Here is a 62,058-nt window from a genome sequence, read left to right as displayed (position 1 = left end):
TAGAAGCCATTACGTACGTGGTTCTTGAAGCAGGATCTTGACACAGCATAATAGTCAATTCCTGAGTCTGGACCGTAATGGATCAGTCCTGCTATGGTGCATTGTAGAAATGAACTATCCCTTGTTCTGATAAGGAGATCAATGTTCGTAAGTAGTTGTAAGAAATGACTCCTAGACCCCAACGATTACTAATACACTTTATGATACATGTACGTTTGTATTCACTAATTGAAATATACTGCTTAAGGTCACCCTTAGCACTTGAATCCTCACACAAATATCCGCCAAATCAGATATAATTTGATTAATATTTTCCCTGAAAGATTGGAGACTGTGTCAAGTTTTGTTTTATCAATAGTGAGAAAAATAAAACAAATCTTTGCTACCACAAATAATGCTAGTTTAGCCACAGTCGCAGAAAGCAAAGTGGAAGTAAATACAGTAAACACATCAAAGTAACATGATTTGGAAGCCATAGTCAGTAAGGATAAAAGAACAAGGAGTGAGCCTTTTTGAGTTAGATCAACCTAGGGTCTTGTGCTCTAGGCAGCGTCACCACTGAGGCTAAATCCCAACCCTCCAAGTTTTTAAGCAGAGTTCTATTGCCCTAACCTGCAGTGAATTTCTGCTTCAGAAGTTTAGTCGCAAAAGAAAGAAAAGATTATTGTATTACTCTTACCCAAAACAACCAACACATGTATTGTGCACCAAAGTAAACGATCTTATAACAGTTGCTTTTATGCAAATGTACAATGGTGTGTCTCCTATCTAAATTATTTCTGGTGTCCATGAAATGCACAGATGATAGGAACACCTGAAGAATATTACTATACCAGACAAAGCCTCCAGCAATAATCAAACCAAACATTGCTTTTGGGGGAGCTGCAAGTGGCTGCCTCAAACTGAGATTTCTCCTGTCTTCAAGCCTCCCAAATGCTGGAATGACGAGCACATGTACAATGATCATCCCAGCTACTTAAACATGCACCTTAATTTCTTAAAATGGTCCTTTGATCTCTACTAGGTAAAAGCCATCAAAATTCAGAGGGATACAAGTGAGCATCTAAAATAATAGCTTACACTCTACCACTAGAGTTTGGAGAGATGATCTGGAGTCACAGAACAGAGGCAGTGGGATGAATGGAATTGGGAGAGAAATACTATGGGCTATAGGGCGATTTAGCTCAGTGGTAGAGCATTTGCCTAGCGAGTGCAAGGCCCTGGGTTTGGTCCCCAGCTCCGAGAGAGAGAAAAGAAAAAGGATGCATACTGTAAACTGGGAGGTGGTGAGAATGCCTTTAAAGCCAGCACTCAGGAAGAAAGAGGCAGACAGGTGTTCAAAACCAGCCTGGTCTACGGAGTGAGTTCTAGGGCAGCCAAGATAACACATAGAAGCCCTGTCTCACAAAACAAAATAAACAAAGAATGAAGGAAGAGGAAGGCAGAAAGGGAAGGAGGGGAAAGGGAGGGAGGGAGAGACTGTTAGTGCCTACTTAGAAACCTGCTAGTGACTAGGTGAGGCTCTGTGTCTTTGAGACAAGTTGGTCAACACTGCTCCAACCCCTGGTGATTGTGTCAAATCTTTCCACTAGCCCTTACCAGGGACTGTTTTAAGCCTTCCCTTCCAATACATTTTCATTCTGTCATTATTGGCTCAGTTTGCCATAAGCACCCTAACTGGGACTCCAAATGAAGAAATAAGACTGGGACACAGGTAGGGGTCTTTCACTCTCCTTCCAATACAATCTATCCAGTTTCACCCACAGTTCTGAACAGGGACTCTGCATTCACTCTACCTAAAGTCAAACCTTGGTGTGAAACTAGCATTCCTCCTTCCTTTAAACCCTCTCTGACCTCCCATCTAGTCCATTCCAATTGTTTCAGTCCCTGACAGGAGAAACACTATCTAGGGACTCTAAGATTCCAACCCTGGCAAAAGATCTCTCCATTCTCTCCATTCTCAACCTCAGCCAGTAAAAACTTCCTTAGGTAGCACTCATCCCAATTTAACATGACTCAAGTCATGGTTCAACTCAGAGTTCCTTAGCCTTTCATCTTTGTCTCTAGAGAATTCTATCTTATAGCTATGTAATTGTGGTATTTGTCTACTAACCTTCAACTTCCAAATCTAGGTGGAAGAGAAATTCTATCATCTCTTTTCTGTCACCTACCAGGTATTCTTTCTCTACCACAACCAACAGCCACCACACTTTCTTAAATATGGGAGGGCAAGAAAAACTAAAGCAGAATACCCATTCAACAAGACTAGATATTAACACCAGAATCAACTCAAACATCCTAACTACAGATGCCTAGACAAAACAACTACACAAATAAAACAACAACAAAACCAACATACAACATTCCTTCAGTAATATATCTTCATCAGAAACTGGTAGTAGGCTGAGGAACATGTAGCGGGGACTAAGCAAAACAGCTACATATATATATATACTGAAATGCCTAAACAGATTATATAAATAAATCTGTGGGGAAAAAAAACCGATGAAACCAACAACAGTAAAATGAAATAATGAAAAATAATTTTTAAACCAGCATTCTACAGATTAAGGAAAAAACCATCAATCCAGACATCTGATGGGGGCGAATATCGAAATATGTAAGATCTCAAGAAGCTCATCACCAAAAAAACCAAACAACCCAATCAAAATGTAGAATATCGATTAAACCAAGAATTCAAAAGAGCAATCTCGAATGGCTGAGAAGCACTAAGAAAATGTTCAACATCCTTAGTCATAAGGGAAATGCAAATCAAAACAACCCTGAGATTTCACCTCACACCAGTGAGAATGGCTAAGATCAAAAACTCAGGTGACAGCAGATGCTGGCGAGGATGTGGAGAAAGAGGAACACTCCTCCATTGTTGGTGGGATTGCAGACTGGTAAACCATTCTGGAAATGTCTGGAGGTTCCTCAGAAAATTGGACATTGAACTGCCTGAGATCCAGCTATACCTCTCTTGGTATACCCAAAAGATGCCCCACCATGCCACAGGGGCGTAGTTCTGCTATATTCATAGGAACCTTATTTGTGATAGAAAGAAGCTGGAAACAACCCAAATGTCCCATGACAAAAAAAATGGATACAGAAAATGTGGTTCATTTACACAATGGAGTACTACTGAGCTGTTATTAACGAGGAAATCCTGAGTTTTGCAGGCAAATGGATCTAGAACTAGAAAATGTCATCCTGTGTGAGGGAACTTAAGACTCAAAAGGACATGCAAGGTATGTTCCCACTAATAAGTGGATATTAGCTAGGGGGTAGGGAGAGGCTGAGATGGGGGAATACAGAATACTCAAGATACAGTCCATAAAACTCAAACTGAAGGGCCCAAGTGAGGAGGCCTCAGTCCCCCCCTAAGGGGGGAAGTAACAAAAGGGGAAGGGAGGGGGGACAGAGAGGAAAGGGAATGAGGGGGGTGAAGCCAGAACACGATCTGAGAGGTATTGGGTGGGGGAAGGACTGAGGCCCTGAGGCCAGCAGAAGAATGGAAACAGAGCAACCTCAAGAGGGAAGGAGGTTGGGAAGATCCTCAGGAGATACTGGGAGACCTGGAGAACATCCCTAGCAGTGAGCCCAAAGTGGGCAACAGCTCCTTGAGGAGTTCCCAGGATCTGAACCATTACTGAAGCTATGTGGCATTCATAAAAGAGGACCTGTGACTGCTCTCAAGAGTACTCAACAAGCAGCTAGAAGAATTCAGATACATGAATGCTCTGCACCCAACCAATGAGCAGAGCTGTGACCCCTCTGGCTAGATTAGGGGAAAAGCTGGAGGGAAGCTGAGGAGGAGGAGGGCCACCATGTGGGAGGACCAGCGATCTCAATTAACCTGGGCCCTTGATGTCTTGAACACTGGATCACCAACCAGGCAGCATTCACCAGCTTTCATGAGGTCTCCAACACGAATACAGCAGAGGACTTGTGGGCCTGGGTTCAGACAGAGAAGAGGCACCTAACCCTCAAGAGACTGGAGGCCCCAGCAAGTTTAGAGATCTGGTGGGATAGGGTGGGGTAGGGTGGGTAGGAGGAGAGGGGAGGGGAGGTCTGTGGGGGAAGTATGGAGGTGGGGGAGTGTGGGGGACAGGGCAGGGAGGAGATATGGGATGTGAAAGTCTGGGGGGGTAGGGGTGGAACAGAAGGGGAACAAAATTGGGCATATAAAAATTAATTAATTAATAGAAAATAATTTGTCTTATCAGGGGAAACAGAATCACTAAAGAAAACATTAACTTTGATAAAATTGGAAATGACAAATTTAGGAAGTCAAACAAAAACCTCAGGGGCAAGCTTTGCCAACAGAATACAAGAAATGAAAAAAGAACCTCCAAACGTTGAAGATTTTTTCCTCCTACCCCATCTATAGCTAGATGAAAAGAATGCTCAAACAAAATGTTAAATTAAAAAAAATTCCAGGAAATGCTTGGACACCATGAAAAGACCAAATCTACAAAAGAGAAAAAGTAAAGAAAACCCAGGTCAATGGCTCTGAAAAATATTTTCAACAAAACAAAGAATGAACTTTCCAAATTAAAGAAGGAGGTTCCATCAAGGTATAAAAGAATTCTCTAAAACATAATAATAAAAATATGAAACATACAGAACAAAGAAAGAATATTAAAAGCTGTAAAGAAAAGTGGGCAATGGTGGTACATGCCTTTAATGTCAGCACTAAGAGGTGCTTCTGAGTGCAAGACCAGCATGGTCTATACAGAGTGAGTTCTAGGATTACACAGGGTTACACGAGAAACCTTATGTCAAACAAACAAACAAACAAACAAACAAACACCACGAAAAAAAAAACCCAAACAAAAATCAAAACGCTGTAAAAGAAAAGGACAAAGTAACACAAAAGGAAGACTCATTAGTAGTTTAAAACATAACTTCTCAGTGTAGACTCCCAAATCCAGATGGACCTAGACAGAAAGCGACCACAGATGCCAGCCTAGACTACTATGTAAAACTTTCAATGGAATAAGAAAAGCATTCTACAGTAAAACCTAATTTAAATCCAGTTGTAGATACCACGTTAGAAAGAAAACTAGAATTTAATAACCACACCCAACAAAACATGAAGAATAACTACAAATCAGCAAATCAAGGGTACAAAGCTGGGGATACCACAATAATAAAATAACATGAATCAATAATGATCATTCGTAAATAAAATGTAATGTAAGAGGTCTCATTTCCTCTTAAAATATGCAGACTAATAAATTGGATTAGTAAACAGGTTCTATCTATCTGCTGCATCTAAGAAACATATTTCACTATCACATATAGAGATCACCTCCTGATAAAGGATGAGAAAAGATATCCCAAGCAAATGGACCTACAAAACAAGCTGGTATAGTAATTTGTTAGATATAACAATCCAAATCCAAAAGTAATCAGAAGAACTAGGGAAGGACACCTGCAAACTCAAAGGAAGTATCACAGTAAAGTTTCTAATTGGTTAACTGCCTTAGGAAGAAAATTCTTACATGTAGGAAGCTCTGTCCCAAGTATAAAATACTCAACTACTTAGTATTCATGGTTCTCTGTTTTCTGACCTGCAGTAATTTAGCAAGCACTGAAGACATCCAACTGTAGTAACTTCCCACAGTGACAGATTGCTCCAAAGACAGATCTCTTTCCTTGATTAATTAAACCTTGTTATTCACAAAAGACATCCTTATAGTCAAAATCCCTATTAAACTGTTTTTGTCAAGTATTTTTATCATAACAATGAAAGTTAAATAACTGAAAAGCAAGAAAGTAATTAGAATATACTGCACTAGCAGGACTCTAGTCATATCTGAACTATATTCCTAGCACTGAAGTCTGATGCCCTGAGCACCTGCATTCACATGTACAAAACATACACATAATTAAAAATAAGATAACTGTAAAAGAAGAAAAAAGCAGACAAGAAACTTAAGATACTTTTCATCCTCCAACATAGGTTTTTGTACATTAGTCTGGTGATAATATCTAACTAAAAATAAGCACTTCCCTTTTCTCATTTCCACATCTTCTTAGTCATTAAAACATACACTTTAAGTATAATGTATACTCAACACACAAATCAAAATTAGCACTGAAATGTGCACTGACCTTCCAGTAGTCAGTCTGTAAACTGTAGTATCTCTGGTAAGATGACAATGCTGAAAAAGAAAAATAATTAGTCAGTTGTGCTTCAAGATTCCACAAAAAGATACTAAAAACAAACTTCTCATTTCCCAACAATAAACAAATACTGTGAAATAAAATTTTCAGAAAATAAATCCACTAATAATAAATTATTATTAGTCTCCAAGACTAATAATAAAGTTTTTAATTGTGGAAATGCAGTCCTGCAGACTCAATGCTAAATCCTTTATCTTTCACCTTTATGTAACTGTTTTAGATTTTTGGAATGCATGAACTGAGTAGATCATTAGGTTCTGTGAATCCAAAACTAAGAATGGTTAATAGATGATCTACAGTTCTTATTCCAACCACAAACCCTGACTCAGATGTGGTTACTTGGCTGCAGACATAGGGAGGAAGTAAAGCCTAGAGAGGAAATGTCCTCCAGGAAAAAAATGGTAACAAGAATAACTAAAATAAATAAATAAATATTAAAGACAAACTACTCTGGCAAATAAAAAAATTGTGTAAACACAGTTTAGAAGATAAATTTTAGTGTTTCATTTTCTCTTTCCAACAAATAGGTTCTGCAATGATGTAAGAAGTCAGTGCTTTATGAGCTCAGCCATCTTTGCCCACATTTAGTCAAATATTTTTAGGAGAGAAATGCTCATCAAATATTTTTAGTTAGAGATGATTCTCTACTTCTGTCATGTGAGACTTGGTTGTTAGTGCCCCTGATCTGTTCTTTTGGTTTTTTTTTTTTATTTTTTCTCTTATTTTAAAGATTATAATTACGATTTCTCTTTTATTCTTTTCTACCCAAACTCACCCTACCTACTGTCTTTCTATTCATGGCTTCTTTTAATATTAACTGTTCATAAATGCATACATGTATGTTTTCCTAAATAATAAGAATAATAAGACATGTATATTATTATGGCTGACTGCTTTGATACTGGATAACTAATTAGTTTTTCTCTGGGTAAGACTGTTTTTCCAACTCTAAACCTGTAATTCTCGTGAAATTTAGGGACTCAGAGTCAACCAATTTAGCATGTCTATTGTCTTGTTTAGGTTGTATAAGGCAGTCACACTGGTGAGACTTTATGTAGTTTCTGATGTAGTGGCAGTTGATGAATATTTAATGAAGATGAATCTTACTTGGAGATCAGAAAAACTATGTCTTGAAAAAACATAAGACCCTTCTGGGCTCCATCTGCTCCAAGACCCAGAGCTGTTCCATAGCCCTCAGACACAAAGTTGCCTACAAAGAGCTGGTCTGCCAGGAGCACTCTCCCTCCTAAGCCCAGAGCCCACAGATGGGACCCCACTTTATCTCCATGGACTGTCCATAGAGACATGCCAGGAGCACATGGGGCGTTGAAGCCCTGCCTAGGATAGGACCCTTTCAGTCTCCATTGCTCTCACAGAAGGGGCAGTTCCACAGCTCTTTCACACACAGCTCTTTCTGCCAAAAACAGTCTCACTGAAAAGATCACAGGCCCACAGGAAGGACAAGCTCCAGTCAGAGACAGCAAGACCAACTAACATCAGAGACAATCAGATGGAAAGAGACAAGAGCAAGAACCTAACTAAGCAACAGAAAAACCAAGACTACATGGCATCATCAGAACCCAGTTCTCCCACCAAAGAAAATACTGGATATCCAAACACACCAGAAAAAGCAAGATTTGAATTTAAAATCACATTTTCTGATGATGATGGAGGACTTTAAGAAGGACATAAATAAGTGTCTTAAAGAAACACAAGACAGCATAGGTAAACAAGTACAAGCCCTTAAAGAGGTAACACAAAAATTCTTTAAAGAATTACAGGAAAACACAACCAAACAGGTGAAAGGAATGAACAAAACCATTCAGGATCTAAAACTGGAAAGAGAAACCATAAAGAAATCACAAAGGGAAACAACCCTGCATTCAGGATCTAAAACTGGAAAGAGAAACCATAAAGAAATCACAAAGGGAAACAACCCTGCAGATAGAAAACCTATGAAAGAGATCAGGAGTCATAGACAAAAGCATCATCAACAGAATACAAGAGGTTGAACAGAGAATCTCAGGGGCAGAAGGTCCCATAGAAAACATGAACACAATAGTCAAGGAAAATGCAAAAAGCAAAAAGCTCCTAATCCAAAACATCTAGGAAACCCAGGACACAGTGAGAAGACCCAACCTAAGAAAAGGTATAGAACAGAACGAAGATTCCCAAATTAAAGAGCCAGTAACCGAAAGAAAGAGATGCCCATAAATATACAAGAAGAGTATAGAACTCCAAATAGATTGGACCAGAAAAGAAATTCGTCCCATTACATAATAGTCAAAACCCCAAATGCAACAGAACACAGAATATTAAAACACAGTAAGGGAAAAAGGTCAGGAAACAAATAAAGGCAGACCTATCAAAATTACACCAGACTTCTCAACAGAGACTATGAAAGCCAGAAGATCCTGGACAGATGTCATACAGACCCTAAGAGAACACGAATGCCAGCCTGGGCTACTGTATGCAGCAAAACTCTCAATTAGCATTGAGGAAGAAACCAAGATATTCCATGACAAAACCAAATTTGCACAATATCTTTCTACAAATCCTGCCCTACAAAGGATAAGAGATGAAAAACCCCAACACAAGGAGGGAAACTACACCCTGGAAAAAGCAAGAAAGTAATCTCCTTGCAACAAAACCAAAAGAAGACACCCACACAAACATAATTCCACCTCTAACAATAAAATAATAGGAAACTATCACTATTCCTTAATATCTCTTAACATCAATGGACTCAATTCCCCAATAAAAAGACATGGACTAACAGACTGGATACATAAAGAAGGCCCAGCATTGGGTTGGGGATTTAGCTCAGTGGTAGAGCGCTTGCCTAGCAACCGCAAGGCCCCAGGTTCAGTCCCCAGCTCGAAAAAGAAAAGAAAAAAAAAAAAAAAAAAGAAGGCCCAGCATTTTGCTGCATTCAGAAAATGCACCTCAGTGACAAAGACAGACACTATTTTATAGTAAAAGGATGGGAAATTTTTTCCAAGCAAATGGTCCCAAGAAAAAAGCTGGAGTAGCTATTCTAATATCAAATAAAATCACTTTCAATCAAAAGTTATCGGGGTTAGATTTGGCTCAGTGGTAGAGCTTACCTAGGAAGGCGCAAGGTCCCTGGTTGGTCCCCAGCCCCGAAAAAAAAAAAAAAAAAAAAAGTTATCAAAAAAGATAAGGAAGGACATTTCATACTCATCAAAAGAAAAATCCACCAAGATGAACTCTCAGTTCTGAATATTTATGCCCCTAATATAAAGGCACCAACATTCATAAAAGAAACTTTACTAAAATCAAACAAGACATTGCACCAAACACAATAACAGTACAAGACTTCAAAACCCACTCTCATCTATGCAACAGAAACTAAACAGAGACATAGAGAAACTAACAGAAGTTATAAACCAAATGGACTTAATAGATATTTATTGAACATTTCATCCTAAAACAAAAGAATATTCCTTCTTCTCAGAACCTCATGGTACCCTCTCAAAACATGTCACTTGACTCAATTGTCACAAAACATGTCTCAACAGATACAGGAAGATAGAAATTATTCCATGGATCTCATCAGATCACCATGCACTAAGGTTGGTCTTCAACAACAACAAAAAGGACAGAAAACCCACATATACACGGAAGTTGAATAATGCTCTACTCAATGACAACTTGGTCAAGGAATAAATGAAAAATTAAAGACCATTTAGAATTTAATGAAAATGAAGATACAACATACCCAAACATATGGGGCACAATGAAAGCAATGCCAAGAGGAAAACTCATAGCTCTGAGTGCCTGCAGAAAGAAACAGGAGAGAGCAGCTTGACAGCACACCTAAAAGACCTAGAATAAAAAGATGCAAATACACCCAAAAGGAGTAAAGGGCAGGAAATAATCAAACTCAGGGCTGAAATACACCAAGTAGAAACAAAAAGGACTACACAAAAATCAACAGAACCAAAAGTTGGTTCTTTGAGAAAATCAACAAAATAGAAAAAACCTTAGCCAAACTAACCAGAGGGCACAGGGAATGTATCCAAATTAACAAAATCAGAAATGAAAAGGGAGACATAACAATATAACCTGAGGAAATTCAAAAAATTATTAGATCCTACTACAAAAGCGTGTAGTCAACAAAACTGAAAATCTGGATGAAATGGACAATTTTCTAGACAGATACCAGGTACCAAAGTTAAATCAAAAATCAGATAAACCATTTAAACCACTCCATAACTCCTAAAATTACAGAAGTAGTCTGTCATTGAAACTCTCCCAACCAAAAAGCCCAGGACCAGATGGGTTCAGTGCAAAATTCTATCAGACCTTCATAGAAGACCTCATACCAATACTATCCAAACTATTCCACAAAATTGAAACAGATGGAGCACTACCAAATTCCTTCTTTGAAGCCACAATTACTCTTATACCTAAACCACACAAAGACCCAACGAAGAAAGAGAACCTCAGACCAATTTCCCTCATGAATATTGATTCAAAAATACTCAATAAAATTCTCACAAACCATATCTGAGAACATATCAAAAGGATCATTTAGCAGATCAAGTAGGCTTTATACCAGAAATGCAAGGATAGTTCACTATCAACGTAATCCATTATAGAAACAAACTCAAGGAAAAAAAAAACCACATGATCATTTCACTAAATACTGAAAAAGCATTTGACAAAATTCAACACCCTTCATGATAAAAGTCCTGGAAAGAATAGGAATTCAAGGCCCATATCTAAACATAACAAAAGCAATATACAGCAAACCAGTAGCCGACATCAAACTAAATGGACAGAAACTTGAACCAATCCCAATAAAAATTCCCTAGCTATTTAATACTAGTATTCTAAGTTCTAGCCAGAGCAATCAGACAACAAAAGGAGGTCAAAGGGATACAAATTGGAAATAAAGAAGTCAAATATCACTATTTGCAGATGATAAGATTGTATACCTAAGTGACCTCAAAAATTCCACCAGAACTCCTAAACCTAATAAACGACTTCAGCAAAGTGTGTGGATATAAAATAAACTCAAACAAATCAGTAGCCTCCCTCTACTTAAAGGATAATCAGGAGAAAAAATTAGGGAAATGACATACATCATAATAGTCACAAATAATATAAAATACCTTGGTATGACTCTAGCCAAGCAAGTGAAAGATCTGTATTACAAGAACCTTAAGTCTCTACAGAAAGAAATTGAAGATCTCAGGAATGGAAAGATCTCATGGATTGGCAGGATTAATATAGTCAAAATGGCCATTTTGCCAAAAGCAATCTACAAATTCAATGTCCTCATGAAAATTCCAACTCAATTCTTCATAGAATTAGAAAGAGCAATTTGCAAATTTGTTTGGAAAATAAAAAAAACCCAGGATAGCTAAAACTATTCTTAACAATAAATAAAGGAACTTCTGGGGGAAATCACTGTCCCTGAACTCAAGCAGTATTACAGAGCAGTAGTGATAAAAACTGCATGGTGCTGGTACAGAGACAGACAGATAGATCAGTGGAATAGAATTGAAGACCCAGAAATGAACCCACACACCTATGGTCACTTGATTTTTGACAAAAGAGCCAAAACCATCCAATGGAAAAAAGATAGCATTTTCAGCAAATGGTGCTGGTTCAACTGGAGGTCAACATGTAGAAGAATGCAGATCGATCCATGCTTATCACCCTGTACAAAGCTTAAGTCCAAGTGGATCAAGGACCTCCACATCAAACCAGACACACTCAAACTAATAGAAGAAAAACTAGGGAAGCATCTGGAACACATGGGCACTGGAAAAATTTTCCTGAACAAAACACCAATGGCTTATGCTCTAAGATCAAGAATCGACAAATGGCATCTCATAAAACTGCAAAGCTTCTGTAAGGCAAAGGACACTGTGGTTAGGACAAAATGGCAACCAACAGATTGGGAAAAGATCTTTACCAATCCTACAACAGATAGAGGCCTTATATCCAAAATATACAAAGAACTCAAGAAGTTAGACCGCGGGAGACAAATAACCCTATTAAAAATGGGGTTCAGAGCTAAACAAAAGAATTCACAGCTGAGGAATGCTGGCTGGCTGAGAAACACCTAAAGAGATGTTCAACATCTTTAGTCATCAGGGAAATGCAAATCAAAACAACCCTGAGATTCCACCTCACACCAGTGAGAACGGCCAAGATCAAAAAACTCAGGTGACAGCAGATGATAGCAAGAATGTGGAGAAAGAGGAACACTCCTCCATTGTTGGTGGGATTGCAGACTGCTACAACCATTCTGGAAATCAGTCTGGAGGTTCCTCAGAAAATTGGACATTGATCTACCTGAGGACCTAGCTATACCTCTCTTGGGCATATACCCAAAAGATGCCCCAACATATAACAAAGACACATGCTCCACTATGTTCATAGCAGTCTTATTTATAATAGCCAGAAGCTGGAAAGAACCCAGATGCCCTTCAACAGAGGAATGGATACAGAAAATGTGGTACATCTACACAATGGAATATTACTCAGCTATCAAAAACAATGCCTTTATGAAATTCGTAGGCAAATGGATGGAACTGGAAAATATCATCCTGAGTGTGGTCACCCAATCACAGAAAAACACACATGGTATGCACTCTTTGATAAGTTGATATTAAATGCCAAAAAGCTCGAACTACCCAAGATGCAATCCACAGGTGACAGGAAGGTCAAGAAGAATGATGACCAAAATGCTGGTGTTCCCATTTGAGGACTACTCAACTATTAAAAACATGACTTCATGAAATTCATAGGCAAATGGATGGAACTAGAAAATATCATCCTGAGTGAGGTAACCCAGACACAAAAGAACACACAAAGGCCATGTCAGAGGTTAGGTGGAAATCTACTACACTAGAAACCTCTCAAAATACACAAAATGAAATCTAAGTGGAATCTTGAAAATAAACGCTAGAGAAGATGTCCCACTTTTACATGTTTTGCACCTGGCACACTTTCAGTACCAGGAATCAGTTATTCTAATACATGTTGGTCAAAGCATCCCTACTGAAGTCCCTGAACAACTCAGACTTTTTGCCAAGACTACTGGTTGCTCTCCATAACTAGTAGTAAGGTCCTATTACTGAAGATAACATCTATAGAACTCATTGAACACAAAGCAAGCTGGTACCTCTGCCTATCTAGAGCCTTCACCCCTACTAACTAATCATCATAGTACTGGAAGGTACTTTGCTTTCTACCCTGAAGGAACCTGCAGTTCTGTGAATATTACACAGACACAAGCACATGCACAATTCAAAATGAAATAATTAAGCCATGCAGTGGTCACTCATGCTTTTAATCCCAACATTCAGAAAATAGAGGCAGGTGAGTATTTGAGTTCAGCCAGCCATGGCTACACAGAGAAAAACATTAAAAACCATTCTTAAAAAGAACTCTTCTTAATGAGATAATGTGCTTAAACTTCTAAGAAGTCCCTCTCCCAATACGGTTTCTTAAATCTCTGAAGATAACCTAACCATAACAACAACCTTTTCTAACTTCAGATAGCATTTTCTTTTTCTCTATGTCTTTCAAACTCATCAAAAACTGTAATGGCTATTCCCAGTTGTCAACTTGATTATATCTGGAATGAACTATAATTTTAAAAAGGAAGGCACATCAATGACTCAGGTCTTGAACTAGACAGGCTTTTGATCTGGATCTTGAAGCACAGGTTCAGGCAAGGTGGTACATGCCTTTAATAGGAGGACTACAGAGTCAAGCAGATCTCTCTGAGTTCAAGGCCAGCCTGGGAAAGAGCAAGCACTATGGGAAAAGGAAGTTATTTTCTCTTCAGAAGTTACTGCCAGCACATCTATTGGAACCTACTTATTCAAGATTCTAGCTTATACAGAAGATAACCTGAGATGCCTAGCATTATGACACTGACCAACTATTAGATTCTTATTCCCATTCACAGTTGCCCATTGTTGAGATACTTGAACTGCAGATCGTAAGTCATTCCAAAATTTCCTTTAAAATACAGAGACATTCTTTAAGTTCTGTGACTGTACAGAACCCTTATATAAAAAGCACCTTGCTCTGATACTCTTGGCTTTGTCAGTTGGCTCTCCAAATTCTGAGATACAACCCACAGGCCTAGCCTTAAACCCAGGAACTATAAGTTCTCTTTCTTCCAGATGCTCCTTTCTCATCCCATCCTTCCTGTTGAAAACTTCCATCTCAATATCCACAGGTTGGCTGCTTACCCATGGTTTGGGAACCATTTTTCTCTGGTACAATTAAACAAGTCATCCACCAATCTTACCTTACGCAGCTCAGATGACACAGCTACCTTGTATAAGCCAGATTCTCACATCAAGCACAAGACCAAAGAAAAAAGTCCTTACACCAGGTCAAAGAGAAAAAAAAGGAAACTATAGCCTATTTCCCATCAAACCCATTAATCAATAGTTTCTCTTAACTATGTAGATGAACAGCCAAGATAATCCTAGGACACAAAATTTAAAAGAACAATTATCAAAGAATTTGAAAAGTTTAGTTAGAGACAGTAGCACACATCTTTAAACCTGTATAGCCAGATCTACAAAGTGAAACCCTATGAAAGAAAGAAAGAAAAAAAAATTATAGGAAGGGTGGATGGGTAGGGAGGGAGAAAAAGAAAAAGAAAGAATTCAGTTAATTAAAAAAATTACCAGGTATTTCATTGCACTCAAAGGAAATTGCAACAAATGTCTGAATGATGCAAAGAAACCACAGACAAGACTGGTGGAATAAGGAAGACAATTCAAAATTTGAAAACAGATTCAGTAAAGAGAGACTGAATAGACTGACTGCATAGTAACCACCTGACAAACCCATACATACTGATATCACAATTCTCCAATAACCTTTTACTTTCATCTTTGATGATTTATATACTATGTGTTGTGGGAGTTCCCTTATGTTTTATTCCTTTGGAAAGTTTTGTTTGGACTTCAGTAGAGGATGTGAAGTTATATGACAGCAGATCTCTAAATAATTCTATAGAAAAGGTCTCCACAAGCATGGAACCACACAGCATGAAACTGCCTACTTCTACACAAGAATCCCCACTGTAACCCCTTGAATGCACCAAAAATTAAAAAAAAAATTATATATATATATAAAATTTATATATATATATATATATATATATATATATATATATATATATATATAACCTATTCCTGGTCCCAAGGATAGACAATCTAGAGGAACAAAGAACCCAAACCCCGAGTGTAATAACTTGGCTGTTGAGGGCAAGAACTCAGCAAGTATAGAATAGTGCCTGTCAAGTACTCATAATGGGATAAGCTAAGAACTAGAAGGTTATGTGCCTGAGATAGCCTGCTTTGGATTATTATATAATCTGCAACAGGTTCACGTTTATGAAGAAAGGCCTTGGGGGAACTCATTTTAGGAACGATGCCTGCTAGTAATATACTTTTCCTGTGTGTGTGTGTGTGTGTGTGTGTGTGTGTGTGTGTGTGTGTGTGTGTGTGTGTGTGTCTGTGTGTGTGTGTGTGTGTGTGTAGCACACCCCTTTGGAGCAGATCTCTGCAGGACTATGAAGATGTACTATTCTGTGATGCTATATAGACAAATAGATGACTTCTTAAGTATTAATGATGATCCTATAAGAAGTTCTAAATATCAGTGATTATTAAGTTCTTTTATAGTGGGACTGCTATTAGGTCCTTTTTCTCATAGTCAAAACTGCAGTGAGAACTCTGCCAGTCTCCCATGTGTCACCAGTTAATTGCTTTTAGATGGTAACCAGACTTTCTCCTACTCAGAGCACATTCCAAGAGGTTGTAAAACAATTAACCAAGGGGCTGGAGAGATGGCTCAGTGGTTAAGAGCACTGACTGCTCTTCCAGAGGTCCTGAGTTCAATTCCCAGCAACCACATGGTGGCTCACAACCACCTGTAATGGGATCCAGTGCCTTCTTGTGGTGTGTCTGAAGACAGCTACAGTGTATTCATATAGTAAATAAATAAACCTTAAGAAAAAAAAAAATTAACCAAAGGTCATAAAAAGAGAACTATTAATTATAGGTGCTAGGACAGAAGATATAGGACTGGGCTTATCTATACAAATCTTTACTAATAGCTTACTTTTGGTTTTAAACTTACACTGAACCTATGGATCTGTGACAGGTGATGTTTAGCTAGATTAATTACTCCTAATAAATATACATATAAACATTCTCTATTGTAAACTTCTATATCAATTTATGATTTGACTTTTTGTGTGAACTTGTGAACTTTGTAGCATGTGATCATATATTCTGAAAGATGTATAAGTAATACATGAATAAAGAGGTATGAGAGAGATAGAAGGAACTTTTTTCCCTTAGAAGAAATTTTCCTCCCCCAACCCCATCCCATAATCTTTCCACTTTCCCCCTTAGATAGCTTTCATAGAAAGCTTTTTACACTTAGTAATAAACTCTGTAATCACTTTTCACTTTTTTTGTCCCTGTTTCTTCCTGTGTCTTCCAACCAGCAGGCTGAAAGTTAGGTGTAATTCCTGCTGATAGAACAAAGGCTTTAATTAATTCTTTGCTGCTTTAGGAAAAGGTGCTAGGTGCCTCAGAGGATCACAGAAGGCAGGTCAGCTATAGTAGCAAGATAACTTAGACTTAGATAAGTAAGCTTTTTATTATTATAGAGCAACCCTAAATATCTTGTAAGACATACCCTCCACTGACATTCTTTGCCTTCTGATGCTTCAAGAAGAACCAACAAAAAAGAATATCCCCTCTGGAGCTGGCCCCTGGCAAATGCCCACAATTGATTCCCTGGTTACATGACTTACAAAATGAATGGCAAGACCTAGTATGACCCATGGGAGCAGATTCTGTTAAGAAGTTAGACTGATGTGATCCCTTCTGTCATATAGAAAAATGTGCACTGAAGGAATTAGGATGGTATGGTATATATGAAAGAGTAAGCTATCAGCACCTTCCTTTGAGAAGTGAATAAGGAGTACAGGCCCATATTGTAAGAGTAAAGCACATAGGAGCACAGAAAAAGCTCAATGCTTGTTATACTACATGGTGCAAACAATGCATCATGCCTCAGGAGGAATGAAAATTGCTCTTAAAAGTTTGTTTCTCAGGACTCAATGTCTGGTACCTCCTGAACACGAAGACTGAGATTGTGCAGGAGGAAATATAAAGGGTTGGGGAAACCTTAGAGAGTAATAGAGACTTAAATGCTTGTTGAACTTACTGCTTTTCTTTTAAAGAAAATACTGTAATAAAGTTGATGACTGTTGTTGCCTGCTCTTTTTAACATAACTGTAGCCCTTTTGTATTCACTTTCCAAGTTACTCACAAGGTGAAATTTAGCTCATCCACTTTTTGGAGTTACTACTTTTTGAACATGGCTTTGCCCTGAGGACAAAATAATACCACAAGTATGTTTTTCCTTCTTATGGTCCTGATCAATCAGTAAATTTTCATTATATCTGAAACTGTTGTCCATTTGGTCAGTGCATGGCTAACCCCAGGCTCCAACATCATTCTGGATATTGAAAAGTAGGAATAAAACAGGTTAAAAAACAGTCTGTGAAAAGATCATACATTTCTTGGAATTATTAAGTCTGCTTTCAAAATTGCCTGTGATTAAACTACTCTGCAACTATAAAAGGTCTATCCCACTCTCCCCCTTTTCTTTTTTGAGTAAACACAAAACCTATCCTGTTTAACCTTCAGATCTTGTCTGTCTCCTTCCCTCAGTGACACACAACCCTTTTGGGACCTGAACCCCTCTATAGCTGAACTCCAGCAGAGAGAGAAAGAATAAAGAATTCTCAAGCTGAAATAAATATGGAGTTGAAAATGTAATAATCCAACTATAGAACTCAAAAGAAAGCCTCAACATTTAAAATCAATCAAGCAAAAGATAGAGTAGCATGATTTGAATACAGAGAAACTAGACAAACATTAGAATATGTAAGAGAACCATGAAAAGATTAAATCTCCCAATTATAAGAAATATCCCAGGTCAGTGGCACAGACCAGACCTTCAACAAGAGCAAAAAGGTGCCAGGTATGGTGAAACACTAGCATTCAGTCTATCAGGTTCCAGAGCAGTCAGGACTTCATTGTAAACCTGTTTGCTGGACTGTTTTCTGGCAACTTGATACAAGCTAACATCATCAGTAAAGGAAGGAACCTAAAAAAAAAAAAAAATAAAAAAAAAAATGCCTCTGGCCAGGGACAGTTGCACACACCTATAATCCCAGCATTCAGGAATTCAAGGTCAACCTGGCCTACAGAGTGAGTTCCAGGACAGTCAGAAAGTTTCTGCTCTGTGACACATGGAAAGAATGAAAAGAATTTCTCAACCACTACATGAGAAAAAAAAATTTACAAAAGATTTATCTGGTAAGGGAGTGTTGTCCAAACCTGTCAAAGCTGATTAAAACTCAACGATAGTAAAATAAGCAATTTGATTTAAAAATAGGCAGGCCAACACCTAAACAGATACATGAATACAGATATAAAGGTGTCACAGAAGCATGTGAAAAGGTGCTCACGAAATGTGATATGATGGGTGGTCCCATCCCTAAGCTTGAGAAAGACTGAGAAAGCCACAGGAGCAAGCCTGTAAGCAGCAACTTGGCCTCTACATCAGCCCTGACCTCAGGTTTCTGACCTGTTCGAATCCTCTGCTGGCTTCCTTCAATGATGAACCTTTCCAATTTGCTTTTGGTCATTGTGTTTTATAAAAAATATAAAACAAAAACACCCTATCTCTTAAAAAAAAAAAAAAAAAAAGCAAATTAAGGGCTGGAAAGATGGCTCAGAGGTTAAGAGCAGTCAGTGCTCTTCCAGAGGTCTTGAGTTCAATTTCCAGCGGCCACGTGGTGGCTCACAACCATCTGTAATGAGATCTGATGCCCCCTTCTGGTGTGTCTGAACACAGCTATGGTGTATTCATATACATAAATAATTTTTAAAAAAAGCAAATAAAAAATTTTCTAAAATTAAGACATATTCACACAGACACAAGAAACACAGAGAACACCCAGTTGATAAAATACCCATGGCATATCATAGTGAAAACGCTACATATAAAAAAACAAAAACAAAGAAAAAAGGTTCAAGATAAAAAAATGAAAATAAAAAAAACCCACTAAAATAACAGTTAATTTCTTAATTAAAAACTGTGAAAGCAGCAGCCTCACTGGCATGTCGAGTCAGAAGGAGCCGCTGGGATGGATGTGTTTCTTATGATCTGGTGCCACAAAACCACCTTCTTCTTTTTTTTTCCGGAGCTGAGGACCAAACCCAGGACCTTGCACTTGCTTGGCAAGCGTTATACCACTGAGCTAAATGCCCAACTCCCAAAACCACCTTCTTTATGGACCATTTTTATGGACGCCAAGGAGTTGAGATCGCCTTGTTCGAACTGAAGCGCATCTTCAAGAGCATACTGAAGTGGCTGCCAGAGATGCAGTAGCTGTACTAGGACCTCTCCACAAATCCTACTTCTCTCTTCAGGAAGACCTGCTCCTCAATGATGGAAAAACTCTGGTTGAATGTGGACTCACTAGTCAACGGCAAGGCCACAGGTCCCAGCCACAGTGGGCCTGGCCTTTCAAGCAGATGACATCTTCAAAGCTTTGCTCATCAAGCCCTTCTCTAGTCCTCCAGAGCTTCCAGATGTGATAAAGCCACAGAATTCTGGAGGCAGTGCCAATGAACAAGCTGTGCAGTGAGGGCCTGGGGCCTACCCCCTACCCTAGAGACCCATTCTCCTAATAAAAAAAAAAGATTTGGCTGTCTTTAAAAACAAAACAAAGGGGTTGGGGATTTAGCTCAGTGGTAGAGCACTTGCCTAGCAAGCGCAAGGCTTTCAGTTCGGTCCCCAGCTCTGGAAAAAAAAACAAAACAAAAAAAAAAAAAAAAAAAAAAACAAACAAAAAAAAAAAAAAAAAAAAAAAAAAAAAAAACAAAAAAAACAAAGAAACTCTCTGAAAGCCAGAAAGCCTAAACAATGCATGCTAAACACAATATGTTAACGCAGACTACCATACTGTGCTGACTAGTCTTGAGTCAACGTGACACACAAACTACAGTTAATCTCAAAGGTGGGAATTTTAAGAAAATGTCTCCATAAGATCTGGCTATAAGGCATTTTCTTAATTAAATATTGAGAGGAAGAACTTCAGTTTATTGTGGGCAGTACTATCCTTAAGCTGGTGGTCTTGGGTCCTATAACAAAACAGGCTGAGCAAACCATTAGGAGCAAGCCAGTAAGCAGAATCCCTTCAAGGCCTCTGCATCAACTTTTGCCTCCAGTCCTGTTTGAATTCCTGTCCTGATTTCCTTTGGTGATGAACAAGTCAGTGATGTACAAAAGAATAAACCCTTTTCTCTCCAACTTGCTCTTTGGACATGATGTTTCATCACATCAATAGCTAATGTTAACAAAACAAGTAACAACAGATGTTGCAGAGGTTGTGGGTATAATGAAGTTTCTCTCATTCACTGCTAGTCAGCATACCAGAAACCCTAGAAATAAGAATGGAAAGTTCTCAATAAGCAAAACACAAAGCTGGGTACACACCTTTAATTCCAGCACTTGAGGTGGATCTCTGAGTTAGAGACTAGTCTCATCTGCAGCAAGACATTCCAGGGCTACTTGACAAAATAAGACAAACCAATGTGATGGTTTGCATATGCTTGGCCCAGGGAGTGGCACTATTAGAAGGTGTGACCTTGTTGGAGGAAGTGTGTCACTGTGGGGTGGGCTTGGAGACCTTCCTCCTAGCTGCCTGAGGATGCTCAGTCTGTTCCTGGCTTTCTTCAAATGAAGATGTAGAACTCAGCTCTTCCTACACCATGCCTGCCTAGACGTTGCCATGCTCCTGCCCTGATGATAATGGACTGAACCTCTGAACCTGTAAGCCAGCCCCAATTAAATGTTGACACTTATAAAATTAAATTGGTCATGGTGTCTGTTCACAGGAATAAGCACTAAGATAAGAATAAGCAATAAGCACAGAGAAAACAAAAATTAAAAATAAATCTACTCTATGACCCAGTTATACCATTCACTAAGCAACACACTAGGTATCATAATCTAAAAACCTTAATAACACCTAGTGTGATTGGTTTGGCTCAAAGAGTGGCACTATTAGGACGTTTAGTCTTGTCGGATTAGATGTGGCCTCATTGGAGGAAGGTTGTTACTGTGGGGGTGGGCAATGAGACCATCCTCATAGCTATCCATGAATCAATCTTTTTATGGTTCCCTTTGGAATAAGATGTAGAACTTTCAGCTCCTAAAGCAACATGTATGCCTGACGCTGCCATGCTTCCTACCATGATGATACTGCACTGAACCTCTGAACCTATAAGCTAGCCCCAGTTAAATCCTGTCCTTTATTCATGGTGTCTGTTCACAGCAATGGAAAACGTACCTAAGACAGAAGCTGGAATCATGGACTGGAGTATTGTTGTGACAGGCCTGACCATGCTTTTGTTTGGAAGAATGTAGATTTGGGGACTTTGTAATGCAGTAAGTATGCTTTATGGGAGGCTTAATGGGTCATCCTAGTAGAAATATGGAAGACACTGGTGCAGAGGGCAATTTGAACTGTGCAGACCTGGACCAAAGGTTTCAGTGGAGAAGAATTCAGTATGTGGCCTAAAAAACTATTTTTGTGGTCTTCTAATGAACAGTGTGGCTTTTTTTTTGCCTGGTATGAAGAATCTACCTGAGGCTAAGGTAAAGAGATTCACATTAATTGCATTGACAAATTAAGTCAAAGCAGAGACTTTGTTCTATGGTATAGTAACATGAAGAACATTTTGATCAAGCATTGCAAGCTTCAAAAGGAAAAGTACAAAATTTATGCTTCAAAGAATAAAGGGGCACCAAGTAGTAGAATGGAGCTATGTTCAAGGAGATGCACAGATTAAGAGAGTGGTGAACTGGGTCAAGATTCCATCTAGCAAAGCTTATTGTTTTTGTGCTCCAGTTGAAGAAGGAATAGTTATATAATCTTAGGCACTATTGCCTGGTAATTGTTTTTATTTGAACTTTAAAGGTGGAGGGACCTACAATCCAGAAATGGAGGTCATCCTTATGATCCAGATCTTGAGGCTAGAAGACAGAGAGTTTTTATCTGGATCTTGAGGAATACTGGCCATGAATACTTTGGCCCAAGCATGGTGGTACACAACTTTAATCCCAGGAGACAAAAGCAAACAGATCTCAGTTCAAGGGACAGAGCGAGTTCTAGGTGAAAAAAAGCTTAAGTCTAGGTGTGGTGGTTCATGCCTGTGATCCCAGGAGACAGCCATTCAGAGTTCAAACCAATCTGTAGTACAAGATTCAAGACAGCCAAGCTTAGGTAGTGAAGGAGTTGCACAACAGAAAGCTGGTGATACTGTAATAGAACAAGGGCAGCATGTTACAACTCCAGCAAGCAGCAGAATTCAATAGCTTCAACAACATGTATCTGGGTTTAGAGTCAAGAATGGAAGAGAGCAGCACTACTGAGATGAAGTCTTCTGGGAAGTGTTTTGTAAGAGCACAAAGAAGCTGTGTTCCATAGATAGCCAAGGTTGTACCTTGTGCTTTGGCTGTACTTGGCAATGAGAGTCACCCAGGTGTTTCAGGTTTTGAAGGTATGAAGGGGTCATGGAGAGTAGTTGAGGCTTGGCACTGTAAGAGGTCACAGAAGCCATTGGGGAACATGCAGCTTCAACTGCAGTTAGTTGACAGCCCAAGACCGAAGAGGTCATGCAAAGAAAATGAAAGCCTATGAGAGGCTATTGGTGAAGCCTAGCTGCAGTGGAAAATTCCAGCAATTTAGAAATGTCTGTACATGGGCTGGAGAGATGGCTCAGAGATTAAGACCACTGTCTGCTCTTCCAGAGGTCCTGAGTTCAATTCCCAGCAACCACATGGTGGCTCATAACCATCTGTAATCAGATCCAGTGCACTCTTCTGGCCTGCAAGCATACATGCAGGCAGAAAGCTGTATGAATACATAATAAATAAATGTTAAAAAAAAATGTCAGTATAGGATGATCACCAAAAATATTACAGCAATATATTGGAGTCAACCAGACAGCAGAACTGGAGAAGAGACCCAATCCCTGGAGGAACCCAGAAGGTCATGTGTGGATCCCAGACACTGGAATAAGAAGCTGTGAAGCTAAAGTTGCTTGGATATCCCAAGATGTTAGAGATATCTGAGCCATGGTATACCTATTAAGGAAAACTGTTAGTAGACTAAGAGGATGAAGGTTATTAGTTATAGTCAACAAAGATAAAAGGATTTAGAGATACAAAAATTTTACATCAGACATGGAGATGGAGAGTTTGTAGTTTGTCTGCCTGGATGCTGCCATGCTTCTCATCTTGATGATAATGGACTGAATCTCTGAACTAGTCACATAGGAGTTGCCTTGCACAGAATGGAAACTCTAAGACACCTAGGAAATGAGAACAATCTAAACGTTCTTCAAAGAAGAAATGGATAATGAAAATGAAGTACATATACACTAATATATACTATTTAGCTTTAAAGAAAAATAAAATCATGAAATTTTCTGATAAATAATGGACCTGGAGGGTACACTGAATGAGGCAATTCAGAATCTGTCACTCCTAGGAACAAATCTCCATATATAATACACCATAGAATAATCAGAAACCAGCAAAAAAAAATACAGGAATAGGGTAATGGAGGAGGGGGGTTGGGGAGACTTGAAAGGGGAATAGAAATCATTGATGAGGAAGGAAATAGAAAACTGAGAAGCAATCTCCAACTGAAGTTGTAGGGAGGGATATGAATAAAAAAGGATGAGTAAGGAGGAACAAAACACATCAAAGTTATTTGATAAAGCCTCAAATAATATTTTTTATATTTAACTAAAATATATACAATATATATTTATCTTTATACAGATACAGATACACACAGACACAACACACACACACAGACACACACACACACACACACACACACACACACACCTTAAAGTTATGTGACTTGGGCTGACAATACTTCCCATAAAACAATGATCTTAAAAAAAAATCCCTAGTACTAAGCATAACAAAACAAACTAAAAAATCCTTTCAAGTTGTCTATTGAGGGAGTCCAGGTATCTTCCAGAAGTATATAAAATATTGCTGCTGTCCTTTGTTGCTTCTCAGAAGTTGTAGGCAAAACATAGCTATGAACACAGAATTTTGATTCTTCAAGCTGCCTTTCAGCCTATTCTTTGTTAAAGAATAAGAAAGTTCTATGAGGGCTGGAGAGATAGCTCAGTGGTTAAAAGCACTGACTGCGGGGTTGGGGATTTGGCTCAGTGGTAGAGTGCTTGCCTAGGAAGCGCAAAGTCCTGGAAAAAAAAAAGAAAAAGGAAAAAAAAAAGAGCACTGACTGCTCTTCCAGGGGTCCTCAGTTCAATTCCCAGCAACCACATGGTGGCTAACAATTATCTGTAATGGGATCCCATGCCACTTTGGCATGTCTGAAGACAGCTACAGTGTACTCATATATAATAAATAAATAAATAAATCTTTAAAAAAAAAAAAAGAGTGGTTGCCCTGATGAGGAATGGATAACATACTTGGGTGATTTTAATGTGAACCTTCTCCCTGGTCAAATAAAGGCTAGAGTCTGTTGACCAGTGGAAAGAAAAGTGGGCCTGGAGATTTTAGAGAGTGGAGGAAGGACAGAGGAAGATGAGGTGGAAGGAAGATGGAGAAGAATCACATGGCCTGGAGAAGCAGAAAGTAGCAAGGGATCTCACACCTAGAGAATACATGTAGTGGTAAATCTGTCCAATATAGGCATGCAGCTTGAAAGTATTGTAACTGAATTGTGTGGCTTTGCATGAGCTTATTGGGGTTGGAGATTTACTACAACAAATTTGTCCATTGATCTGCGTAAAATTCATTTATTTAGTCTCAGGTGAAAAGACGAAAAGATAGTATGAGTAAAGATATCAGCCAAGCAGTGGTGGTTCACACCTTTAATCCCAGCACTCTGGAAGCATGCGCAGGCAGAGTATTTGTGTACTTTAAGGCCAGCATGTTCTACAGAGTGAGTTACAGGACAAGTTAATCTATCCTATTGCTGAAATTTGAATGTAGGTTTTTGGGAAGCCATTGCAGTCTGAAGATCAACAGTGCTCTAGTAATTCTATAGGATCCCAGCACTAGACTGGGATTGCTGATACATCTAGATTTGTGGGTTAAACTACAGTTAAGGACCATAGCTCTTGGTCCTTCTGTTGGAAGGCAGCCATTTTGGACCTGGACCACAGCTATAAATAACTCTAGTAAATCATCTTTTAGTGTACATATATACTAATTCTGTAAGTTCTGTTCATTTAAGCAAACAAACAAACAAAAACCTGATAAATATACCCCAATACAAAGTGAACATATGATTTCTGTCTATCAGTCAAGCAAGGCAGCATACCCCTTTAATCCCAGCACTCAGGAGTCAGAGGCAGGAAGATCTATGAATTTGAGACCAGACTGGTCTATAGAGTAAGTTCTAGAACAGCCAGGATCACACAGAAAAATCCTATCTGCAAAAATAAAACAAACAAACAAAAACCCAAGACTATCTAAAATGGTTATATATATACACTAAGTAGTCTCACAAATATGGCAGCATAAACAACACCTGAGCACAGACAACATCAATAAACATCTAAAATGGTAAAAGGGAAAGCTCTGTGTCCAAAAAATAAAAAATATAGGGAAAGAGTTAATGTATACTTCAGTGAAGGAGCTCCTAAACAATACATGCAAGTCCTATGTTTGATCTTAGCACTGTAAGAAAACAGTAATAGTTGAATGATTTTGTACAAAATACACAAGAAAAATCTTCAAAGGACATCCTAATGTGATGTGGTAGAAAGTTATTAAGGGGTAGATGGCTCAGTCAAAAAAGTGTTTCCCATGCAATCATGGGTCTTGAGTACCATATAATATCAGTCTTTATTACTTATGTCACCATTGTTGTAAGTGTCAATTAAAACTAATCAAATGGACCTGGCAACAGTAACAAAGCATGCTTCTTGCTACCCACCCCAAGGTTATGGGTTCCTGAATGGAGGACACATACACCCACACCCACACACCCACACCCAGACAGATATACAGACAGCTTTATATTTTAATATGCTTTAAACAGCTCAGTCACTCCCAAACCTCCATGTGGCTAACTCTCCTCTGATAGTTACATGGCTTTAGTTTATATTTATAACTACATCCCTCTACTACCCTGTCTGTATTTCTACCCTCCTTGAAAAGTACTTCATTTCTGATGGGTCTATGCCATTTGCTATCTTACCTGGATTAGGCTGGATTATTAAAATCCATATTTTATAGTGTTGCCCTAGACCCAGTAAGGGGGGCCTGTACTAGCTGTTTTTATGTGTCAACTTGACACTAATTGGAGTTATTACAGAGAAAGAAACCTCCATTGAGGAAATGTCTCCATGAGATCCAGCTGTAAGGCATTTTCTTGACTGGTGATCAAGGGAGAAGAGCCTAGCCCATTGTAAGTGGTACCATCTCTGGGCTGGTGGTCTTGGATTCTATAAGAAAGTAAGCTGAGCAAGGCAGGGGAAGCAATCAGGTAAGCAACATCTCTCCATGTCCTCTGCATCAGCTCCTGCTTCCTGACCTGCTTGAGCTCCAGTTCTGACTTCCTTTGGTGATGAAGAGCAATGTGGAAGTGTAAGCTGAATAAACCCTTTCCTCCCCAAACTTGCTTCTTAAGTATGTTTGTCTTCCCCAACTTGCTTCTTGGTCATGTTTGTGCTGGAATAGAAACCCTGACTAAGACAAGCCTCCCTGGGGCTGCCCTTCCCCAGCTTTTTTACATGATTGTTATGCTCTTTTTCTGCAGCTCAGGACTGGCAGCTACTCCTTTCCGACATGACAGCTCTATCTCTCACCTCTCACCTGATCCCTTGCCCAGGAATCCTAAAAATCCCCCTGTGGGGGGCTGGAGAGATGGCTCAGAGGTTAAGAGCACTGACTGCTCTTCCAGAGGTCCTGAGTTCAAATCCAGCAAACCACATGGTGGCTCACAACCATCTATAATGGTATCTGATGCCCTCTTCTGGTGTCTGAAAACAGCAGCAGTGCACTCACACACATAAAATAAATAAATCTTAAAAAAAAAAAAAAAAAAAAAAAAAAAATCTTGTGTCTCCCTGCCCAGTCACTGTCCACTAGCAACTTTATTAACCAATCAAAATCAATGGGGGCAGGGAACATCAATGTCTTATGTGTATATTCTTGTACAATTTTGAGGACCCAATTAACATAATACAAAAGTTAGACAAATCTACAATACAACATTATTAATAAAACCACAAAATTGGCTGGTACATGGAAAAATCAATATACTGATTATATACGCTGTGTATGACATTAATGGTTGTGAATGCCTTTAATCATTGGGCAGGTTGTGGGTTTCGGGCCTGCCTGGTCCTTGTAGCAAGTTTCAGGTCAACAAAATCTATAATGTAAAACCCTGTCTCAAACAAACAAACAAACAAACAAACAAATAAACTTCCTATAAACAATAGAAAACTACAGAGCTATTAAAACCATCCTGTTACATATACAGATACTCAATTTGAAATATTTTGTTATGAGATGGTTATACTAAAGTTGGTATACTCTGTAGTAGATTCTTAAAATTTTAAATTTTGTAAAAAATTCTATCATTCTAAAAAACCCATAGAAAATATTAATCAGTCCTCAAGAACATTATAGAACAAATCTACAATCAAACATTTTTCATCTACAACATTAAACTCTAACATAGCAATATTTAAATTACTCACCATTAAAAATTCAAAATTTTAACTCTTCTGAAATCTAATAATATGTTCACTAATTTCTACATAAACTAATGTTTTATGGGTGTTTCTATTTAATTAGCATTATTCTTATTTCATACATACAGTTAATACATTTTTATTAAACCCTTATGGAAAACATAATCAGTAATTCATGAAGCTGGGCATAGTGGTACACATCTTAAATGCCAGTACTTGGGAGAGAGACAGATAAATCTCAAGATTCAAGGACAGCATGGTCCTTGATGGCCAGGATGGCTAGGGTTCTGTTACACAGAGAAACCATGTCTCATAAAAACAAAAGATAAAATAAAATAAAAATGTCATGGAAATTTATATTTTGTGACATTCTTTCTGAAGAAGCATCTTCTTTGCTGATATACTGTGCCCTACTTCCTGTTTTTAATGACATTTAAGTTGTAATTATTTTACATTGTATATGGACTTTACTCAGGTATTAAGCATGGAGCTCAGGATTTCAAACATGCTCAGCAAGCTTTCCTACAACTCAGTTCTATCCCCACTCCCCACTTTTTTTTTTTTCTTTTCTTTTTTTCGGAGCTGGGGCCCGAACCCAGGGCCTTGTGCTTGCTAGGCAAGCGCTATACCACTGAGCTAAATCCCCAACCCCTCCCACTCCCCACTTTTAACCCCATAACAAGTAGTTCACTGTCATCAACTATACTTGCTGGTAATTACAAGATATCTAGATATTACTTGCATCAAAAATTATAATAGTCTTGCCTTTAACATAGGTTTTTTTCTCTTTACTAAGGAAATATTTCTACAGACAAAAATTAAGTCATTTTAAGTTACTAAATAATGATCTTTTTAACAGATACTCCCTAAACAACTATCCCAAGATACCAGCCTCTAAAAAGACTTTCAAAGACTTAGAAATTTGCTTACTTACATAATGCAACACAAATGAAACAATCTATGTGTATTTCTTTAGAGGAATATGGCAACAGACATATGTGTCTTTGACTGAGACAGTGTCTCATTATACAACCCTGTCCTACCTACGTAGACCATGATAGCTTCAAACTAGGTCCTCCTGCCTCAGCATTCAGAGTACTAGGATTAAAAGCTTCACAATTGGCTAGTTAAACAGGCTTTTAAACACATTCTGACTAAAATGGAAACTATTAAAGGAAAATAAGAAACATGTATTATCCACACTTTCCTGAAATTATCCACATTTGTATAGGTAGACAGGGTATCAAAGTTGCTTTGAAACATGATTAAGACTTAAAAGCACTTAGATTTCCACAAAGGCAAACAAAACAGCAATGTACTTATAGGATATTGAAGAGTTTTACTGAATTATCAAATGTACAGAGTATTTGCATATGAAGTAGCATGTACCTCCAATAACCAAAAACTACTAGAACTATGTAAACAAACATAAATTAGACATTTCAAAAGAAAAGAATTACCTTTTGAATAATCTTCCAGTAAGAGATTGAAGTGACCTAACTGACAAAAGAAATCTGATTCCACTTTTCCTTCAGCTTTTACTATTAAAGATTCATAGCAATGAATTGCCTAAAAATGAAACATACAAATATTTAAATTAAAATTAAATTCTACATTAGAATAGGTAAAACTCTACCTCAAAAACTATATACAGTTTATGAATATGAAAATCATAATTCATAAATATATTCTCTATATTTTTAAGATTTACTTATTTATTATATATAAGTACATTGTCATTGTCTTCAGACACACTAGAAGAGGGCATCAGATCCCATTACAGATGGTTGTGAGCCACCATGTGGTTGCTAGGATTTGAACTCAGGACCTGTGGAAGAGCAGTCAGTGCTCTAATCACTGAGCCATCTCTCCAGCCCCCAATATATTCTCTATTAAAGACAGGATTTTGTCACAGTATGAGTGCAGACTCTATGACCACGAGAGTCTATGGCTCACTTCCCAATGCTCAGGAGGCAAAGATAGGTAGATAATCTGTGAGTTCAAAGCCAGATAGAGTAAATTCCAGGGAAGCCAAGACTACATACTGAGACCCAGCCTAAAAAATTAAAGAAACAAACAAACAAACAAACAGAGATAAAACAGATAGAGATTGCTTAGTAGTTAAGAGCTTTGCCTGCTTTTACAGAAAATCAGAATTTACGTCTCAGCACCCATATCAAGTGGCTCATCACTATCTAAAATTACAGCTCCAGGGGATTAAATACCTGTGGCCTCCTCCTCAGGCACCAGTACTCCATTGCACACACCCACATAAAAACATACACTTACTGAGACATACCACATACACATAATTTTTAAAATGTACTTTAAAAAGAAACAAAAGCTCGATAAAGTAACAAAGGAATACATTACTAAATTTAGACAAGAATTTCAAGGCTAAATTGTTACTTTGGTCCTTATCGCACAACAAAGGAACTAAAACATGTGCAGGGTGAATATATTAAATTCAGAATCCATATACTCATGTTAATTTTTTTAAACATATGGTAAATACAAATTGAGATGTATGTAAATTCAATTACAGGGTTTATTATGTTTTTTAAATTTTACTTTATTCCTCTAACAATTGCATTTATGAACACAAGAAGACCTCAGCCAGTAAAAGCCATCAAGTTACATAGTGAAAAATAAAACAAAAACAAAAACAAACAACCCCAAACCTACTATATTAGTTTGAATCAGAATAGTCTATTTGGGCCTGGAGAGGTGGCTCAGAGGTTAGAGCACTGACTGCTCTTCCAGAGGTCCTGAGTTCAAATCCCAGCAACCACATGGTGGCTCACAACCATCTGTAATGGGATCTGATGCCCTGTTCTCCTGTGTCTGAAAACAGTGATGGTGTACTCATATAAATAAAATAAATAAATCTTTAAAAAAAAAAAAAAAAAAAAGAATAGTCTGTTTGGCTATGTTTAAATGCTTGGCACTCAGTGGAACTGTTTTGCAGATGTGATCTTAAAGAATGCATATTGTGCTAGGCATCTTTTGTGGTTTCAAGGGCTAATGAACTATCTTCAGTTATTAATTAATTATTTGCCTATTTATGCAAATGCAAGATATAATTTTATCAGAAACTGTTTTCAGCATTTAAGTACTACAAATGTCAAATGTTTAATACATTTCTTGTATTTCAAATACATTCCAACACTATATACTAAATATAAACAAATACACAGAAAAAAAGGGGAGGGAATGAAAAATGAAAGTGGAATCACACTTATTAATAATCAGAGGGATTGGGGCTGGAGAGATGGCTCAGCGGTTAAGAGCACCTGATTACTCTTCCAGAGATCCTGAGTTCAATTCCCAGCAACCACATGGTGGCTCACAACCATCTGTAAAGAGATCCGATGCCCTCTTCTGGTGTGTCTGAAGACAACTACAGTGTACTTATATATAATAAATAAATAAATCTTTAAAAAAAAAAAAATAATAATCAGAGGGGTTGGGGTTTAACTCTGTGGTAGAGCGCTTGCTAGTGGCAAGGCCCTGAGTTCAGTCCCCTAGCTCGAGAAAAAAAGAAAAAGAAAAGGAAAAAAAAAATCAGAATCTGAAGCAACCACATGGTGGCTCACAACCATCTGTAATGAGATCTGATGTCTCTCTTCTGGTGTCGGAAAACAGTGACCATGTATTAACATAAATAAAAATAATTCAAATGTGATTTCCTCTACCCGACACTGACCAAAAAACCCAGACAGGCTAAAATTGTAACTTTTTTGGGTTGGAGTGGCTAAAATTGTTACTTCTTTGGGCTGGAGAGATGGCTCAGTGGTTAAGAGCACTGGCTGTTCTCCCCGAGATCTTGAGTTCAATTCCCAGCAACCACATGGTGGCTCACAACCATCTGTAATGAGCTCTGATGCCTAGGGCCCATGATTTCTTAAATCTGTACTAAGTAATACTTATTTTCTACTAAAACCTCTGAAAAAGGACTTAAAAGACTATTATTCCATAAAGTAACTTTTTTCATTATCAAAACCTTTTAAGTTTTTATGAGAATAATAAAATAAACAGACTTTTTTCCAACCACACTCATAATTTTGTATAGCTCCAGCTCCAGGAAACCCAGTGCCTTTTGTTTTTCTTGGGCACCTATACAGACTTGGGTATACACTCATAAAACATGTGCACTCACATTCACAAAAATACACTTTCTTAAAAGACTGAAAAGCCAGCCTGAATATACTGTAAGGGTCAAGAATTCATAAAAGTTGATTTAAAAAAGCAAACCTGAATCCTAAGGATTGAGTTCAAATTAACAGATTTTTAATTAATCAAACTTAGGGTGGTATTATATTACACAGCCAATAATTAAAAAAAAAAAATGAAATGCCTATGTATGAACAAGAACACCTCTAAATATTGGTGTGCAAAAAAGCCAAATGCAACAATTGCATACCAATTGTACAGCCAATAAAAACTTCCCTTTAAAAAATAGAGGTTATCAGGCTGGGAGGCAGAGGCAGGAGGTCAGCCTTGTCAATAGAGTGAGTTCCAGTAAAGCCACACTGAGAAACTCTATGTTCAAAAACCAAAAACCAAAAGAACAAACAAACAAAAAACCTTTTTAAAAATTCAAATTTAAAAAAAAAGGGAAAAAAAGAAAAAGGCTACTAAGTGAAAATAGGGGGCTAGAGAAATGGCTCAGAGGTTAAGAGCACTGACTGTTCTTCTGAGATCCTGAGTTCAAATCCCACCAAGCACTACTATGTAATGAGATCTGACGCTGTCTTCTGGCGTATCTGACGACAGCTACAATGTACTTATATATAATAAATAAATCTTTATAAGTCCTGAATTCAATTCCCATTTGTATGTAATTGGATCTTATGCCCCCAAATGCTCTCTTCTGGTGTGTCTGAAGACAGCAGTATACACTCATATACATAAAGTAAATAAATCTTTAAAAAAAAAGAGAGAGAATTATGGCCTAGTTGGGGGAAGTAGCGGTGGGAAGCTTAAGTTTAAAAAAAAAGAAAATCGGGGTTGGGGATTTGGCTCAGTGGTAGAGCACTTACCTAGCAAGTTTAAGGCCCTGTTCTGGGTCCCCAGCTCCGAAAAAAAAAGAAAGAAAAAAAAAAAAAAAAAAAAAAAAAAAAAAAAAAGAAAATCGGTCCAAGATAGTTGTCTGTACTAAGATGCACTACAAGAAACATGCACAAACTTAAACAAACCATTTATTAAAATGTGGCTAGGGGCTGGAGAGGTGGCCCAGAGTTTAAGAGCACTGACTGTTCTTCCAGAGGTCCTGAGTTCAAATCCCAGCAACCACATGGTGGCTCACAACCATCTGTAATGAGATCTGATGCCCTTTCTGGTGTGTCTGAAGACAGAGACAGTGTAATCGCATATATAAATTAAATAAACCTTAAAAAAAAATGTGGTTAAAGTAGCAAAGTTCCTGTCTCATGATATAGGCAGAAAGATCACTTCTAGTGATCTAGGAGGTTACCCTCATCTACACAGTTTTCTAACTCATATGAGCCTAGCATTAAGGTTATTTTAAAAATAAGATTTAGGAAATGAAAAGATGCAAGAGCAGTTAGGAGCACTTAACTGCTATTCTAGTAGTTTCAAAACTTTTCAAAAACTACATGGAACTTAACCATTTGTAATTCCAGTCTCAAGGAATCTGATGCCCTGTGTTGGCACTATAAACACAAAGTACACAGTATACATTCTAATCAAATAAAACAAATAACAGAAATGAAATTTAGGCTTGAAGGGGCGGCACATGCCTTTTTTTCCTGTAAAGGAAGAAGAATCTTTTGAGTTCCAGGTCAGTCTACAGTCTACACTGGCTATAAAGTGAGACTCTGCCTCAAAATAAATTTGGTTGGCCTCAAACTCATAAATGAGATTCAATTGCTTCTACACAGTGCTGGTGACCATCCATCAATTGCCCTTTATATACCTCAGTTTTTAATAATTGGTCATTTGAAATTATAATACATTTTAAGTAAGTGAAAAACATTTTAATAACTGTTTTAAGACTAGTGGCTCATGTCTAAATCTCAATACTTGGAGGCTGAGGGATGGATACTTGTGCAAGTTTGAAGCTCCCAGGGCAACAAAATACAGAGCAAGGTGTCTAAAATAATTGTTCTCAACCTGTAGATCAAAATTCCTTTGTGGTCACATATAAAATATTCAGATATTTACATAATGATTTTTAACAGTAGCAAAATTACAGTTATGGGTAAAAACAAAATAATTGGAAGTCATCACAACATGAGGAACTGCATTAAAGGGCATTAGAAAGGTTAAGAAAGACTGATCTAAGAAAAAAATTCCTAAAACTATAATAATACATATTATTCAATGTTAACAAAGCCACAACTCATAACTGTTCTAAGAACAGTGGCACTAAACCAAAAAAAAAAAAAAAAAAATACTGTGGGTTGGGGATTTAGGTCACTGGTTAGAGCGCTTGCCTAGGAAGCACAAGGCCCTGGGTTCAGTCCCCAGCCCGGGGGAAAAAAAAAAAAAAAGGGGTTGGGATTTGGCTCAAGGGTAGAGCGCTTGCCTAGCGTTTAAGGCCCTGTCTGGTCTCCAGCTCCGAAAAAAAGAAAAAAAAAAAAAAAAGAACAGTGGCACTTGATAGTTTCTCATATTTTGTTTTGAACTTCATTTCTAAAATGCTATTGAACTAGAGTTCAAAACAATACCTGTTATCTTGATATTTGACAACAGTTCTCTAACATTTAAGTTTATATTACAAAGCACCTGAAAAATATATGCTTAAACTAAAGAGCTCTTCAAGAGGACACTGGTTTGATTCCAAAAGCCCACATAGTAGCTCAAAACCTTCACTAATTCCACTTCATTATGATCTGTCCTTTCTGGACTCCTTACTAGAACCAGACACTCAAGTGGAAGAATCATACAAGCAGTTGAAACACTATACACATAAGTTGAAAGTTCAAGGAGGTAACTTAGCTATTAATAGGACTTGCTGCCAAAGCTGACATGGTGGAAGAAGAGAATTGACTCCAACAATTTGTCCTATGACTTCCAGACATGAATATATACAAAATTATTAAATTTAAAAGAAGTCAGTTTTAGTAATACAGGTCTTTAATCTCAGCAATGAGAAAGCAGAAATGATATTTCTGTCTGTGAGTTCCAGGATCACAAATAGTTGAGACTATGTCTCAAAAATTACAGTAGTCACTCCAAAAATACATTCAACACCAAGTCTTTTTTTTTTTTTAGGGTATGAGAACTACAACTCTGAAAAAAAAAATAAAAAAATTTAAGGTATAGATAAATAATTATATCTTAAAAAGCTACAGAGGGTTGGGGATTTAGCTCAGTGGTAGAGCGCTTGCCTAGGAAGCGCAAGTCCCTGGGTTCGGTCCCCAGCTCCGAAAAAGAAAAGAACCCCCTCCAAAAAAAAAAAAAAAAAAAGCTACACAGAACCAGGTCTTTAAGTTTTTACCATGAAGTCTTAAAGTGTGAGGAGGTAATTTAAAATATCAAATGTACAGAACATGAAACCTAATAACATATTAATAAACAGAAATATACATATCATATTCTATACATATCACTTAAAAATGTTTAAACCTTGGACTCAGTCCTTAAAGGCTAGGCTCACAACCAAATCAAAACAAACCAAACCATAACTTATGTGTGTGTATAATATGCATATATAAACATATATATGTATACATATAAATTTAAGTACACAACACCCATATATTAAGAATATAATTACTACTTCACTAGTAGCATGAAATTATCAAATTTATAATCATAATCACTGATTTCAGTTAGAAAGGAAAAAATATAATGGTTATAAACATGTAAGATGTCACAGATCTTTGCTTTTATGCCATGGTTTACAAATATCTAAATATAATAAACACATGTTACACTTAAAAATCTTTTAATGATTTAAAAGAACGTGATAATTCTCCCTTTAAGTAATGGGGAATAATTTTCAGTAAGCTGTACTAGCTAGGTGTAATATTTTCTTGCTAAAATTGCCCTGTTTCTCTCTTATACTGTTTCATTTCTCCTCCCTCTATTTCCTGCCATCTTGATTGATACCAGCAGCCATTAACTAAATGACAGTGCCAACTTTCAAATAGGAAATGCCTTGTCCTCTCTCACTTTCCGGAAACAAAACTCCAAGGGAGAAAAAAAAAAATAACTTTACAAAATAGTATTCACAGTATTATTTCTGCATCATCCTGTATTATTACTACAGCATCCTAAAAAAATCTTTTTAAGTATGCAAACTATCTCCTTAAGTTATCTGTAACTTGTCCTTTATAGGAAAATAATAAAACGTGCATAGCACAAGAGGCTGCAACAACCAAGCGTTTTTTCATAACGGAGATACAGATGACCTCACAAAAACTGCAAGATAAGCCATGCTCAGAGCTGTATGCTGAGACAGGGCCTTAAACTATCAGGAAAGAAAGCCAAGAAAGGAGAAACCGGGAAGAAAAAAAAAGTTTCAAAGATCGCTAAAAGCTATAATGAGCATTTTCAGGGTAGGGAGAGGCTCCAGGTTTCTAACACGGAAAAGCTTAGGAGAAAAATATAAGCAGTTATGTCCATAGTTGCTTACCTTGTTCAACAGCGTCTTCATCTTGGCGCCATCTTTGCATAGGCTCAAGAACCCGAAGAAGCTGCTGTGGAAGAAATACATGGCTCTTGTTAATGCTCACCAAAAGACGTTAATAACAAACCTTCCAATCATTGGTATCAGTGCTAAGCGAAAGCGAGCCGTCACGGTAAGCAAGATCCAGCTGGGACTCCTGGAGAGTCTCTTGAATCCGAAGAGAGAAAGACAGCCTGTCAGTATTAGCAGTGCGTACCTGTCTAATCCACAAAGCGCCTTCTTCTCTTCGACTGTGAGACTGAAGGACCCCTCTTCGCCCTCGCCTCTAGCCTTTTCCGCCGCCATTTTCTTTTCCTCATTACCTAGGACAGCCAGTAGTGAGAGACAATCCGTATGATTTCACGGAAACGTAAAAAAATGTCTAAGTTCCACGTCTAGGCTCATCCACCACTACCAATCCAGATCTTTTGAAATGATAGCTTCAATCGTTGCTTGAAACCACCATGCCAACTTTACCGCCGCAGTTGTGGGCGCCGCTGTGGGCCACGATAAACTCCGTGGCAAAGGAGAAAGCGGCAGAAGCTATCTGGTCACATTATCACGCAGGTGATGAACGCAAGAGGCAGGCATTGTTGCAGAACCTACCCGAGATTCTTAGAATATCAAACTTCGCTGGCATCTGCATAAAGTTGTTATAATCGCGTCAGTGTGAACCGCACACAGAGGCCATAACCTCTTCCTAAAGCCAGGCTTTCCAATGGAAACAACCGTTTTATCTCACGTGACTTTTGTTGACTTACGTCATCACCAGTGCAGCTAAACTTGCTAGTTCGCTAGCTTATGATGTCAGCCTAAGAGCTCTGCTGACCACAGTGATTTAAGTTTTAGGTAGTTTAGTAACTATTTCTTATACAAGACTAAATATCCAGGCTCTTTCATTTGATTGCTATAGTGCTCTTTCAAGGAACAAACAGCACTAAGAAAAATATATCAACTATCTTTCCCTAGGACATATGAAATCCAAGACACCAAATACGTTTGCTTTTAACATTCCTGTTGTCCTATAGAACATCCCCGGTGAAGTTCCCAGAATCAGTGTCCCCTAATACTAATTCTAGAAAATTTTAACAAAGTAATGACTCACACTTCAAGAAAACAAAACGTTTGAAGTTACAATTGAGCTATTCCTCATTGAATAACTGGATCCTGTTTTGTCACTACCATAACTCATCGATTACTCATCCACTCAATCACATCAAACTAAAAACTTTTTTTTTTTTGGTTCTTTTTTTCGGAGCTGGGTACCGAACCCAGGGCCTTGCGCTTCCTAGGCAAGCGCTCTACCACTGAGCTAAATCCCCAACCCCAAACTAAAAACTTTAAGTCATGTGACTTTAGCCATAGACCACAGATCATAGTGAAGGAAAAGACCCTCACAAAAGTTATGCCTTATGAAAAAAAATCCCTTACTGCATTTTGAAGATGCAATAACCATTTGAAAACAATACCATTTATTTTGACCTTTTGGTTGAAACACTTGTAAATATGATCCAATGATGAGCATTCATTTAAATAAAACAATAATAAATATAATAAAACAAGTTCTGGTTTTGTTGTTCTCAAGAATTTTTAATTGGTTTGTATTACTTTTACTTACTAGGACTGGACCTTCACAATGACCCTCGCTCCCTATCCCTACTACCAGTACCATAAGTTCCAACACATGTGGGGTTTTAGCTTGCTTTTTTTGTTGGTTTGTTGATTGTTATTTTTTGGAGTTTGATTGTTATTCTTTCTTGTTGTTTTTAATTTTTGAAATAGCACATTTTGTAAGTTTAAGATGACTTGAATTGTGTTCAGGACTGGCTTGCACATGCTACCTAAGTCCCTTAAAAGAAAATTCCCTACCCCAAAAACCAGGCTCACAAAACATGCCCAAGTCTTCGCAAAAGTTTCCTGGAATTCTGGAAAGCAACTAAAACTCTTTGCAGACCTGGAAGCCTTAAGTTGCAAAAACAGGCAAGGGTAAGATTTATCTCTTACCCTTTAGCCAAGAGGTTTTAGAAACAATAGTACCTATTCCCCACCTGCACCCAATTTAACCTGTAAAGCAGTTTCTGGGCCTCCAGAAGCCTGCTATACACTACAAAAATTGATTCTTAGAACCTGTACAGCCTCTGCTGCTTTACTCTCAGATACTAGCTGCATGGTTTGGAGTTGCCACTTTTCAAAACAGTAAAAATCAGCTGGGCCTCCTTTAAAGTTAATGTGTAACTCACACTTCCCTAAGGACAGATAACTTTACAGAACAGTGGTTTTGTGAAATTAAGTGTTTAGCTCAATAGCAATGTTTGTTGCCCCAAATGCACATATGTGCTTGACCACACATAGGTGGGAGATATGCAGACAAGAAGTAAATAAGGATGTATGCTTGCCCCTGATTGAACAAAGTTGGAAAGCTCATAGAATTGTAGAGGATTTTTTTTGAAGACCACCTAACTGGTTTAAATTCAGGGTCATTTCTCTTGGAATCCTGGATATGAATGTTGTCAGTGCAGAACTTCTAAGCCACTATTAAATAATGATTGCTTTAATTGGATATTGTTAGTTTGGTCTTTGATATGTTATATATAGGCATGTTTATTGGGAAACTGCTCTGGGGCAACTTCACTGACCCCAATAACTAACACCAGGGAAGTCCTAGAGAGATAATGGGAGGTGGGGAAACAAAGAGAGAAAGCTCATGCACACAGAGAGAGAAGGGAGAAAGAGAGAAGGAGGAAGAGGAGGAGGAAAAGAAAAGAAAGGAAGAAGGAAGGAGGAGGAGAGGGAGGAGGGGAAGAAGGGAGAAGGGAGGAGAGAAAGGGAAGAGGAGGGAGAAAAGGAGGAGGAGGAAGAGGAGGAGGGAGAAATGGAGGAGGAGGAAGAGGGAGAAAAGGAGAAAGAGGAGGGAGGAGGAGGGAGAGGAGGAGCAAGGGAGAAAAGGAGGAAGAGGAGGGGGGGAGGAGGAGGAGGAGGGGGGAGGAAAGTCTGGATTATATAGAGCGGAACATCTGGGGTAAACAGCCGAAACCCTGATCTGGAAGGTTCAGGGGTGTGGGTAGGTTCAGGTTGGGACTGAGAGATACTGGGAAAAAGCTGAAGACCAAGTCTGCCTTGATATGTAAAATATGCACTTTAGTCCCTTGTATCAGGGTCCAAAACCAATTTTTCTCATCAAAATTCTCTGGTTTTAACAGTTCTGAAGTACCAGTAGTTCATCTTTTTCTTTTCCTCTGCTGACTTACTTCTTCTACTTCTGTCTGTGCTGAATTCTGGAGCTGACAAATATTCACTACAAAGACAGGCAGAATGGTGAATCTCTTTGAATCTCAGAATGTAGGGAGGTAAAGGCAGACAGATAACTCAACTCTACATAGGGAGATCCTGTCTTACAACAATGAAAATATTATACAATCTTGCTTTGGGAGAGTGGTTCAGAACCCACACTGGCCATCTCCCTGAGTGCTCAGAAAATCAAGCACTTTTATAGGATGGGATCACAAAGCATTGGCTTGAGGGTGTGGGGGAGCTACAGTATTATCAAATTGTCTTTTGACATTATGGGAATATACCCTGGAGACTGGATCTTATCCAGTCACTTGGCTTCAAGGTCCTTAATTCATTTTCCTAGACATTAGGTCTCTAGGTCAGACTGATAAGGGGGTCGAAGGAGCAGGTGACGCTGCATGTAGTTAACTAGGGCATAACCAATTGACTGTTATAAACACTTTAGTTTAGATAACAGCAATTTCTATATTCTTTACCTATTAATGGACAATTAAGAAAACATTTGGAGTGGGATAGGTCTTCATTTCTTGGCCTGGGAACATGAACTTGTTTGATCCTCCCCCTTTTCTATAAAGGTGTTCCTCCACCCATTCATGCTGCCCCCTTCCTGCCTCTCTGCCCTGACATTCCCTTACACCGGGGAGTCCACCTTTGTCTCCTCCCTCTGGTGCACAGCAAAGCCATCCTCTGCTACATATGCAGTTGGAGCCACAGGTCAGTCCATGTATAGTCTTTGGATGGTGGTTTAGTATTTAATTCTTTGTTTGCAATTTTAAAATGTCATGCTAACTCATTTTTTTATTTTTAAAATTTATTTACATTTCAAATGTTATCCCCCTTTCCAGTTTCCCATCCAAAAATCCTCATCCCATTCCCCTCCCCCTTCTGCTGAGAGACCCCTCCCAACCACTCACCCCTTCCCCTTCCCTGACCTGACATTCCCCTACACTAGGGGTCCAATCTTGGTAGAACCAAGGGCTTCTCTTCCCTCTGGTACCCCAACAAGGCTATTCTCTGCTACATATATAGCTGGAGCCCTGGGTCAGTCCATGTACAGTCTTAGGGTAGTGGTTTAGTCCCTGGGAGCTCTAGTTGGTTGGCATTGTTGTTCTTATGGGGTTGCAAGCCCCTTCAGCCCCTTCAATCCTTCAATCTCTAACTCCTCCACTGGGGACCTCATTTTTAGTTCAGTGGTTTACTGCTAGCATTTGCCTCTGTATTTGTCATTCTCTGACAAAGTCTCCCAGGAGACAGCTATATCAGGCTCCTGTCAGCAAGTGCTTCTTGGCATCAGCAATAGTGTCTGGGTTTGGTGGTTGCACATGGAAAGATCCCCAAGTGGAACAGTCTCTACATGATTGTATGCTCTCTCTTCTACATCTCTCAATTCTGCATCGTATTTTTTTTTCCTGGCAATGGTGATTCTTCTTCCCCTTCAGTCTCCCTTCCCAGCCACTGGCCATCAGTAACTCTAATTAACAATCAAAGCCAACTGGGGGAAGGGACTCTGTGTGATGTGTGAGTTCCTATGTGATTTTGGGACCCAAATTAACATAAGTAGCATGAGAAACAATCCACAACACAGGTTTATTAGGATCCTGCTCTTGGGTAGATTCACTGGCCCCAAGGAACAAGACCAAATATGTTGCCATTGGGAGAGAGACATAGGGGAAGAAGAAAGGAAAGGGAGCAAGAAAGAGAATGGGCACTCAGAGGAGGGAGAGAGACCAAGATGTCTGCTTTATAAATTGAAGAGTTTTTAGGGGAGGGGAAGCCCAGTATCTGGGCTGGAAAGTTCAGGGTAGAGGTTATATAAGCCAGACATGCACTGTAGCAGGTAGAGACTGAGGGATGTTGGGAGAACCTGAAGCCTGGGTCCAATTTGGTATGTTAAATATGCATCTCAGCCATTTGTCCTGGGTCTGAATCCCAACATCCTAGCCTTTTGCTGATAATAAATATGGGACAATCTATGAATATTTCCTGCTATGGGAGGAGGTGTCCAAAATGATAGATTGTTGGCCGAGTCTTGGAAGAGAAGGCTGTTTTACTTATGGTCGAGGTTGTGAAACCATGTGGGACTAGTAACTAGTAACTTTAGGAGCTAAGCTGTTTTGGATGCAGGTTTTTGAAGGAACATCTGGACCAGACAGGCTGCTAGAAGAGATATATATGTGAAAGGCAGAAGACAAAAAGACAAAGTTAAAGAGTTTATGGAGTGAATTTGTTTCTTTCAGGTCTATGCTCTTGATAGTTTAAGGAGAGGCGGTTGTCTAAAAGGGAATAGATGCTACCTTCAGAAATAGGCAGATAGAAAGGTTAAGAGGCTGCTGATTTACAGTACTGGAGTCCATTAGACCTGTGAGGAGTGAATTAGGTTGGATTTCCTAAAGCTTATTTTTAAAATTTCTATACAAAGAGATAAACTTTAGATATACTAATATTACCACTGTTTGTAATCAGAATTGAAATCCACATTGTAGAAAGAGCAGCAGACTCATGCCTATATTATTGTAGAGACTTGAAAACAATTTAAAATCTGAACTTTGAAGTCTTTTTTCTTTTCTTTTCTTTTTTTTTTTTTTTTTTAAAGATTTAGAGTACATCACAGCTTGTTTTAGATACAGAAGAGTGCATGGGATTCCATACAGATGACTGTGAGCCACCATGTGGTTGCAGGGATTTGAACTCAGTATCTCTGGAAGAGCAAACCACTGAGCCATTCTCTCCAGCTCTGAAGCTTTAATATAAAAAAAGCATAGTGAGTGGAAGAAATTTGAGCCATTTTTCATTCCTCTCATATACTTAGATCACTTTCTTATCACCATTTAAGTTTATTGAGTCTTTCAACCTTCATAATTTCATTTACCAACCTTAAAACATTTTCTTAGACTCTCAAAAATTCTCGGAAGCTTTTGTATCCTCAGACCTTACATAAACTTTAATATTTTCACTTTATCCTGTCTAATTACTCACCACGAAACATATATAGTTGATTGCTGGCAGCAATCACTGTAAAGTGAGTTTAAAAGCAATAGCAAAAATTTACTTGTTTCACTAGTCAAGTCTTCGAAAACCTCAGAGATATGAGAAAGATAAATTATAATCTATGGTATAACCACTGGAAAAGACTGCCTTAACTATCATGGCCTGAACTAGCCAAACAAGACACCTGGAGAATTAATTGTTCTATGTTGCCTATGAGAAGGTGAAGTTGATCTCACCCAGGTTTCTCCTCCACATAAAAAGCCTTTTCATTTTCTGGGTCTGACCAAAGAAGTGACCACATTGCACAAGGAGATTACAGGAACCTGGGACAACTGTCTAGGTAATAGTGACTTGGTTTGGTGTCAAGAAGTGCTTGCCGACAGAAGCCTCATATGGATGTCTCCTGACTCTGCCTGAGCCCTACTGATAAAGATGAGGATGCTTGCAGCTAACCATTGGACTGAGCAAGGGGACCATAATGGTGGAGTTAGAGAAAAGACTTAAGGACCTGAGGGGATAGGAAGAATAACAATATCAATCAACCAGACTACCAGAGATCCCAGGGAGTATACATCCAAAGAGTACACATGTTGGCTGGGGTCGGGGGGCGGGAGGAGCATAGAACTAATGGCTCCAGCCGCATATGTAGCAGAGGATGGCCTTGTTTAGCATTAATAAGAGTAACCCTTGGTTCTGTGAAGGCTTGTTTCCCCAGTGTAGGGGAATGCCAGGGTGTTGAGGTGGAAGTGTGGGTGGGAGCATCTCCACAGAAGCAAGGAGAGGAGGGAGGGGAGAAAGGAGATAGGGGAAAGAAGATAATATTTGAAGTGTAAATACATAAAATACCAATAAAAATATGAAAAAAGCCTATCTCAAAAATGCTAAAGAATAGACAAAGACCAATATATACTACTAAAAGTTAGAAAGAGTAATTAACATTTTGCAGTCAAATTAGACTAGTTATTGAAATATACCTGGTAGAGGGAATTTGTATACTATTTACATGCTAACAACCAAATTAGATAACAGACCTATTTATTGAAAATGGCTAACTGTAGGCAATGTGTGTAATAAATAAAGTTAGGTAAATGCCTACTTGATCCAAGAAACTTACCCCTCTACTTTCCCTATTAACCTGCTTATTAGACTTTGCACTTCTTGTATCTATCCCTGAGTTTGGCCTTACTAACATATCCAAACGGAGTGAATCTTAAACCAAAGGCTCCTGTACTCACCCCATCTTCAAACTCATATGGTTCCACGCCTTTGTGCTATAGTATACGCTATGGAACCCTGATGATCTACTAAAATATTCAGACAAACTTAGTTCAGAAAATACATCATGTTTGACAGCCCTATGCAACCGTGTCTTTAAGACAAAACTAATATAAACAATTCAAATGCCCAGGAATTATCATAAATAAACAATATGAAGGTTAAATATTATTTGACTTCAAATATACTTACTACTCCTATAGAAATAATCTTTAATAACTTAATGAGCCTCAGGATATAGAATATAAAATATCAATCATAAATTGCATTAACTAATTCAAAGAGTTTGAAGAAGGCACAAACAACTTAGTAAACCTAGAGAATAAATGCCTGAGTGAAATCAACACAGTCTAGACAGCTTATCAGATAAGAAAATGTGTATTTGCTATTGAAGATAATTAAAACTGAGTCCTTCCATCCCACATCAAGTGGCTCAAAATCAGGATAACTTCATCTATAGGGGGATGCAATTACTCTAGTTCTTTCAGGGAATCCTATTCACACAGTTTTCAAATATTTAGCCCAGTGTGGTAGCACAAACCTTTAATCTCAGGACTCAGGAGGCAGAGGCAGTTGTTTTGATTACTCTAGTTAGTACTCACATCAAGTACAAGGGCTACAAGAGACATCCCGCCTCACACCAAACAAATATATTTTTTAAAGATTTATTTATTTACTATATATAAGTACACTGTAGCTGTCTTCAGACACACCAGAAAAGGGCATCAGATCCCATTACAGATGATTGTGAGCCACCATGTGGTTGCTGGCATTTGAACTCAGTACCTCTGGAAGAGCAGTCAGTGCTCTAACCACTGAACCATCTCTCTAGCCCTCAAATATTTAAGGAAAATAAAATAAAGCCTGAATGAAATGCTGATGGCAATTCAGAACCTGAAAACCACTGCCAGTCAAGAATATACAATCTGAATTCAATAAAGAGAAATACTGAAAATTCAGTATATGTATCTAGAAAGACAATGATTCAGACATTAAGATTACTTTTGCTGAATTTCCATAGACTACTGATTATATTTCCAAAACTCAAATTATATTTCCAGTCACAGTAAATCAAGTGCTTTTCAGATTTTGAGAGTTTCAGGCATAAATGTATGGCTGTTCATCATGTGGCGAGAACACACATTAACAATTTTTTTTTTTTTAAATAGGAAGGGTACAATGATGCAACTCAACAGTTTAAAATCAAGGAAGAAATTAAGTAGCTATCATCCTAACTACAAACCCTACAATCTACCATGATGGTGACATGCTTCGAAGATATGCTTATGTAGCAATAGTACTAAATTAACAAACCACTTATTGAATTTAAGGCCTACTCTAAGAGATGGAGCCCATGCCTGATACTGCTCAAGTGGTCAACAACCTTGAGACTAGAGACACTCAATTCTTGTGTCCTGCTAAAGAAACATAGCAATCTAGTGACCCAATATTTTTTTAGGCCTGTAGATCAGTGCATCATTCAGCTATCATCAAAGAATTTTTTTTTTTTTTATTAACTTGAATATTTTCTTATATACATTTAAAAAGTGTTATTCCCTTCCCTTTCGGCAACATCCCCTCCCCCCCCCTTCCTTATGGGTGTTCCCTCCCACCCTCCCCCTATTGCCGCCCTCCCCCCAACTGTCTAGTTCACTGGGGTTCAGTCAAAGAATTTTCTTGCAGTAAATTGAAATAAGTAACCTACAACTTGACAACAACCTTGAGAGATTTTGGAGCATTCAATCCTAAAAGGTATGTCTTCACCGAAAGCTTCTCTATGTGGAAGAGGTAGAAAGATTCTAAGAGTCAGGGGGGAATGACTCCAGGGAAATCTAAACATAACAATACTGATGTACATATGAAGTCAGTGTGACACCATGTACAGGTTCAATCTCAATGCTAAATAAGGAAGAAAGTGTCCTCCTATCTTTAACCATGGAACTTTCTATAGCTGCAACCAATTTTCAAAGGGATAATTAACTTTTTCCAATTCTCAGTAGTTTTATTAACCACAGTTAGAAAACAGACTCTATACCTAACAGTAGATAACACAATTGAACTTTGTGAATTTTTTCTTACTAGTGGTTTGCTTGTACATTATGGTTTTATTTTCCTGTTTGTTGGTTTTGTTGCTTGGTTTGATTCTTCTTGTTTGCTTGATTTTAAATAAAGAAAGGGCATGGAGTTAGGTAGCTGGGAAAGGATGAAAATTTTTATCAGAATTTATTGTATTTTTTTTAAATTAGAAAATAGAACATCCTTGTCAAAAGATGTGTCAAAAGGACTGTGCATATTTTACATATCAAAGTAGACATGCTCTCCAGGTTCTCCAAGCATCCCTCAGTAGCTGTCATATACTATCTCTAACACTGTTCTAGTTCAGGGGCTGTTCTGTTCTTCCCCCACAGGGAAAAAGAAATCTAGACATTTTGTCTCCCTCTCTCTCCTCTCTGTACTAGCCGTTTCTCTTTTCTTTTCCTTCCTTCTCTTTTTCCCATGTCTACCTCCCTGGACTCCAACCCACCTGAAAGTGACCTGTCAATAAACCAGCTTTTAACATATTCTAATCTGGCTTGAATTGATTTATTTCACTGGTGGGGGAAAATAACCTATCATGTATTTATTACCCAATGTGGTCAGAATGATTAAAATCAAATGCTGATGATGTGAGGAATAACGTCATTTGCTGCCAGTAGGACTGCTAGCTGGTACAGCCACTGTATAGCTGGTGGCTTCACTGAAATTCTCTGTGAGAGCTGAAAATGAATCCATCTGTCATACCTGTACAAGTCTTTGACATGTATCCAAAGGACAATTTTTTCCCTGAATTTTGCTGCTCTATTCACAATAGGAAATGAAAACCAGTCACCAAATTGTGATATGCCTAAACATGCCTAAATAAATTACCTGAGGTCAGTGTAATGGAGTTTGAACTAACACTGACTGCTTAGTCATGTTGAATCAAACCACCTTCTTGCCTCCCCTGGATTTTTACTCTGCTGACCATGTGGTCATGGAGACTTTACAAGACTAATAATCCTTCCATCTACAATGCATATCAATCACAACCATGAATGCCATGGCAAAATATCCTTAAAGGTAGAATAATGTCCAGTAGTTGGAGTAAAGACTTCTGTACTAGGAGGGTAAGATAGAGTTGCAAACCTACCCACCTACCCATGGCTAAAGGTTCAAGGGGAAAATCTAATACTGTCACCAGAATTGCTTTCTGAGTATTTATCTTATACCCACAGGTATAAGGCTTCTCTCCGAGCTTCTTTTTGTAGTAGAGACTTCTTAAGAAAGCTTTAAGTAATCAGATACAAGCAAATGCCTGTGTACAGTCTAGCCCCATGAGACACATCTACAACACAACTACTACATCTAAAGCTCAAGGAAGACTAGTAAAAAAAAACTTTGAAGAGCAAGAAGACCAGAATGAATGCTGTATAATTTTGCCATGTAGGTAGGACAGGGAAGTGACACACATGAAATTTCAAAAGATGGGTTCACGTAATTAAGACCTTAACAATGATAACACCCCAGTATAGATCAGAAAAAATTTCATTGGGCCCCCTAGATGAAGAGGTAGAGACAAAAACCACTAACAGGAAAGGTGAGTCCCTAAAATCTTTTAATCCAACCAGCCCTGGAAACAAACAGAACAGAAAACAAAACTTAGCTGGCTGTATTTTCATGTTCAGCTTATGTTATTTATGCATCAATGTTTAAAGAGACAACTGTTGAGTCTCAGGTAGTCCAAATAACCATAAATGAGGTCAAGCTGGACTCTAGGATTTCTAAATGTTAGAAAATCCAACATTTCTCAGGGACTTGTGAAATGGAAACTTTGTGAAAGGGAAACTCTGTCAAGTTTCTCTTAAGTCAGGCAGCAGGACATGGGTGCCTTCCACTGACATATCCCTGTGGCTATTAATCAAAGAATAGGCCTACTTCAGGTTCCTTCTGTCCCCACTCACAGTACATTTCAAAGCCCAAACTAGCCTCCTGGTCCTTTCTCTCACCATCCTCATGGCTCTATCTCTAGCTACTTCTCTGGCTATGCTACCTCTCTTCATCTCTTACTATCTGCACTATTCTCTCCTGTTTCCCAGCTCTGCTCATGTCCAATCTACTATCTGCTCTGAATTCTTCTAGATGCCTCCAGACATTTTCTCTCTTATTCACAATAAAACCTTTTTACTGCACCCTCTCAAATTAAAAAATGAAGTTGGGGGTCACAGATTTGAAAATATAGGGGGGAGGAATGCTGTAAATTTTAAATACAAACTAAAAATATTTAAAGAAAAACTAAGAGAGTAGCCTAGGACAGTGGTGACACATAACTTTAATTCCAGCAGTTGGGAGGCAGAGGTAGTTGGATCTCTGTGTTCAAGGACAGCCTAGTCTACAGAATGAGTTCCAAGATAGGACTGCATAATAACAGCCTAAAGTCCTTGTCTCAACAAATGAACAAACAAAATACAAAACTACAACAATCTATGAGAAGATGTAGAAAGGTAGCAGTGGTAAAGCATAAAAAAAAAATTGGCACAAATGTGCAATCTGAGGATATAGGAGGAATGATAGCCACAAGCAGCCAGTCTGGTCTATAGAGTTCTAAACCACTCCATGTTTGACAGCAAGGCTATTTCAAACACCAAAATGTAGGCTGATGAGTTAGCTTTAGTAGGTAAAGGTATTTGCTAACAAACAAAGTGACTTGAGGTTGATCATTAAGGTACAGATGGTAGAAAACTTCACCAGTGAATCAAGTTAAAGAAAATCTAGAGACAGAAAACAGGATAGAGTGTAAGTCAACTACAGAAATGCTGGTAGTACTGGTCCTGGAGCCATAGCCTTTTAATTTAATCCTAGCACCTCTGAGGCAGAGACAGCTGCATCATTTTCAATTCAAGCTAGGTAGATCTATATTGCAACTTTTAGGCCAGCAAAGTTACAGTAAAACCATATTTCAAACAAAACAAAACCATAATAAAAAATGGATGTGATCACCAGCACTGTGTTTTGTTTACAAAAAATAAAGAATTGAATAAATATATATGTATGTATCAAAATGCATAAAAGATCAAGTATGTTGTGTATGTAAACATTTTACAAATAACATTCACAATGAAAATCTTGTTTTGTTTACTTGTAACTTTGTACCACCTTTATCTCTTATTCAATTATTTAAACAAATGCATTCATAATGGTGTACTTTACAAATACCTTGTTTTATTAATTAAAAATGAGATTTCCAATAGTTCAAGCATGCAAGTTCACAAGTTATAGTAAACATTTTGCTATACTTTTTATTTTAATAAAATGAGAAGAGATTAGGCACATGCAGTGCTAGCATCTAATAGTAACACAATAAAGCAATTACTAACTTTATAGTAACTTAAAGTTTAACGTTTACATTCAGCTAGTTAGATGCATTATACATTGAAAATATTGCTGGCTGATAAAAATGAATGTAAAACATCACTGTTTATGGCAACACAAAGATATAACCACATGTTTGAAGATTACAAATATGCCAGACAGTTACAATACTGAAACAAATAGATCATGTAAATTCAAACAAACTGAGAAAATGTTTATCTTAAATATATCAAAACCTTGGCATGTCATTATTCCAATTGCCTTTCATTTTAATCAAAAAAAAAAAAAAAAGTGTAGGCACATCACCAATACTGGGTTAGATTAATTTGACTCAAGTTTAGTAGAACTTAACATTAAAAGCTCACACTACCCAAAATATACTATTTCATATACAGTGACAATCAACATTCAAATACCAGTGTTTTTATACTGTCTTTTGGTCAAGTTTCTTTAAGCTTTCAAAGAATCATTTTTAGGCTTACAAAAATAAATATTTGTCAAAATGTTCAATAAATATTACACAAACTAGCAGCAAAGTCTGTTATGTGCAAATAGGTTTCTTAACTATCATTCCAAGGTCCAAGGAAAATTTTCTGAACCAAGTTCTTGATACACTGTAATCAGCAATCTCCAATTGGAACTTCAAGGACTTGTACATAAGATACACATATAAAATTCTCTTCATGTGCAATAAAATAAGTACTTTGTAAAAAGTTATGGGCAAAATGTACAGTCTAAACTGCTAAAATTCAAATAGCACCGTAACAAATGACCTTGATAATACTGTCAAGTACACCTACTTTAATAAAATTTTAATACAAGGCACAATACACTTGAAAAATCTATTGCACTTTTAGAAAACTTTGTTAACTTATGACATTTTTAATGTCTTAGGTTTTGAAATTTATTGTATTGTATTCTATCCAGGAAATTCTCAAAGCAAAAGGCATTTTTAGTGATGGACAATCATCTTTGGCAAATTAAAATATGACTATAATACAATGGAAACCTATGCAACTAAAATATATGAAAACTGCACTGTATAATTAGTACATAGATCCAACCTGTGAGACCTCAGCAATTTCAATTTGTTATTCTTATATTTACATAATATGTAAGCCTTTTTTTTTTTTACACTTCAACATAGTTTAACAGAAAAAAATGTGACTGTGTAAAAATAAAAGCCTGCTGCTGCATAATCCTTTCTGTTCATACTCTCTTGACCAAAAAACACCAACACTAGCATGCATTAAAGACCAGAATTAACAAGATTGTGATATGGTCTGGTCACTGCCATGGTCAGCCATTAATATGTCATTTTTATGTATGGCAGGCATTAAATAAATCTCAACTTTATATCCTAAATTCCTCACCAAATTTTTTAATTTTCCTGTAGGAGTATGCCAATGTAAATTACTTAAAATAGTAAATGAGGAATCATTCTAGTGATCTGTATTAGTGCTTTCAAAAATAAAGGATATAACCATATATAATCATATTTTTAAAAAAGTTTAAGTGCCAATCCAAGATAGAGTGAGCAATTCAGAACTTTAGCTTTGTATTGTCTGCCACATTACAAACTTAAAAAAAAAAAAGTTTTACCACCAACTCTGCATATACCAAAAATTTCCTATTCTGGTTATGCCTAAATTCTTTCACCATCATATTTAGCAATTAATTGATTTCTGCTAAGGTGTCTCACACTTGTGTGCCAAGGTTCAATTAACTTATTAAAACAATTGGTATCTTGAGCATTATTGAGCAAACAGGACATCAGATAAGTTGTTTAAAGTCAAAAGTCACAGTACATTAACAAATTATAAATGCAGTTTAGGGTGCAACCAAGCAGGAAGGGATTTAATCCAACTACAATAATTCTTCATATCAACTTTTGAATAGGGTTACAGGTTGTGACTTTGAGCTCTCATGAATTTTTAGAAGAATCACAGCTGGTAATGTACTACAAGTTCTTGAAGCTACACAATACAGTCTGGCTAAGTTACATGTGGTTTCCATATTAGCTATATGAAATGATGATTTAGGCACAAATTCAATTGCCCCACCAGTCAACTGCCTGGGAGTTATAATTTCCTCCATATCCTTCATTGCTGTAGAAACCTCCATAGCCACCTATCAAGAAAAAAAAAAAAGTTATCCACTGTTCCCATGATACTATTCAAAAAAAGTCTCATGATACAGCATTATTTTCTTTTATAAATTACCTTCAAAACATGATTAAATCAAGAAATAAACAACAAAATCCCCTTCTAACACAAAAACTTAACATTACCTCCACCAAATCCTCTGTTGTGGGTACTACCACTAGTTCGGCTGCTGTTGGCACGATTATTATTAAACCCAGAATTTGCATAACCACTGCTCTGTCGATAGTCTCTGGCACCAAATCCTCCACTGAATCTGCTAATGCAAGAAAAAACATTATCCAAGTATGCTATCCAATTAAAATATCATGCTCAAATTTGACATTTTATTTGGGAAACTTATTTTCCATTGTAGAAAATGTCCTGTAACTGTATCTTCAAAACCTTAATAGTGTAGTAGAACTGTCAATTTGTTCTGTAATCTTTTCTAATTAATCATCAAAATATTTGGTGAAGAACTATTTAAGGTTTGGTAAAACCAGCAAAATCTTGCTATTCAAGCCTTGCTATTCTATTAAACTAGAGTTTGTTTTCTGAAGTCCACATACACTCCACATCATTCATGGCTGTATATACACATATGACACATAATAATAATTAAAAACGAATTCAGGGGTTGGGGATTTAGCTCATGGGTAGAGCCGCTTGCCTTAGAAGTTTGAAGGCCCTGGGTCTCATCCCCAGCTCAAAAAAGAACCAAAAAAAAAAAAAAAAAAAAACGAATTCAGTACCTTAGTTAGGCTTAATTTCTAAATAAACTATAATAATGAAAAAAACCTCAAAACAATTCTTACCTTTTAGAACGTCCCCGGCTGTTTCCCTTGTAGTGGTGTTCATAAGCCATACTTTCCAACCAAGATGGTACTTCTTGTTTAGCCTCAACGAGGAGATCTAACAAGTCTTTCGTAATGTTCAAATTCCTCTCATTGAAAAAAGAGGTGGCAAGACCTAAAAGGTTTTTAAAAATACCTAAGGCCTATGTTTCCACAAAGTAATTTCCTGTGGTTTCCTTTCCCATACAGTTAAGAGAATATATTTTGTAACATCACTAAATATAAGGGTGAAAAAAGAGTTTGTAACTGATATAAAATTTCTCTCTCTCTTTTTTTTTTTAAAAGACTCTCATTATAATATCTCTCTGGTTGGATATCCACTATGTAGATCATGCTGGCCTAGAACACATAGAGATCCAATTGCTTTTGTATTCCAAATTCTAGGATTAAAGTCATATTCCAGTAAGATATGCTTTCAAGTTTCTTTTTAAAAAAAATAAAAAATTAAGGCTCTTTAGGCTTTCGAGATTACTTAGGCTGATTTTGGAATACAAGAATCTCTTGCCTTTGCTTTCCTAGCACTATCAAAAACCCTGTGTTGCAAGCCAGTAATTTAAAAAAATATACTATAGTTTAAGGCCATCTGAGAAACAGAACAAGACCCTGCCCCAAAACAAAACCAAAACCAAAAATTCAAGGACAAAACTGTTTTAATATATCCATTTAAAAAAAAAAAAATCGTGAAATGGCCCACGCCTAATGATATGAACTCAACCCACATAATAAAAAGACCCATGTCTCCATAAGTTGTCCTCTGATTTTTACAAGTATATTACTGAAACATGTGCATGAATATCCACAAATAAATAAATATAGAGGGAGTAAAGATGTAGTTCAAGTGATAAAGGTCTTTGAGGTCTTTGATCCCAAGATTCAGAGGAAAAGGAACAACATTAACACTTTACCAAGGTTTCCTACACGTCCTGTGCGGCCAATACGATGCACATATTCTTCAATATCACTTGGCAAATCAAAATTGATAACATGTTTCACATTTGAAATGTCTAGACCTCTTGCTGCCACCTGAAAAATAATACTAATTAAATTAAAGTAACAGTCAGACAAAATAACTAAAAAATAAAATATACATACAGCTGTAGCCACTAAAATTGGCTTCCTCCCTGAGCGGAATTGGTGAAGGGCCTCCTCTCGATCTTTCTGTGATCTGTCTCCATGAATACTAGTACATGCATATCTTTCTTGAAATAAGAAGTTCTCCAGTGAATCTGCACCCTTTTTAGTCTCCAAAATACTAAAGTCAATGAATCCTTCCTGAAAAATTACTGGTTTTGTTTATTAACAGTAACTTGATATCACTGCTTATTCTAAAATTAAATAAGCTTAGTGATTTGAGAAAACTGCTTGGTGAAAGGAGGGTACAGAAACACATATATCATACACAGCATACACACACAGGATAGGAGGATTTGCAAGGCTGACTGGATAATCTATCTGAACTTGTAAGCTTCAGGTTCAGTCAGAGACTGTCTCAGAAAATGAAGAAGATACCCAAATATATACACACACACATAGACACAGAGACAACCACACATACAGAACAAGTGGGACTATAAAGTAATACTAGAAACTAAAGTGGAATTTTACAGGGATTTTCATTTTATTAAATAAAGGACTCATAATTTTACCTGTTGCATTTAAGAGATCAAGTAAAAATGACCGTTTGTCTAACTCTTCAACCCATACTACTTTCTGTGTGATGTTCTCAGAAGTAGAGCCTACTCTGCCTACAGCCAGAAAGATGTATTCATCTAAAAAGTCACGAGCAAGCATCTGAAAATGAAAAGAAAAATAAAAGCCAGAAACTTAAATTATCTATGTAATACATAAATCACCAAACTTTGTTTAAAAATAAAATGTCCCAAAATAAAATTGTAACAAATAGTACCTGTATCTCCTTAGGAAAAGTAGCACTAAACATCATGGTGTGACGAACTCCCTTTGGTGGCATAGTGTCCTGTTCAACTATACGACGTATCTGAGGTTCAAATCCCATATCCAGCATCCTGTCAGCTTCATCCAACACTAAGTATCTATTAATAAAAAGTATACTTATTGGCTTCTACAGTTAACTGTTGAGTAAATTGTTCTCATATTTAATTTAACATCTCAAGTCTTAAGCACAGTAGCTTCTAATTTGATATACTATTTAAATATTGTTGAATAATTTTTAAATGTATCTTAATCAAAATTAATCAGAATGAAAATTAAGGGAAGGAAAAAGAAAGGAAAGAAGAAAAAGACAATCAACTTCACTTGTTCAACATTGTGATTTTGAAGTCATAGACACAGACAGACACACACAGACACACAGACACACAGACACAGACACACAGACACACACACACACACACAATAAAACTATGACAGTACAAAAATACATCTATTATTCCAGAAATGGGAAGGATGAGGCTGAGAAATAACTGTAAGCTTCCAGGCCTGTCATAATGGAGAGGTTCGATGAATAAATCAATGAGGAAGTCTTATACAGACCGCATATCGCCAGCATATACATTTCGAAGAATTAAAAAAGACCTATACAGCCTTATTCCTTTTTATCGTAATTAACATACTTGCAGAAATCTAGTCCAATCTTTCCTTTTCCATCATGTCCACTAGATGTCCTTGGTGGCCAATCAAGTGGTATCCTCGCTCTAAGTCCCTGGATCTGTTGAACAGCATCAGCACCAATCACCATATACTACATACAAGGTCGGACTCTAGACCGTACGAAAACTATAAGCAAAAATTATTAGTCACAGAAACATTGAAATTAAGAAAAAGGACAAATTATTAAAAACTATGCTTACTTTTCTGGCTTCCTCATAGATCTGCACAGCCAATTCTCTTGTTGGAGCTAACACCAAGGAGATTGGGTATTGTTTACGGCGACCATATCTTCCGTTTTCCTAAGAATTAAGTATAACTTTAGAGATTATGATCTAAAATTTTATCTGTTTTGTTTTTAAATTTGTTTCATTTTCTGTGCATGCATGTTTTGTCTGCATGAATGTATGTGAACTGTGTCTATATTCTGACAAAAGCCAGAAGGAGTTACAGACATTATGGGGAGTCATATCAATGTTTGGAATCAAACCCCAATACAATAGTTTGTAAGAATTCCCAGTACTCTTTTAAGTACTGAGCATTTCTTGAGCCATGACTTATTTTTTAAAGTTCACCAAACTACAGTGCCACATGTAATTTAAGAAGTGTTTGAAAATAAAGTCTTCAATTCCTATCCAATGTTCTCTTTTCCCTTCTGAGGACACTACATGGACATGGTTCATAGACAGACACCCAAAGAAAACATGAGGACACAAAAATTAGTAACTGTCACCTTCATAGCCTTCAAAGCCTCTCCTGGACCATCTGTGTAAATCTGACTGAGAATGGGCAGTAGAAATGCAGCAGTTTTTCCAGACCCTGTTTAGAAAACACTGTATTATTATCTCTAAAAATTTAAGAAGTGCTAAAGTACTAACCATACTGGCATGCATATATATATATATATATATATATATATATATATATATATATATATATATATATTTTTTTTTTTTTAGATCAAGACAAATACTTAGAGGAAAGCAGATCTGGCAAGAATGAGACCAACCTTATTCACATGGGGAGACTTTGTCTCAAATAACAAAAACAAACAAAATGATGTTAATGTGAAAGTTTGTTTTATTCCATCTTTGGTTACCCATGCTCCCAAAGGCACAGCAATTATTTAAGTGAAGAAAAAACTTTCTGTGTGTGAGAGATACTGCCTCTCTACATAACATTAGCAGTCCTGTAACTCATTATATAGACCAAGGTTGACCTCACAGAGATCCATCCACCTGTCAGTATTAAAAAAAGCACCACAACACCTGGAAAACTTTTTTGTTCTTAATGAATCAAATGCTGACTTAAACAAAACAAAAACCCAAAACAAGTCTTGTGTGTTAACTTCTTAAATGGTGTAATTTGAATAAGCTTATATATTCTTGAATGATTAATCATCAGGGAGTAGCACTGTTTGCAAGGATTAAAGTATTATAAGTTATTGTTGGAATATATGTGTAACTGGGGTAGACTTAAGTTTTTTTTTTGGTTCTTTTTAGGGATCGAACCCATGCTTTAGTAACCATTATCGAGCTAAATCTCAACCCGACTTTTAAAGTTTTTTAAAAGTCCATCATGGGTTGGGGATTTAGCTTGCTGTAGAGCTGCTGCCTAGTGAGCTAAGGCCCGTCCGTCCCCCGCTTCTGAAAAAAGAAAAAAAAAAAAAAAAAAAGAAGAAGAAAAAAAAAAGTCCATCATATGCTGTTTTCTCTCTCTGCTTATGGATTAGATTTGGTTGTTTTGAACTACTAGCAACATACATGTGTGCCACATCTACCACCATGCTTTCTGCCATGATAATGAACTAAACCTCTGAAATTGAAGGCAAGCCTATAATTAAATAATTTCTCTTAAGGAGATGCTATATTCACTGACTATGGTGGAACGCTTTTAATCTCAGATACTGTCAGAGACAGTCAGACGTCTGGAAGTTCAAAGACAGCCTGATCCACAATTCCAGTCAGGACTATATGGTGAGATCCTGTTTTAAAAGTCCAAGAGAAATAAAAAAGAGTTGCTATAGTTATGGCGTCTCTTCACAGCAATGACTAAGCAGTAACTCAGTCCCAAAATGTATATAGTTCCCACCTATTTTTAATGTATTCCATAATTTCATAAAAAATATAATACTTTTAAAACAATCCCAGAATTAAAATCTTTAGTTATTTACAAAATGACTTTACCTGTTTGAGCACAAGCCATTAAGTCCCTTTTTTCTTTAATAATTGGAATAGCATGTTTCTGAACTGGAGTAGGACGAGTGTAACGAGTAAGTTCAATGTTCCCCATGATAATTTCTCCCATCTCAACATCACTGAACTGTAAAAACAAGTAAGCCAAGCAAGTAACATAAAAACAAAAACTGCTATTTGCTACATTAATATAATAACAAAAGTAAATGAATTTAAGAGCCATTTGATTCTTAATGTTTTAAGAAAATAAATACTTTCACTGAAAGAAATTATGGTTCTTGATGTCTAGTATACTTTCTATGTTATAGTTATTCAAAATAGTTACTATTAAGAGTTCACTAAAGAGTAAAACACACCCTGAAGAAATAGAGCATTGGCTTTTGCATTGGACCTGAGTTCTATTCCCAGAACCAACATCATGGCTCACAACTATCCAATGACCTCTTCTGCCTTCTGCCTGCATCAGGCAAAGGTTATAAAATACACACACAGGCAAAACACTCATACATATAAAAAAGTTCCTAAGTATGGTGGTGCATCCCTGTATTCCACCACTAAGAACCAAAAGGAGGATTTCTTTGAGTTCTAAACAGCCAAGGCCAACCTTTGTTCCAAAAAAAAAAAAAAAAAAAAGTGGAAATGGGCAAAAGAGAAATAGTGGAATACAAGTGGTCTGACAAGGAAAATGGGCTTCCTTAAGAAAGGAGAGCGAAGTAAATATAGGAAAAGGAGGGTCAATAAAATAATGATATGGGGGCTGGAGAGATGGCTCAGCCGTTAAAAGCACTGACTGCTCTCCCAGAGGTCCTGAGTTCAAATCCCAGCAACCACATGGTAGCTCACAACCATCTGTAATAAGATCTGATGCCCTCTTCTGGTGTATCTGAAGACAGCTACAGTGTACTCATATTATAAACCAAAATAATTGTTAAGAATAATATAGAAACATTTTCTTCTTATATCCAGAAAATAATCTTCACCCTTCATTAAGGAAACTTCCCTTTACAACAGAGACCACCACAGAAGACCAAACTTGTCAAAATACTGAATTCTGGAGCCAATCATAATGGACACAATCCCACAATCACAGCTCAGTAATAAGCATTGTAAAAAAAGGGGCAGAAAGGTTATAGAAGCCAAATGATCAGGAAATTTGTTGTGAGATTCTGTCTCTAGTAGTATCAGAAACTATGGCAGAAAAAAAACTTCACTGACATTATGTAACAAGAACACAACACTGAGACAACACCAAATCAGATGGAGAAAAGGCCATTTGACCTCAATTCTACATAAAGAACTAAAGCAACTGCAGGAAAATGGGAGCAACTGAGGTGGTCATCCCCCAACAGAAAAGCATGACGACTGGTTGTCCAGTGCTAAACAGCTGGCAATAAAATTCCTTAAAACCAAGGAACAAAGGTTAGTAAAATGCCTCAGAAAGTAAAAGCACTTGCTGCCATTCAAGTTTGAGGAGTTCCTCACACAAGTTTTCCTCTGACATCTACAAGTGCTATAGACAGGAATACTCAAAACAATATAATAAAGTCAATAAACAAAAACGAAAATGAAACAAAACATACACAAAAAACCCTAGTAAGATAAAAAGCTAAAACAACAACAACAACAACAACAAAAAAACTTACATTTTCAATGTGAGGAGGACAATTATTTCCAGTTGCCTCTACTGGTATATCATCATATTTCTCAAAGTTAATCCCTGTATTACCGCCAGAGAAAAGTTCTCTGAAATTAGATGATCATTATATATTATTAATAAAAAGAAACAGTTTCACCACAATTTCAAAATTTATTGAGACAATGGTGTTAGGATTAAAGTCATTTACTACAATAACCAACATAATTATCAAATTTAATTATTAAAATTTTATTTTTCATTTTGTATATATAGAAGTCTTTCTGAATGGGTAGATTATACACATGACCCAAATGCCTTTAGGCCAGAAGGACAGGATCCCGTAGAACTGAAGTAAGGATAGTTATAAGTTATCTGTCATGGGTGCTAGGAATCAAACTCAAGTCCTTTGAAGAAATACACATGCTTTAACCTCTGAGTCACCCTTTCGACCCCATATTGAGTATCATTTTAACCCTTATTTTTTATTTATTTTGAGACAGGGGCTCACAAAAAGACAAGTTTGTGCACACCAGGCCCTATTTTATTATTTAACATTTTAAAAACTTACTGCTCTAAGCGTTCACTTGGTGGAAGTGGTTTTGACCAATCATCTTCATCTGATTTGTCACCCCAACGACTATAACCACTTCGTTCAAATTTGCCAAATCCACTTCGGTCACGACTGCCAATACAATCATAGTCACTTCGACCAGGATCATCAAACCTGAAAAGCAGAATAATCAGACTCTTAGTAACGTAAAAGTATTTTTTAGACTATTAGTTGAACCGAACACAAATCCTCCTAGTAAGTGCATCAACAATTTAATCTATACCATTTAGTAAATAAGTGCTTACAAACAGAGCAAGTGGCTTCACAGAGCCACTAACCCTATCTATGACAGGATGGGATTAAAGACATGCCCCAGTGTTCTCCTGTTAATGGCTATGGACTAAATCTGGAACTAACTAAAAGCTCAACCTGCCAGACACATTTATGAGGGATTTCAAGGTAACTGAATCATCTGAGACATGAAAATTCACCTTTACTCTAGGCCACAGCTTCTTGCAGTAAACTAGAGTAAGGAAAGGGAAGTAATTTTTTACTCTTTGCCTTCTTACCTTTGTTCTCAGTTTACTGTATTATAATCTACTTCTTTAGGATTTTGACATTTGCTGAAGACCAGCTGAGACATCCAACCTCATAGAGTAAACACCTAGAGGATTCTTGGGAACTTTCATTGGGAGATAGCCATTGTTGGACTAGTTAGACAAAAACCTGTATACCACTCTACTTAGTAAATTGTCAGGTATGTAGGTAGATAGATTCATTCTATCACTTTTGTTCCACTGAGAACCCTAACTTTGCCAAGTTGAGATTCTTTTCTTTTTTTAAAGATTTATTTACTTATTTTATCTAAATACCCAGTTCCTCTCTTCAGGCACATCAGAAGAGGGTATTGGACCACATTTCAAATGGTTGTGAGCTATCATGTGGTTACTGGGAATTGAACTCAGGACCTCTGGAATGATCTGTCCTGCCCCAAGATTCTTACATATTCTTAACTACTAAGATCCTTAATCATTACTTTATACATTATCAAGCAAGAATTCACCTTCCTCTGGATCCACTTCCACGATCACTGAAATAATAGGGTTTTCCTCTGGAATCCCGAGATCCAAAACTGCTGTAGGCATCTTTATCTTTACTCCACCCTGAATTGTCCTTATCACAGACCCCTCCAAGAAAAAAAAGAACAAAACTAACTAGTAAGTCTCTTCACAGCCACAAGACTTATAAATAACCGATCCTAGTATAGTGATAGTCAGTGGAAACCCAAACAAAATTTCAACAGCTTTTAAGAATTAGCAATCATAAATTTCAGTAAGTAAAAAATAATTTGTACTTTGATAATATTCTGACATAATGTTGTACCCCAACCACCAGTTGGGATATTGAGACAGAAGAGTATGAGACTGAAACCATTCTGAGCTGGGATTGGGAATTTAGCTCAGTGGTAGAGCACTTGCCTAGCACACACAAGGCCCTGGGTTTGGTCCTCAGCTCTGGAAAAAAATGAAAAAAGAAAAAAAGAAACCATTCTGAGCTACATTGTGAGAAAACCCTATCTATAACCAAAAAGGGAGCTACAAATGTGCCTCAATAGTATAGCACTTTTGCAGCAACTGTGAAAAAACTCTGAGTGCAATCTTAGTATATACAGTACTCTATCTTAAAAGATTTTGCTGAAGACATAGTCCAAATTTTGCCCAGAATGATCAAGGCCCTGGCTACAATATCCATTAACACCACAGAAAAGAAAAACAGCAGTTACGAGAAATAAAGAGCTTTTGAATAATACTATCATTATAACAGCATCACAACTTTATATGTATAATATAAAATAATATAAAAAATTCAAAACACAAATTACTGTGGCTAGCTAAGCTGGTAAGATCACTGTCCAGCATTCATAAAATCTTGGATTAAATTCATAGACATAAAGCTACCTATAGAAACAATTTCTGTCTGGGAAGGAGAAGCAAGAGATCACTATACATTCGATGGCCAGTCTAGTGAACAAAACACTGAAACTATATGTTCAAAGCAAAAACCCAAACTGCTTACAATAAAACTCTAAAATCAAAGGATATCTTTTAGACTATTAGCTTCTTAATTATGTCTCATAAAAACAAAATTATTGGACAAATACTGTTTAAAATATATACTTGGCATCCAATTTTTCCCCTTTTTTGAATCACAAAGTCCTAAAAAACCTAGTCACTATGTAACTAAAGCTTGCCTTGAACTTCTGATCTTCCAGCTTCCCTTAAAGTAAATGTTCTAATACTTTCAGTTTGCTCCTTATTTTGTATGTGGAAGGACTGTAGACTGATAGAATGAGTAATAGCAAGAGTAAACTAGGCCTATTATTAGTTAGAATAGTGTCTAAATTCATTTGGTA

At 37.3% G+C, this 62,058-nt stretch overlaps 2 protein-coding genes and 1 pseudogene across 3 annotated transcripts in view; 1 reads left to right on the top strand and 2 right to left on the bottom strand.

Annotated features, from left to right (window-relative positions):
• Positions 1-5,696: 5,696 nt before the first annotated feature.
• LOC116889612 (histone demethylase UTY-like) lies at positions 5,697-37,412 on the bottom strand. 2 transcript variants are annotated; one of them, XM_032890539.1, is made up of 5 exons: positions 37,309-37,412; positions 36,920-37,025; positions 36,670-36,733; positions 29,525-29,633; positions 5,697-6,170 (listed from the first exon to the last, which is right to left on the bottom strand). In XM_032890539.1, exons 1-5 carry the CDS (start codon positions 37,346-37,348, stop codon positions 6,049-6,051), a joined length of 441 nt encoding a protein of 146 aa, XP_032746430.1. In that variant the 5' UTR covers positions 37,349-37,412; the 3' UTR covers positions 5,697-6,048. The 2 variants fall into 2 exon arrangements, with proteins under 2 accessions (XP_032746430.1, XP_032746431.1); XM_032890540.1 differs by having other exon boundaries at positions 36,670-36,730.
• On the top strand, positions 19,442-19,945 carry LOC116889614 (annotated as a pseudogene).
• A 12,062-nt stretch (positions 37,413-49,474) lies between the features above and the next one.
• The window catches only part of LOC116889595 (ATP-dependent RNA helicase DDX3Y-like), a 20,560-nt gene continuing 7,976 nt past the window's right edge, over positions 49,475-62,058 (bottom strand). Inside the window, 16 exon segments of the mRNA XM_032890530.1 lie at positions 49,475-51,774; positions 51,935-52,065; positions 52,601-52,754; positions 53,545-53,662; positions 53,732-53,907; positions 54,274-54,430; positions 54,546-54,690; positions 55,231-55,258; positions 55,261-55,321; positions 55,323-55,384; positions 55,452-55,566; positions 55,998-56,083; positions 57,451-57,586; positions 59,103-59,202; positions 59,664-59,819; positions 60,709-60,832. Coding sequence (XP_032746421.1) covers positions 51,695-51,774; positions 51,935-52,065; positions 52,601-52,754; positions 53,545-53,662; positions 53,732-53,907; positions 54,274-54,430; positions 54,546-54,690; positions 55,231-55,258; positions 55,261-55,321; positions 55,323-55,384; positions 55,452-55,566; positions 55,998-56,083; positions 57,451-57,586; positions 59,103-59,202; positions 59,664-59,819; positions 60,709-60,832 — 1,829 coding nt within the window. The 3' untranslated portion in view covers positions 49,475-51,694.

The sequence above is a fragment of the Rattus rattus genome, chromosome Y (genome assembly GCF_011064425.1).
Source record: "Rattus rattus isolate New Zealand chromosome Y, Rrattus_CSIRO_v1, whole genome shotgun sequence".
NCBI classification, from domain to species: domain Eukaryota; kingdom Metazoa; phylum Chordata; class Mammalia; order Rodentia; family Muridae; genus Rattus; species Rattus rattus.
The sequence above is the reverse complement of the archived record's forward strand: the minus strand, read 5'-3'. Positions and strand labels throughout refer to the sequence as shown.

Bases quoted from the DNA above. Each gene is read 5' to 3' on its own strand.
- LOC116889612 (XM_032890539.1), bottom strand. From the start codon at position 37,348: ATGCAGATGCCAGCGAAGTTTGATATTCTAAGAATCTCGG. The intron at 36,734-36,919 runs GTACGCACTGCT...TTTCTTCCACAG, and splicing joins GCGCTTTGTGGATTAGACAG to CAGCTTCTTCGGGTTCTTGA. The intron at 6,171-29,524 runs GTAATTCTTTTC...TTTCTTTTTCAG, and splicing joins ACTGGAAGATTATTCAAAAG to CATTGTCATCTTACCAGAGA.